Raw genomic sequence first — 72089 nt, 5'->3', positions numbered from 1 at the left:
CCCACATTGCATGTTGTTGCTACAAATGAAACCTCAATGAAAACAATGCAAGAATTCCTAAACAATCTGATCAAAAATTTTAAAATGTGATTTGAAAATTCCAAAGGATTTCCTTTTATTTGTTTGTCATCTGTTTGCTGTCTCTACCAATGGGCCTTGCCCTTCTGAAGCAAAGAACATTCTTGATTCAACTGATGAAGGTGCCTTTCAATTAGAAATTTGAAGGCTCCAGAGCTCAAATGTCTTGAAGACAAAATTGAGAGAAGTGGGACTTCGTGATTTCTGGACTCAATATGCTGAACAATTTCAAAATAGCCAGAATCTAGCTATCTATCTTTTAACAATGTTCGGTTCAACATACCTCTGCAAATCTGAGTTTTCTACCATAAACATTATTTAAAAACCAACATTGCAATCGCCTGGCAGATTAGCATCTTCACCAGTGCATCCCCCTTGCCCTGACCTCCTACAAACCTCTCTCCACAAAGTTTGCCAGAGATCATCGATACCACTTCTCCAATTAGAGGTTGCCACAAACACGGGTAATAATTTTGATCTTTGTCAAAATATAGGAACACTAATACTTATGTTGCAATCAAGGTCTTTATTTATTGGCAGCTGAAGTGTCGTTGTTTTGGGGTGGGGTTTTTTTGGGGGGTCATCAGCCTTCTGTACAAATGGCCCATTTTGTGTCATAAAATTCTCAAATCAGCCCACGGATAGATCTAATTGAGTATCACTGCAGATGCCTTCTTTTGTTCCAAATGCTCTTCCCCTTACTCACCTGCCAGAATTTCCAGCTTTCCCTAGAGAGTTTCTAAAATTTAGTTATGCATTCTTAATGTAAATGGAGGGAAAATAAATTGAATTCAATGACAAAAATAGATAAAAAGAATAATATGCTACATGATCAATTATTAATTTTCATAGTCACTTACCTAAACTTCAGTAATTTTTACCCCAACATATTGTAGTAATCCATGCAATCCCACTTCTGCCACAGCCATGTAAGCTTGGGGACCTTGCTGCAGAAGTCAGCTCCAACTTGCTGTAGAGTATGGTAATAAGCCAGCAGTGCTCATTAAGGAGCCAGAATGCCCACTACAGAATTGTTTATAGCTAGGGAGATGGAGAAATGGTTTGCACTTGAAAGGTGAAAAACACAATACCTCTGAATCCACTCCCTAGCCATAACTTTCCAGTAAGGGAGATCTGGAGACATATGCTATTGGATCACTGGTATCTGGACAACATAAAGGTGAAAAAGTTGGTGGATAATATACAGTGGTACTCCCACAGTTTCTACCAATGGTACAGCTGCACCAGAGTTTGCAATGGTGAGGGATCTTCAGAAAAAGGTTTGTTTAGACCCAGCCTAAAACCTGGCAGAGGATCATTGAATGGCTGCTTTTCCTTTCAAGCAGCTGATCCAATCCCCCAGATTACAAATATGTGTTATCATTCATTCCTCTGAAGAATTAGCAGTAACAACAAACAACTTCTTCTGTTCCCAGGGGGTGCTCGACCCCCACTCCACCCCTTCCCCAAGTCCCCACCTTTCCCCCACCTCTTCTTGCCCTCACTCCTTCCCCTCCCCTCAGCACCTCCTGCACACCACTGAACAGCTGATCCATGGCACATGGGAGGCACGGGGGGAGGAGCTAATTGGCAAGCCACTCGGGGGGAGGGGAGAAGGTGCTGATCCACAGAGCTGCTGAGCACCTACTATTTTTTTTTCCCCATGGGTGCTTCAGACCTGGAGCACCCACGGAGTCAGCAAGTACAGTTTTTTTTTAAGAGGAACATAATATTATACTGGAGCACATGAACTAGCAAGTTACAGGATGTCTTATTTGTATAGAAGTCATAATAAATTGCACAGGACAAAAATTTGAAAACTTTAGTTTTATGTTTTTAAAGGTGTTACTAACATATTTAAAAGTAAGATTAAGTCTGTCTCCTTTTAAAAAAGACATAACGTAGGTGTTTGTGTATTGATTAATATACAGACACCTGATCTAAAATCAATTAATTGATTAAAATCATTAAAATCAATTGAAATTTATTTCAACAGTTGTTGGATCAGGCATTAAATGCCTGAGTGATGTGCTTTAACTAAAATGTGTAATATTTGGAATAACTAGTTTAACAAATTGTCAATACATTATTTCCATGTCTTAATGTATTTTGTGTTGCAGTTGCCTAACAGTAAACTGAGATTTTGAAAGTTAAGAAAAAGGCCTTGGATAGAATCCTGGCTTGTTTATACAGAAGATAAGGGGAACCAACTTCTACATGTACTTTTTCTATTGCCCAAAAGGGAACAAAAGATCCTAGCTATCATGTCTAAAATAAAGTAACCTTGCAGGCTTATCTAAGAATGTTATGTATTTCCTTAACCTTGTCAGTCATAAAATAGTTATAAATGTACCAGATATTATAAGGGACACTGACAGCTTAAGTTTGGCTCAAAATTTAGCTATGTTTTTTAAAAAAAAAAAAAAAAAGTTTACAAGAGCCTAGGAGTAGTAACCTTTCCGTTATTTTTCCTGAACTACACTGAAGTAAAACAAACATTCCTTGCAATGTTTTTACAGTTTTTACAGTTTTTATTGTGGTGTAAAGAGAAATTGACCATAAAAGAGTGGAATTGATCTTATTGATTTTCTTTGTCCAAGTTGTGATACAAAAAGTAAACAAAAAGAAAAGGAGTACTTGTGGCACCTTAGAGACTAACAAATTTATTAGAGCATAAGCTTTCGTGAGCTACAGCTCACTTCATCGGATGCATCCGATGAAGAGAGCTGTAGCTCACGAAAGCTTATGCTCTAATAAATTTGTTAGTCTCTAAGGTGCCACAAGTACTCCTTTTCTTTTTGCGAATACAGACTAACACGGCTACTACTCTGAAACCTGTCAAAAAGTAAACAAGCAGCAAATTTAGGGCCAGAGTCTGACACCATTTATTCCTATTGAAATCAGTGTGAATACTCCTGGAGTAAGGTCCTGCTCAATACAAGGAAGGGTGGCAGAGTAATAAATTAGTTGGGTTTCCTGATCTAAGTTACTTTAATAACCAAAGTATTAATACTACAAGTAAGGATATTTGTTTGTTCGTATAGGATTTTAAGTTGACTAATCATTTAATTTCAAGTCTTAAAACCATCTGCTATTTTTCCTATTATGCTATAATATATTAAACAACTCTGAAACAAAGTAGGATGTATACTGAGCATTACTGTTGGCAGCTAACTGGAAAAAGAGGTTCTAATCTGCACTACAATGGTACCAATTTTGCTCTTGATATTTAAGGGTCACCATCAACTTGGTTACTCCTATTTTTGTCTGGAAAAAATTTACCTCCTATTGTTAGTAATAGGACCTAAGATTACTATGAACTTGTCTAGGCTAGAGACATTTATCATGCTAGGACATATTTCTCCCCTCCCACCCACTCCCCCGCCTTAATTGCTTGTTCCCCTTCACAGCCACACACAGAAGTCCTCTAATCAGTTACCAACCACGCTGGAATATTAGATAATAAGTGGTACTTATCTCCAAAAAAATTGGTGGCTATGTGGAGGATAAAAACAATATACAGGAATTAAGGAATGACTAATTCACAATGATTTTTGCCTCAGCTGTTTGTGTGAACACATTTTATTGGCACAAATGGTGGGCTGTCAGCTCTGACAGCTGTAATTTCTCAGAACTGACAGACCCATCAGTCAGTGAGCCTCCTTTAGTTCACTAGCTGAGAGTTCCCTCTCTACCCTTCTGACTATGTCCCCAAGGCCAGTGGTTCTCAAAGCCAGTCTGCCGCTTTTTCAGGGAAAGCCCCTGGTGGGCCGGACCAGTTTGTTTACCTGCCGCGTCCACAGGTTTGTCCGATCACGGCTCCCATTGGCCGCGGTTCGCCACTCCAGGCCAATGGGGGCTGCGGGAAGCAGCGCGGGCCGAGGGATGTGCTGGCCGCCCTTCCCGCAGCCCCCATTGGCCTGGAGTGGCGAACCGCAGCCAGAGGGAGCCGCGATCGGCCAAAGCTGCGGACATGGCAGGTAAACAAACCAGCCCAGCCCTCCAGGGGCTTTTCCTGAACAAGCGGCGGACCAGCTTTGAGAACCACTGCCCTAGGCCTTTGGCCCTTCTGTTCCTCCCACAAAATCGCCTTTACTTTGTTGTGTCTTATGCTGCAAACAGCAATCCAGCAGCCAGCTCAGGGAGTTTGAAGAGGGTAGGTGGCAGGGGTATTGATGAAGGCTTGGAAGTTGGAGGCAGGCATTTTTAAGGGCAGCACTTTGTGTCTAGTTAGTTCAATCTTTTCCTTGTACAGAATGTCATTTTTCCCTGTTCTTGCTAACCTTTCACAGGACAGCTGGAGGAGAAGCATTTTTTTTTTTAAATATAGGAAGTGTGGTTGTGAGGTCACAACAATAGGTAGGGGAAACTAGTTGACTGCAGTGTTCTTTCAATTAAAAGCTACAGGAGAGCTCATTGCCTATCTTGAGGCCTGCACCTTGAGTTACTAAAAATTGCTTAGAGTCAGCTCCAATTATGGGACTAGCCTTTGATCAAACCCTATCCATGGTTCTAAAGTGTCTCTCTCACTTGTCTCACAGCTGAAGTAAAGTAAGTGTTGTGTTTGTGAAACAACTTACAGTTCTGCTGACTTTACAGTCCAGAGAGCTGCCAATATTCAGTTTTCTGAACCAACTGCCTGAGCAAATTAAATTCTATCTATAACTGCATCTACAGTAGGGCTTTTGCCCATGCAGAAATGCTGTGAAAAACAAAAGAAGTCACCCCCCTAACAGACATTACTATACTGGCAGAAATTTCTAGAGCAAAGCTGGCCTTAATCACTTTAAAATTCAAGTGCATCACTCCTTTTGTGAGCATTCCTTGTGTTTCTGTGTCCTCTAAATAAGATGAAATTCAATATTTTGTATAACCTTGAACTGGAGGATTCTGAAGTATTAGTACCTCATCCTTGAGTTTGTCATTAATTATATTGTCTAATTTGTTGCATATTCAGTGTTTAGCTATTCTTATCCTATTGACAATAGCAATTTTTAATCCTTTAACATTCATTCGTAAATAGAATTTGCCTTATTTGAATACCAAAAATGTTCAATGAGAAACTGACACAGAGAGTGCCTTTTAGAGGGGGAGAAAGGAATAAAAATCTGAGAGTTAGACATGTATTCAGACTCCCTTTCTGTACAATGGGTACCTATTTCACATTTATGAGAGACTTGAAAAGTAGAGAGTCTCTGAAGTTAAGCTGCTAGGTTTGGTTTTGGGTATCTAAGCAGACCCAATTTTCAAGAATGCCGAACACGCAAAAGCTCCTAGTTAGATATCTCAAAAGTGGCTTTAATACCCTGATCCAAAGCCCATGGAGATACCACAAGCCTAACTTTTGGCACCCATTCTCTAAGTGGAAAAAAAAAAACCTGTCCGTGAACATTGGTTGTTCATTATTTTCCAGGAATTCAGCAATTTCATGGAGAGTTAAGTTTACTGCATATTTCTACAACTTTGAAATAATAGAGATATTGAAAATTCTGATAACCTGAGTGTGTCTGCAGGACTGGATTTCATTTTAGCTCTATGGGACTTAGATTGTACATAATTAACCAGTCCTCCTATTCGGTTCCTATTTTTACATGCCATTGAGAATGCTGGTGATTAGTGCAATATTTATTGCTATAAGTAATGGCGTGTTCTTTCTGTTTGTTTTACTGAACCAGCATGTGCAAGAAATAAATAAAGCTATATGTATTAGGGCTACTATTTTGCAAGATGTTGCATGATTATAAACTGGCTTCCTGGGAAGAGGCAGCTAACGAGCGCTGTACTTAGGTCTGTCAAAGCTGATACGGCAATCACAAACATGTGTTACACTTCTTGTGGATCATCTCCACATGGTGCAGCTGCTGTTGTCTTAGCCAAAGAAAATGCAGACCCGAGGGAAACAAATTTAATTCAGCTAGGGTGACTTCCGCTAAAAGAGTGTTTTAAGAAAAACAGGTGTCTGTGGTTGTTTGTTGCAGTCTTCTTGTATTGCTAGGAAGTCTGTTCTAAAGACTTGAGCCTATTAGTCATCATCTCTTACATTGTGATTTTTAGATAGTGTCTTTTAATGGAGGAAGTGGATTCCAGAAAGCTTGTTTGTGTATGTGTAATTTAGAATTAAGAAATCCAGAATAGCATTAACCTTTTCATGTAAATTCAGACGTTGTAGTGTGCCTTGTCACCGTTATTTGGGTTCCTTAGTCTTACATTTTATTGAATCAATAAATGCATATATTGGTCCAGATCCACAGATGGTATAAGTCAGCATCTGAGCTACACTGATTTACACCGATGTGAGTCTTGCTTATTGTGTTTAGTTTCTATGCTAAGTGTCAGTTACAAAAATAATTAGTGTCTCTAAAACTAGTCTGTTTAAGCTACTAAAAAGATATTATTCACCATTCTGTTTCTGGAGGAGAGAGCTTATCCTACATATTTAAAATACCATCTCCAGTTTTGTTCTGCATTCAAATAGGATCTGCATTCCTTGTGCCAAAATGCACATCAGATTGGGAAGTATTAGTAGGCTGGCACTTAGTAGTGACTTTGGTAGGCTTACCAGTATTACAGGTGGTCATACACCTAGTATTATTGTGACAGCCACAATTTTAACTAATGTTCTGAGGTTTGAACTGGGAACATTCAGCGCTAGAAGCTGGAACTGCTACAGCTTGAGCTAAAGCTCTACAGCTGGCAAGTGTAACAACTCATTTGAAGATTGGCACAGATTGGCACCTGTGACACACTCACCATTAGGTTACACAAGACTCTTGAAAGACTGAAGAGAATAGCTTTTCCACCAAGCTACTGACCAACACTTCTCTTCCTCAGCAAAAGTGCTGATCAAACCAGCACTCCACACTCAGTACCATAACTATTTCCAGGTGATCTCTCTGCCTGCCAGTCATATAAAGTTATCAGCCCTTCCCCCCAACATACAGTGGGTCTAGGAAATCCTCTTATCTTTACTGTGTGAGTGTAGCTATGGTCCCAGTTTCCTCTTGCTGGTAAGTAGCATAGCTCTCCAGCTAAAGCAAAATTCCTTCCATTCTCGGGTAACAGAAGTCCATAGAAAGCAAGAAATTCAAATCAGAAGTGATTGTTCATCTAGATCTCCTCCTGCTCCACTACAGTTTCCCTTTTAGGGCAATGGGGGGGGTGTTTTTTCTGTCAATACAACATGCCCTCAAGATCCCTCAGAGTCCAAGTGGAGCTTTCAGACCCTCCCTCTTCCATGAGCATCAGGCTCCAAATAATAAAAAAAACCAAACATCAGATGTTACCATAAGCTATTACTGCTTACCTTTTTACAAGGCAACTTCCTTACAGCTATGGAAGTCCCTGACTTTGGCCAACTATATTAGCCACAACACCATATTATCAGAGTGCCTTACCCATCTGTCTTTTTAGGCTTCTTCTCAGGCTTTCCCTGGCCTTTAGATTGGATACCCAGAGCTCTTGTTAGTTTCCTCATTTTGCATGAAATTCTGGTCCATTGAAGTCAATGGGAAAGCTCTCATTAAATTAAGCAGGGCCAATACTTCACCCCGGTATATCTCTCTGCAAATAGAGATAACTCCTACCTCTTCACCCACCATTACTGAGAGTGAGCTTCCCAATAGCCTACCACAAACATCAGTTAAGGTAACTACCACTCCCAGAATTCCACTCATTCTGGGTTGACACCAGATGCCAGATAGATTTGGACCTGAATTATATCCCAAAGGCCAGCAAGCTGTATAACAGTGAAAAAAGCAAATAATCTCCTGAAAACCACTTTGAAACAACTGAAAACCTGTGACAGAGTGTGGAGAAGCAGCTGCAGAAGGAAGCGTCTATTCTCAGTGCAGCCATTACTGGCATTTCAACTTTTACCATATGTCCAAGTATTACATTTTGACATGTGGATTTGAGAAAGAGTTTTGCTACATCTTGAGTAGGACTGTAGTCAAGCTTCTGCCTGATGGTAACACTAAGCAGTCCTGGTGCAGTGAACAGTAGAAACCTGAATTTAAGAATTGCTTCTTACTTTTCAGGACAGTGGAGTTCATGGTTAGGTTGTGCTTCAGGGAGAGGCTGAAAGCAATCTTCCTTGGATGCCTTCTGCTGACTGATTTTCAGAAAATCACTGGCTATCTTCTCTAGGAGGAGGCCTGGCCTTTGGATGATCTTCATAATGGTGGGAATTTACAAGATAGATGAGTACATCAAAAATAGTAGGAAAAATGGGATGTCTTTAGAAACTAGCCAGATCAACCTTCAAATAAAGATCAAGGCCCCCTGTCACTGAAGAAGAAGAAGAAGAAAAATGTAAGCACAAGTTAGGAACTGACAGGCACTCTGTAACCACAGTCTCATGGGAAACAAAAGCACCAGTGGGACTAGGCCAACCATAAACAGGAATCTAAATGAGCCCATGAAACATTATGTGCACTTTGTAGGAGCCTATACAAACTTTCACTCATGATGCTGCAGACAGTTGTCTATTTACTTATGGTTTTAATTTGATTCCTAATGATGAAATCTAAGGCCATCCTGCCTAAAGGTGTGTTTTTATGGGCCCCTTGGTTGCCTGAACTTGGACCATCTCTCATCTCAGTGCAGCATGGGACTGGAGTTCTGCATCTCAGGCTTTCAGTTAGCTATGATTTGATCCTAAGAGATTAAATAATTCTGGGCAGACCATGTCTAGCAGTTTTCATGGAACTGGATACAGTGCCCAGTTTGAGAAACTTCATCTGCTGATAACACTATTATTGCTATATAGTCAGAAGAGATGATTAGCTTCTACAGTGTGGATGAATTTGAGAATATAGTACAGGGAGAAACTGGAACTGCAGGAGTATTTAGTCAGGTGACCTTGTTCAGTTACCAAAAACAAAAAACCCCAACAACAACCCCTGATGATTGAACTATTACAGTCAGAGAACTCTAGATAATATTTCATCTGTACTAAGAGACTACCAGTGGCCAAGGCCCCACTCCTGCTCCCAGCAGAACATTTCTGCTTGCATGTGAAACTCTGATGGTGACAAATACCAAATCCAAGGATCACTGATCAGAACAGAAAGCTATCCTTTCATGATGTTAACATTTGCAGTGTAGGCAATTTGACTGCTAAAGAGACAGAAGACCTGGGCTTCCAACAAAGAACTAGAAGAGATGGCCCTCAGCTGTGTCTTCATTTAGATGGAGTTTGAGAGAAGTATTTGTGTCCCTAGCCCCAAGACCAAGCTCTGCAGGGGAGCACAAAGACTGTGCATTTTGTCCTACATCACCACATATAGGTCATATTAACAAAAAAAAGTATATAAAGCCACAGCAGGCCAATCAGCTGCTCTGGGACTCTGCCAATAGGAAGTCAGGGACAGAGCCTCAAACTGGGGTTAGGCTTCATGGGTCCTGGCTAAGCAATTGTCAACAGGCTGTTAAATGGAGGGTTGGCGCATAGCTGCTTCTGCAGCTCTGGGTTCAAGGCCCCTAGGTCACACAAGCTTATATGTGCTGGAACTAGGGGTGCTGGGTGTGCAGCAGCACTCCCTGGCTTGAAGTGGTTTCCATCATATAAATGGTTTACAGTTTGGTTCAATGGCTCTCAGCACCCCACTATACAAATTGTTCCAGCACCGCTACACAAGCTTTGCTCTGCCATCTGTATTTCATATCAACTTCCTTTCATAAAGTGAATCCTTGGCTTAATGTCTCAATATTGTCAAAATATTGACAATACATGGTAAAAATCTGTGGAAAATAGGGTAAAAACATTCATTTCAAAATCTCTCATTTGATTTTTGTAATTTTTTATCAGCCATTTGTTGACAAAACAATCACTTCAACTACTATCACCTTGAGAGTCCAGTCTCTTAAAAAATTGACTCTTTTAATCTGAATTGATTTTAAAAATGAGTAACTACATTCAAATAACTGGAATTTAGTTTTAGGAGATCACAGCTGCAATAATAAGATGGAAATCTGACACCCTCTAAGTTGAAGGTGGTGAGGATTAAAAGGTAAGGAATTAGAAAAAACCTTGCACTGTTGAACAGAATATACCACATAAATCAATGACTAACCTTGGCTAGGCTTTGCCTTATAGAAGTACGCAGCATTGCAGCTTCACAGTTATCAGTATTTGTCATCTTGAGCACCAGTAGACACACCAGATGCAAAAGAGAGGCCCAGAGGGAAAATAGGGGATGATGAGAAGAAAGTTAATAAAAGGGTGTACATTGTCACTGAAGTTGATATGAAACAGGACTTCTGTAATATTTCAAGGGACATATATATATATATATGGACAAAAGCTGTTGGAAATATGCCTTTGACTTAAAAATGTGCCTGATTAAAAAGAATGCAGATAAGAATTAAGTAGAGAGCAGCTGGAACTTTGATTACAGATGTGTTTTCTTCTGGATGTTTATTCCTATATCACATGTGCAGCTGCTTTTATCTACTCTTTAGAAGTTCTTGTAGATTTGGGGAACCATTAGCTATAAAGTAAACATCAGCTCCATTTCGTTTTTATATATCTTCTCTCTGACATTAGGAAAAACAAAACAAAACACAACATTAGTCTAATGCTGAACTGGATCAGACTTAGACTGTGTCTACTGTAGATTTGTACCACTTTAGTCTCCACCCATGATATCGTTTATGGGAGCTCAAGTATTTCTCACATTTTTATTTAATGGTATACATCTAAAGGCTCTAGAAATAACACTTTTTCTGGGGAACATGAAATTTTCTTCTTTATCCATTTTAAAGTGAGCTGACTTTAAGTATTCCTACACTACTTATGGTACTTACATGGCCCCAATATCTGTTCACACCCTCATAGGTTTCAATATCTGGCACTTCTTATTGAATAAATTATAGACATTATGCTTTGAATAAAATAGGACTGCAGTTTTTTCTCTTTTACTTTAACTTATTTTGTTATTGTATTTGTTTAAGAGCTCTCTCCTTGGGGACTAGAGAAAGGTCAGGGTTAACCTTGTTTAACCTTAACTAATGAAGCTTTGCTGTGCTCTCATTTTCAGAACTCAGACATGTGGGAGATGCTGCTGAGGCAACACACTGTCATGTCAACTCCCCATAAAGTAAGTGCATTGCCGACTGTGTGTGTATATATAGCAATGATTCACCACTTCCTCCTCATACAATGGCCTTCATAGGCTGATAGAGTGATTTGGGACCTAGATCTCTGGCCAGACTCACCAACAGCGCTCCACTTTCAGGGTAAACAAAGAGTCCAAGCTCAAGATAACATTTGTCCTTCTCCAGGCTCAGGAATCCATCAGGCATCTGTGGCTTCAATAGTTTCTTCTTTGGCCCTCTCCAGGCTCACTCAATAGTCCTTTCCTACAAAGGTCTATCTTAGTCTCTCCCCTATTGATACATGTGGGCTTCCTCTCACTCTCTCAGAAGCCCCTGGAATCTCTAAACAAGGACTGGGGCTGGGACTGGGGCTAACACTGGTCCTCCAGGCCACACCAGAGGTGCATTGACCGCAGCCTCTTTCTTACCTTACTTCATTCCTCCCTGGCATTTTTCTGTGCTATGTCTCTTCATGGGCCTTTTCTACTTCACTGGCTGAGCAGAGTGTTTCCCCAACTCTCTTGAAGAAAGGTCTGACCACTTTCCCAGCAAAAAACTGCTCTCTACATTGAGGAAAGTTTCTTTTTATGTCTCCCAGGAGGCCTAGCTCTCAGTCACCTGCTATCTCAGTCTCACAATTGTGGAGAAGGAGAAACCAGTCACAAGTCAGAGATAGGATTTGAATTCCTTAAAGGTTCAGCTGACATTTTGTTTGCCAACTAACCTTTGTGTTTTTCAGATTAAACACTGTGAAACAAAATAAAAACAGCAAACGCTCTGCAATGTTTTTGTTTAAGTTGTGCTTTTCATTCTATTTCTGTGTTTTTTGCTGTTCTGGGGGTTGGGATGGCAGCCCTGGGAAGAGTGGCCAAAACAACTGAGTATTATCTCAACAGGCCTCTATTCAGCTGTGACAGGTGATGGAGCCAGTTTTCTGAGTTGTCAAAGCTGCAGCTGAAGGGAGGGCAGTGGGAGCCGAATAAGGTATGGGCACAAGATGAATATGGTTAGGGCTTCCAATCATTGTGTCACGTGTTGATGTCAGCGTGACAGATATTGCAACCACATGCTGTATCTTTAGGGACTAAACTGTATTAAATTTATGAATGTTTTATGTTTATTGTGGGCCAGGGTTTGTATGCAGCACACAGAGAGAAGGGTTACCACAGCTTCTCCAGCAACAGAAACCAAAGGGGAGTGATTACTATAGTCCGAGAGACTGTAAACAGCTCCAGAGAAGTACTACCTCCAGTTGCATATGCCACTTGCATATACCAGTTTGAGGCAATCCCAGAGGAAAAGTGAAGGACAAAGAAAGAATTTGGGAGATAAAGGCTGAGTTTGGGAAAACTCAGGATCTTCTGTTTTATTCAACAAACAGGCAGGACCTCGAGCCCCAGCCTTTCTTGAATGGTTGTAAAGACTTTATCCAACTAGGTTCCATAAGACGGGTGGGTGATTGCTGGAATGGTTACTGTGAGTTTAAATCTGTTCATTGTTTCTTACACGTTTTCTCTGAAATGCTTTTGCCATGAAAATAAATGTACTTTGCTTTGGAAGACGTGTGTGGTCACTGATAAAAACACTGTCATTGTCCTCTGAGAAAAAGAATGAACAATGGCTAGTGTTTAGGCAGACTGGCTTGCTGGGGGTATCAGCGTGTAAGGCAGAGAGCTGTGTAGCTTTAAAACTCCCAGTTAGGAGGAAAAGAGACACAGGTCTCCACCCAAGAGAGGTGAAAGCAGGGAGCCTGAAACCTTAAGTGGGTGCCGTCCAGGGACCATGGCAGGGGAATACAGGTGCAGTTATCCCTGAAACTGTGGCAGTGTGGTGGCAATGTAGGAGCTCTATGACAATGTGAATTGCCAATAAGGTGCCCAAAGCAGTAAAAGCAAGTACTGTAGAAGGAAAAAGCAGGAAGAAAAGTCTTATAGTCTTTTGGGGGGGAATAGTGAAGAGAGACAGAAAAAATAAGTTTTGAACAGCTGACGACATATCAGCTTCTGAGCGTGTTCACACAGCAGTCTGTCTGCTCCTATTCAGAAGAAATCAGAGTTGGTGGTCATGCTGCACTCTTATGGCTCTAGTCAGGAGGAGGAGGCACCTGCTTCAAACAAGGACAAAGAGGGTTTTTTTCCTCCTACAGGGCCGGCTGGTAATCAAGAAGACAGTGCTACAAGTGGTTCCCCAGACAATGTAGATGCAGCAAGGGTGAGTGATCCAGAGGAGCAAAGACACTGCAGTTTCAGAAGAAACAACTTTCATTTGAGAGAAGGTGACGAAGGCTGGAAGACTGAGAAAAGGAGCACCGGCACAAGGAAAAGAAGCATCAACATGAGCAAAAAGAGAAGGACATATAGTAATAGCACAAGCACAACATGCAAAGACAGTGCCAGCAAACTCCTGTTCTGGTAAGCAGAACCACACCCCATATGCCTGGTCTGGGGAGTAATGTAGACTCCAAATTATTCCCTCACTTTAGGGATCGGGAGGCCATGGATATGTTTTTGAATGCATTTGAAAGGGGATGTGAATTGAACTAGGTGGAGCAGGAGATGGTGCGGCATCTGGCTCCGCTGCTGTCAGGGAAGGCCTGGAAAGATTATGGGCTGTGTAAACAAGCATTATAGTGAAATTTAAACTTGATGCCTGAAGCATATAGGAGGAAATTTCAGGGAGTCAGAAAAAAGGGAATTTGAACTATGCAGAGGTTGCAACACAGATTAAGGAGTATAAAAGAAAATGGGTAGCTGGCTGGGCAGTCACCACTATTGAGGAGGCCTACAAATTAATGAGTCTCGAAGAACTCTTATCACCTCTGCCCCCCGACCTATCATGGTTAATAGATAAACATCCCAGGGAAGTTTGCATAGCTGGGAAACTGGAAGATTTTTCTGTGGACAGTCAGCAGGGGGTGCATAAAACATTCAAGGGAGAGCAGCACAAAGCTGACTCCTAAGGGGGCGCCTCCTAGAAGGAGGAATGGTCTAAACCCAGACTTTTGGGAGAATTGAACCCTGATTGGGCCCCTAAGAAGGTGAGCTGTGATCTGATATGTTTTCATTGCAACAAGCCTGGTCATTAAGTAAGAGACTGGCCAGCACTGGGGAGACAAGGGGCTAATGGTAACCTGCAGTGGGTCCAAGTGGTAGCAACTCTGCACACAGCTGAACCCAATCCTTCCCTGACACTCAACTCAGTAAACCTGGTCATTTCAGACCCAAAAGGAGAATCAAGAAAAATATTGTTTCCCAATGGAGGTGGATAGGAAAAGGGTCTAGGGGTGGAGGGACACATGAGCCCAAGTCACTCTGGTATCCCAGAGGTGGTAGATCCCTCAAGAATCATCCCCAATAAACTCCTGACCAGTCAAGGAATAATGGGACCCTTTCCAAATCCCAGTAGCTCAGATCATTCTTAAGTGAGGTGACATTCAGGGGCCTAAGGATGTAAGGGTATATTCCCAACTGCTGGTTGAGGTGTGGTTGTCGAATGACCTAAATTCCTGGCCCTGGTTCACATGTATGGGTACCCAAAGTAGAAAGCAGCTGCCCTTGTCTCTGATCAAGGGCTGAAAGCTGGCAGGCAGAGAGGCAGTTCTGAGCTGCTGCCTGACAGTGTGAGTGTATGCCCCGGGGTACAGAGGAGACTTGTTGATGATCCTGATACAGAGGAGTGGGCCCAAAAGGAACTAGTATCCCAGCTCCTGCTGTGGAGTTCAAGCAGGAACAGTTGTCTGATCCCTCCCTAGTAAAACCAAGGGTGGTTGCTAACCCCCCGGCCGTCTCCGACAGAGGAGCACCTCAGAAGGTTTCTCTAGGATCAGGGGCTACTCAATAGTGGATGCCCCTCAACAATGTGGAACTGGGGGGGATAGGGAGACAGTCAGTGGTACCAGAAAAATATCAACTTAGGTTAGTCAGCCTGGCCTACAATATATCCTTCTCAGGGTATATGGGAATACGGTACACTAAACAGTGCTTACTGCAGAATTCCTGCTGGCTCTGGGCTTTAGAGGCAGTGCAAAACAATTGTAAGTCTGGTGACCCATCTAAGCAATTGGGGAAAGCCCAAGAGAAGGGTAATGCAGCCCTGATCCCCCTCCCCATCACAGAGAAACCCTTTCAAAGGTTCACTGTTACATTGCAGGGGCACTCAGCAAAGTCACCTGAACAGGGAAAAAATACATTCTGGTATCTGGTTATAGTACATTATGCCACCCACTACCCTGAAGTGCTGGCTCTGGCCTTTGTAGAGGCAGATAAGATGGCTGATGTCTTTCTAGAAATATTCAGCCATGTGGCACTTCCCTGGGAGGTTTTGGCTGATCAAGGGGCAAACTTTATGTCTACTTGTAACACCGTAGCTTGCCCTTTAAGGGTTGGAAGCCTGGGACAAGCCAGCCCTGATTACCGAAGGAACTACTTCAGCCTACCTGTCCTGTGTTAACAGCTTGGATAGGGCTAGATGGAGGACAGCTGTTTTCCAGTGGCAGGTTACTGCACGAACCATGCCCATGCCAATGGTCCCAGCCAATTTGGGGGCCCTGGAAAAATCTCCCTCCGCTGTGGCCTCGGGGCTGGAGGAGCTCTCACTCCTGTTTTGGGGCCACAACGGGGGGCAGAAAGGAGTGAGCAGGGGTGGGTCTGCAGTGGGGGTGGTAGAACAGGGGTGCGGTCATAGGCAGAATTGGGGCAGGATCACAGAAGGGGGTGGGACTTGGTGGAAGGGACAGGGTGATGAGTGAGGCCTTGGGCTGAAGGGGTGGGACAGGGCAGGACTGCAGGTGGAAGGGTTGGGATTTTCCAGCCCCAGGGCCCCCCGACTTGCTCTGGCCCTGGGCCCCAGGAGACCTTAACCCGCCTCAGCTGATTCCCCTAGAAAGGACAGCAGGAGGCTGCAATGAAGCCATGGCATGGCAGTTGGAGAGAAGAGTGATACTAGGGGAATTGAGCAGTCAGAACCTGAAGGCTGAGTTCTAGCTACCTAAAGTCTGGGAGTGGTGATTGAAGTGGGATCCAGCTCTGGGAAGAAGGGCTGGGAGCTCCCAGCCTAAGGGAGAGAGAACCACTGAACTGGGGTTGGGGTCTGGAGGGACCAATGTGTTTAACTAAGAACTGAATAAGTTGAACCTAAGAAGGGGACTGTTTTAAATACTGTGGACTGTGCAGTCCTTAAGGGGTCCTGAAGAGGGGGAAATAGGCAGGGTGCTGGAGAGTGACCTCTGACCGCAAGGGGTTACTCAGGCATAGTTGCCCCAGTTCACCTACATGAAGGTCTATGGGAGAAATATGGGGTTCAACAGTTCTGTTTGTTCCTGGAGAAGCTGTGGTAACCCTTCCCCCCTAGCGCTGCATACAATCCCTGACCGACAATAATACATAAAACATTCATAAACTTAACACAATATGGTCCCCAAAATGGTCCCCCAAAGCATGTGGTTGCAATATCTTTCACAGTCAGAATCTCTCTTTTAAAGAGCTCTCTAGCTTTTAAAAGAAAAGCTTGAAAATATAAACTGAGTGTAATCAATACAATGTTGTCTTCTTGAGTCTTCTGGTGGCCTGAAACAATAGCTCTGTGAGAGGCGTTTAACTTTCCCATTAGTCTTAACAGTTTATTAACATGGAGGTTGAAGGCTAAGTCCACCCTTCTCTAGAATGGAGCAACCCACTGGAGGACAGAGAGTGATGCTCTAGGTCAGGGGTGGCCAAACCATGGCTTGCAAACCGCATGTGGCTCTTTTACTGTTAAAGTGTGACTTGTGGAGCCTTGCCATGTCCCCACCATTTTCTGCCTACCAGACTGGAGGCTGGGCCACTCAGGACTTCTGCCTGCTGCAGTGTGGACATACCTGCTGGGGCTCGGGGTTTCAGCCCCATGGGGCTGAAACCTCAAGACCCACCTCCCAGCGGGACTGAAGCCCCAAGCCCACCAGCTCTCAAACTTCTGAAGATTGTTATATGCATCTTGGAGGGTCACTAAGGGTATGTCTACACTACGAAATTAGGTCGATATTATAGAAGTCGATTTTTAGAAATCAATTTTATACAGTCAATTGCATATGTCCACACTGAGTGCATTAAGTTGACGGAGTGTGTCCTCACTACCGTGGCTAGCATCAATTTACGGAGCAGTGCATTGTGGGTAGCTATCCCACAGTTTCCCGCAGTCTCTGCCACCCATTTGAATTCTGGGTTAAGCTCCCAATGCTTGATGGGGCAAAAACATTGTCGCAGGTGGTTTTGGGTACATGACGTCAGTCACCCCTCCCTCCTTGAAAGCAACAGCAGACAATAGTTTCTCACCTTTTTTTCATGCAGATGCCATACCACGGCAAGCGTGCAGCCCGCTCAGCTCAGCTCACCGACACCGCCACTGTTGTGTACTGGGTGCTGCTGGCAGCAGACGGCGCAGTAGGACTGCTAACCGTCGTCATACACTGCTTCTGCTGCAACTCTGCTCTGCTGCTATTGTCTCAATAGCGAATTTCTCCATGTTGTCTGTCATGGGCTCCTGGGTACGTGTGTTCTTCCTCGTCCTCCACCGCTTCCACTGCAACTCTGCTGTCCTGCAGACGCCATACCATGTCAAGCATGGAGCCTGTTCAGATCACCGCGGCAGTTATGAGCATTGTAAACACCTCGCGCATTCTCCTTCAGTATGTGCAGAACCAGAACCTGCAAAAGCAGGTGAGGAGGTGACGGCAGTGCAGTGACAAGAGTGATGAGGACATGGACACAGACTTCTCTCAAAGCACGGGCCCCAGCAATTTGGACATCTTGGTGGCAATGGGGCAGGCTCATGCCGTGGAACACCGATCCTGGGCCCAGGAAACAAGCACCGACTGGTGGGACCACATAGTGTTGCAGGTCTGGGATGATTCCGAGTGGCTGTGAAACTTTCACATGCATAAGGGTACTTTCATAGAACTTTGTGACTTGCTTTCCCTTGCCCTGAAGCACAAGGATACCAAGATGAGAGCAGCCCGCACAGTTCACAAGCGAGTGGCGATAGCCCTCTGGAAGCTTGCAACATCAGACGGCTACCAGTCAGTCGGGAATCAATTTGGAGTGGGCAAATCTACTGTGGGGGCTGCTGTGATCCAAGTAGCCAACGCAATCACTAAGCTGCTGCTATCAAGGGTAGTGACTCTGAGAAATGTGCAGGTCATAGTGGATGGCTTTGCTGCAATGGGATTCCCTAACTGTGGTGGGGTACTTTTCAATGGTGCTGCAAGCACTGGTGGATCACAAGGGACGTTTCACCGACATCAACGTGGGATGGCTGGGAAAGGTACATGACGCTTGCATCTTCAGGAACTCTGGTCTGTTTCAAAAGCTGCAGGAAGGGACTTTATTCCCAGACCAGAAAATAACTGTTTGGGATATTGAAATGCCTATAGTTATCCTTGGGGACCCAGCCTACCCCTTAATGCCATGGCTTATGAAGCCATACACAGGCACCCTGGACAGTCGTAAGGAGCTGTTCAACTATAGGCTGAGCAAGTGCAGAATGGTGGTAGAATGTGCATTTGGACGTGTAAAAGCGTGCTGGTGCAGTTTACTGACTCAGACCTCAGCAAAACCAATATTCCCATTGTTATTGCTGCTTGCTGTGTGCTCCACAATATCTGCGAGAGTAAGGGGGAGACGTTTATGGTGGGGTGGGAGGTAGAGGCAAATCGCCTGGCTGCTGATTAAATGCAGCCAGACACCGGGGCGATTAGAAGAGCACAGTAGGGTGCGCTGCACATCAGAGAAGCTTTGAAAACCAGTTTAATGACTGGCCAGGCTACAGTGTGACAGTTCTGTTTGTTTCTCCTTGATGAAAACCCACCCCCTTAGTTCACTCTACTTCCCTCCCTGTAAGCCAACTGCCTTCCCCCCTTCGATCACCGCATGCAGAGGCAATAAAGTCATTGATGTTTCAAAATCATGCATTCTTTATTAATTCATCACACAAATAGGGGGATAACTGCCAAGGTAGCCCGGGAGGGGTGTGGGAGGAGGGAAGCACCGGGTGGCATGGTGGATGAGGGGAGGAGGGAAGGACTAGGCCACACTGCACTTCAAAATTTATTGAATGCCAGCCTTCTGTTGCTTGGGCAGTCCTCTGGGGTGGAGTGGTTGGCTGCCCAAAGTCCCACCGCCTGCGTTCTTGGGCATCTGGGTGAGGAGGTTATGGAACTTGGGGAGGAGGGTGGGCGATTACACAGGGGCTGCAGCAGTCGTCTGTGCTCCTGCTGTCTTTCCTGCTCCACAATATCAGGGGAGCATATCAGTTTGATCCCCCAGTAGCCTCAGTATTGCATCCTGCCTCCTCTCATCACGCTGCCACCACCTCTCATCTTGCTCCCGCCAGCTGTCATCTTGCTCATCCCTCCTGTCCTCGCATTCCTTTTCTGCTTTCCTGGACTCTGACATTGTTTGCCTCCATGCATTCTGCTGAGCTCTTTCAGTGTGGGAGGACTGCATGAGCTCAGAGAACATTTCATCGCGAGTGCGTTTTTTCGCCTTCTTATCTGCGCTAGCCTCTGGGATGGAGATGATAGGGAAAGCGTTGAAATATCTGCAACTGCGGGAGGAAAAAAAAGGGAGAGTAGTATTTAAAAAGACACATTTTAAAGAACAATGGGTAGACTCTTTCATGGTGAACCAAGCTGTTAACATTACATAGCACATGTGCTTTTGGTACAAGGTCGCATTTTGCCTCTTATATTGAGGGCCTGCCAGTTTGGTGTGAGAGATCACACATGCAGGGCTGGGCAACAGAATTTGATTTGCAGGCAGCCATGGTAAGCCACAGTCTTTTGGCTTCTTCAACCTTCATAGCATGTGGAAATCGTTTCAAACAGCCCCTGCACACACACACACAATTCTCTGGGATGATCACTCTCCTGAGGATAACGCAGAGAGATGAAGAACGGATGTTGCTTGAATGCCAGCAAACACCTGCCATGCTTTGTTATGCAAAAACGCTGCCAGGCTTTCTTATACAATGATTCCAGACTATGTGCTGCTGGCCTGGCATGGTAAAGTGTCCTACCATGGAGGACAGAATAAGGCTGCCCTCCCCAGAAACCTTTTGCAAAGGCTTTGGGACTACCTCCAGGAGAACTTCATTGAGATGTCCCTGGAGGATTTCCACCCCATCCCCAGACAGGTCAACAGACTTTTCCAGTAACTGTACTGGCCACGAATGCATCCCAAGTCTTCAGGGCAAATTAATCATTAAACATGCTTGCTTTTAAACCATGTATTATATTTATAAAGGTATACTCACCAGAGGCATCTTCTCGGGCTTCATGGTCCGGGAGCCCGCCTTGGGAGGGTTGGGAGAGTATTGGCTGCAGGGTGATAAACAGTTTCTGGCTGTTAGGGAGGTTTCTCCTCTTGCCTGCTGTGTGATATCCTCCCGCTCCTCATCATCATCATCTTCCTTGTCCCCAAAATCCTCATCCTTGTTGCATGAGACTCCGCCCTTGCAGGTGGCCATGGACAGGGGTGGGGTAGTGGTAGGGCCCCTCCCCCCCCAGAATTGCATGCAGCTCATCATAGAAGTGGCATGGTTGGGGCTCTGACCCGGAGCGGCCATTTGCCCTTTTGGTTTTTTGGTAGGCTTGCCTGAGCTCCTTAATTGTCACGCGTCTCTGCTACGGGTCCCTGTTGTAGCCTCTGTACATCATGCCCTTGGAGATTTTTGCAAATATTTTGGCATGTAGTCTTTTGGAACGGAGTTTCTGGGAGCACGGATTCATCTCCCCATACAGTGATCAGATCCAGTACCTCCCGTTCGGTCCATGCTGGAGCTCTTTTGTGATTCTGGGGCTGCGTGGTCACCTGTGCTGATGAGCGTGCCACGCTAGGCAAACAGGAAATGAAATTCAAAAGTTCCTGGGGCTTTTCCTGTGTACCTGGCTAGTGCATCTGAGTTGAAAGTGCTGTCCTGAGCGGTGACAATGTAGCACTCTGGGATAGCTCCCGGAGGCCAAAACTTTCGAATTGCATCCACATTACCCCAAATTCGACCCAGCGATGTCAATTTCAGCACTAATGCCCTCGTCTGGGAGGAGTACAGAAATCGATTTTAAGAGCCCTTTAAGTTGACAAAAATGGCTTCATCATGTGGACGGGTGCAGGGTTAAATCGATCTAACGCTGCTAAATTTGACCTAAACTCTTAGTGTAGACCAGGGCTAAGTTTCACCACCACTACATCTAGGTAATGCAAAGGCACCAAAGTGGATCCCTACTAAAAGGTAATTGTACGGGTGACTCTTCTACTACGTTTCTCACAGACTATTATATTCAGGTGCACCCCTAGGAGCCCCTTATCTCAAGGGTTGAGTTTGTGTTAATCTGGTCTTAATGGAAAGGAGCACTGTGAGTTGGCATTGGGAATATTAATTGCATGTTGCAGCTTCAAGACAGTTCTTGCTATGTACTTTGTGATCACAACAGTGCAGAGACACATGGAGGTAAATGACAAGAGAGTTAGGCCTGCAAACCCAGTAGTAACAGAAATGCCTGTACATTGTTTGTAGCAATTTTGTGTGCGGATTTCATGTTTGCTGCAGGTGTGCTGGCTGCTGCCACAGTAATTTCTGCATTGGCTGGCTTTTTCATTTCCAAAAGGCAATGGTATATTGGTGCAGCAAGAGAGGTATGAATTCTCCTCCTTTATCTTGAGCATTAATGTGGAAGCATATTTGTCATCTGCTCTGTTCATGGAAAATCGGACAGAATCATAGAGTCAGACTGGTCGTCGAGTAGAATTTGAATTTTGTTCAGATGTGAATACAGAATTCCTGTTTAATGCACAGAGGAATATCAGGAGACTGGGAAAACTGATCCTCGCCCAATCTGCTACTACTGTATTATCCTTCTGAACCCTCATAGCATATCTGCTGACCTTCTGCTGTTATCCTTCTAAATCCACCATCCAATCCCTGCTCCCTCTGCTGATACCTCCCAGAACAGTAAACCCAAACCTAGCCCTTTGGCACTGCCAGACAAGTGCTATGTATGGCAACAAGCAGATCCCACACAGTGCAGCAGAACAAATCAGCTAATGCCAACAGAAGCAGCACAACAATAAAAGCTAAAAAGCCAAAGTGTTACTTGCACATTTATTTAATTAGCAAGACAGATGAGGCAGAAAGGGGCATAAATGTTGAATCCTGTTGGAGGACACTGTGGCTGACACAACATCCCTGTTCTCTGTCTTCTGTCTTCTTAAAAGCTGAAGATAATATGTCTTGAGGCTTTTCTGCTTTGCTGGAGGGTCGTCGATTTTCAATCATTCTGTGTTGTTGAAATGAGTTCTTCTACTGTAAAATGTACATTTATTGGCACAGTTTGAAAAACAAGAGGTTGAACTAGAACCATAGCCATACATGAAGTCCCACCAGCCCCTCACGAGTGAGCAAATCAAATGAAATATTTGAGTGCAATAATGGTATCAAATGTTTGACATTTTCAGGATGGCAGAGGGGAACCTTCTATCTGAAATCTGAAAGAATGTTTTAGATTGCTTCAAAAAATCAAGATTCTTGTACATTTCAAACCACTGGCAACTCACAAGAACACCATGGGCAGGCTGAGTGGAAGGACAGTTTGACATGACATATAACAAACCCAGCACACTGGATTTGTTTGTCAGTGTTTTGCCCAGATAAAGAGTGAGGCGCACTCTATCAGGGATAGAATAGATGGCTTTGCCAATGGTGATTGTAACACTGGGTTCTGCCCCACTCAGATAAATTTTAACAATTATTCAAAGTAATACAAGTTTACATTCATCTCAGCTCCACTCACCATGGATTCATAGATTTTAAGACCAGAAGGGACCATTGTGATCATCTGGTCTGGCCCTCTGTATAGTACAACATATGGAACTTCTCTGAACTAATTTCTGTTTGAATTAAAGTAAATGTTTTAGAAAAATTATCTAATCTTGCTTTTAAAATTGCCTGCGATGGAGAATCCATCACAACTCTTGGCCAGTTGTTCCAACAGTTAACTATCCTCACTGTTAAAAATGTACAGCTTATTTCTAGTATGAAATTGTCTAGCTTCTGCTTCCAGACATTGGATGGTGTTATACCTTTGTCTGCTAGATTGAAGAGAGCCCACTTTTCAAATTTCTATTCACCACATAGGTTTCATAGTAGCAGCTGTGTTAGTCTGTATTCGCAAAAAGAAAAGGAGTTTAAAAATCACGAAAGCTTATGCTCTAATAAATTTGTTAGTCTCTAAGGTGCCACAAGTACTCCTTTTCTATTCACCACATAGACACTTATAGACTGATCAAGTCATTGCTTAGCCTTCCCTTTGTTAAGATAAACAGTTGGAGCTCCTGGAATCTATCACTATAAAGCACATTTTTCCTGTACTTCAGTCATTCCCATGGCTCTTCTCTGAACCCTCTTAAATTTTTCAACATTCTTCTTGAACTGTGGACACCAGAACTGGACACAGTATTCCAATAGCAGTTGCATCAGTGCCAAATACAGAGGTAATATAATTTCCTAGTCCTACGTGAGATTCCAGCATTGATTCATCCAACTTCTCCTTAACCCCTATGGTCACAGTGTCACTGTAGATACTCCTGTTCAGCTGATTATCCATTGTTATTTCAGAATCATTTCTTGCTAGAATAGAGTCCCCTATTCTGTAAGTATGGCCCACATTCTTTGTTCCTGTATGTATTTGGCCATATTAAAACAGATATTGTTTGCTGCACCAAGTTTACTAAGTGTTCCAGATCATTCTGTATCATTGACCTGTCCTCTTCATTATTTATCACTCTCCCAAACTTTGTATCAAAATGTATTAATGATTATTCCTAGCTATTAATTTAACAGTGTAGTGCTTCCATCTTCCACACTGATCTCACTCCGATTTTATACCAGTGTAATTTCATTGACTTCAGTAGAATTACTTCTGATTTCTACCAGCATAAGTGATCTCAGAACAAGGTCCAAAGATTCCATGTTGAAGTAACTGCCCCTCTGCCCTACATGATAGTCACTGTAACACGAAAAGGCTCCAGGGAGAGCTGCTGCATTTAAGTGGAAAAACTGGATAGCTACAATAGAAAGGTTGAAGAGCACTTCATTAATGAGAGCGTGCAGCAAAGCAGTCATGTCTCATGTAAAATCTTGATCAAGAGCTGCAATTGTCCCTTGATGTTATGGGCTAACCCCCCTCTGCCACCCCTTCTTTTTTTAAATGTCTTGAATAGTGATGAACTTAAGCAAGTACTTAAGTGCTTTCCTGAATTAGAGCCAATAAATGTAAAGATTCTAGCATTTTTGTTTTGACAGTATCTTTTTAAGTTCTAAATGTCTAATCATGGTAATTATCCTTATCATGGATAAATTATCCTTACCATGGATAAATTGTCAGGGATTGTAGATTCTTGAAATTTGAGGGAAAGTCTTCCTTTCCCTTAAATTTCAAGAATCTACAGTCCCTGACAATTTATCATAGAAGATCCCTGACTTTTTTTTTTATGAACAATCTGTTGTGCTACAGAGTGCAAATCATTGATAAGATTTACCCAGCTGTCTGTGGCTTGTGTCTGCTCTGGGGTAGTTGTTATTCTTTTCATCATATTTATTGTTGAGCCTTTCTTTTAATTAGAAGCCACAAACAATAGAAAAAAAATCCTGAGATTAATACAGACATTGTGCACATCTGTAAGTGATAATTTACGTATGCCTGCACCATATTTATGATACTCTTAAAATAAAATATTTGAAATGCTATACAGTATTCTGGATTATAATGTGTTGTTTGCAATGCACACTATGCAAGTAAAATGTATGCTGAAAACAGGAAATGCACATGGGGGGTAGACCTATTTTAAGAGTATAATAAGCATGGTGCTAGCATAAACAAATCATAACTTAGCTTACATATATATCTAGTGACCATATGTATCATGCATGCTTACAACCTGAAAAAAAAATCTCAGAGATTTTCTATTGTCTGGTGCTTTTCACTCTACATTTTTAATTTTATTTGTGGAAATCTGGTTATTCATTGGGATATACAATAGTTGCTTAAAGGAGATTGAAATGTATAATATAAGGCATAGGACAAGATGTAGGGATAGTTCACATCTCATGTCTTGGGTGAGTTCTGAGGAATGAGACCAAATGTATAACTGCATTTCATAAACCAATTTTCTTGCTTTTATATAATGGTTTTACTTAGATTTCTTTTAGAACAATAGGCTTAGGAGCTACGGACTACAGGAGCATACAAGATATATGAATAAGCAGAATCTCCATCAGCCAATTAAATTCTTCCTTTCCTAATGCCAGTTGTATATGAAGTGAAATCAATGGGCCTGATTCTTTGCTGCCTTACACCTTGTGTAGTTATTTATGTTTAAACCTACGTGAAGTGAGTGCAAAATGGTACCCCTGATGTAATTAAGTGGAGAATTGTGATTCTGTGACATTTTACACCCACTTTGCACAAGTGTAAATGACTAGATATGTAAGGTATAAAAAGAATCAGGTCCATTTTATCTGCCGAATGACTATCCCCAAAGTAAATGGTCATATTCATAACTATTGCAGTTATACAGTAACTAGTGGTGGTAATACTGTAAATAGCCACTATCTATACTCTATTGTATTATTCAGATAAAGTGAAAGATCAAAATTATTTATATTTGCTCATGACAAAGGAAATGATTACTAATTTCAGATCCCAAACTAACAATACAAACATCTGATTACTGATTAGAAAAAAAAGCTTATTCTTCACTGAAAAACCCTTACTGAAATAACTATTCTGATAAATGAGCAATATGCCCTAGGCCTGTTCTTGCTCCCGCTGAAGTCAGCAGGAATTTTGCCATGAATTTAATTGGAGCAGGATTATACCAAATGGAATGGACAACAGCCAGTCAGATTGTTGAATGGAATACTCTTAGTTACTGATACAGAACCATACTGTGCCTTCAGTATTTCAACAGAACTGTCCATCAAAATCTCTGGGACAATATGGCCTTTGGGGCCCAAGCCTACTCCCATTGAAGTAGAGGGAGGCTTTGCTTGAGTAAGGACAGCATACTAACTCAGCAAACTAACTCAGATATTTTAAAGGAATGCATTCACCCAGTCATGAACCATCTTATGCACAAAATAATCATACACCTTTTTTATATTCTATTTATTGATTGTTTTCAATAAACAATGTATAGTGCATTAGTGACTGCATATGTCACAGTCATGTTAATAAAGTTACAAAGAGAAACCCATTATTTTATCTAAAGGAAAAGAAGCCTATTGCCCCCAAACTCACAGGGATATTGTATATCAAAGCCATAAATTAGTAACTTAATCAGATTCTTCCTTTCAACAGAACTCAACCATCAGGAGGGGATTTTGAATTAGGAAGAATTTGATGAAAATTGGTACATGTGTTCAGGTGATATATTTGACCATAAAGTTGTCTCAACATTTTCCTTTATAACAAATAGTATCTGTTAAGCACCTGTTCCCTCTACCTACTAAGATACAAAGACCCACTTCTGTACTGTCCCTTTTCAGTCCTTGCTCAGGTGAAGCTTTCATTAAGTCCCATTGCTTTCATATTATTACTTCAGTGAGGGGTTGCATAAATAAGGAATAAGTAAATACTGAAGGATTGGGTCACCTTACCTTCCCACTATCTGCCCAGCAAATTGAGCATCTGTGTCCCTCCAACACAGCAATGCTAACTGTCTAAACAAAGCAGAATTGGGAACACCTTCGTTGTATTAATCCTCACCTGTCCTCTGTGAGTAAGGGTTACTTGTGTGAGGAAAGGCTGTGGGATCAGGACCTAATGTTGTTCTCTAAACCTCTCAGAATATTCTTATTCTATACTAATGCAATGAGGAACTATCATTGTACTGTACCAATATCCATCCAGCAAAATCACTGTGCACTATATGGAAGATTAGAAACAAGGTAATCACAATGGGATGATGTCATAGAATCAATGTCTTCCACTTTAAAAAAAAAATCCACTCTGCCTTCACGTTGATTTCCAATAAATGATCTTGCTTTTCTTCTGCCACTGAGCCCTGTCCTGCTGTCATAGGAATCAATGGGGGACTTGGAGCTTTGGTGATTTATATGGCAGCAGCATTGGGCTCATTATCTCAAGGTCTCAGAAACATTTCACAAATCCTGTGATACTCCAGCAAAGAATTCAAGGAAAAGTCAACACAGTACTAGTACAACTTGGTGAAGCTCGTGGGTGGCCAAAACATCCCTCATTTCCCTTTTCTCATATTGGCAATATTAAACCACTTAATATTAAAGAATGATACCTTCAGCTACGGTACCTTTCTTTGAACTCTTCGTTGGAGTGACACCGGCTATGGAGTGGTTTTGAGGCCATTGCACTCACCCCTATGAAGCACGTATATTGGAAGAAAAAGTCCAGGGGTGTGAACTTTCATCTCAGTGTAAATGATGTTACTAGCTTCTTCTCATTATTTCTTAACTAAAATATATTCACTAGGTAATGTGATAGTGGCAGATAACGCCAATTGTAAACAACTCCACACCCCACACACATTAGAACCTTCGTTTTAAGAAGCACCATTCTTCAGATATTTAAAATCCTACATTAGAATTCCAAAGGGTTCATTTACATTTCACACTGTGGAAGACTCCTAAAAAAACCCTGGTGAACCTGGAGGATAAACATGTTTTAAAATGCAAATGCAAAATGAGGAAACAAAAATTGTTCAGGGTCCCTCCTCTGCCGCCCACCAGAATCTACGGCGACAACATCGAAGTCCATTTCTTTAGACTTTTGAAAATGTTTTGGTATTAAAACTCATCTGCAACCCCGACAAATAAGCAAAATAGGAACATTTAAAGAAGCATGGTGTAGAGAGAGATGCTTTATCTGTCCGTACTGTGGTATAATATCCGGTGAAACAGTTTTTAAACAGCTAACGAAAGAACTAGCAAACATCAGTTCCCTAGAATAGTGTTTAACCAAAGGTCGGACAAATTGTGCTGGAAAACTTGGGAAGACTGGAAAGTAACGGCTAATGTAATAGGAGGTCCTTGTACCGCCTATAGAAGAGATCCCGAGCGCTGGTTTCAATGTAGTGAACGTTTGCTACTTGATGTGATGTTATATCTCTTTCTGCGACAGGAAGAAGAAACCCACAAGTAGTGGATTCATTTCAATATTTTATTTCCGTGTTAAATACATTAAAGGGCAATGTAAAATATAATGTACTAGGCAGTGGTGTGGCAGGGAATATACAGCACACTTTGTTTTAAACTCTAATAAAGTCTTTGAAGGCTCGGTAAAGAAGTCTCTCTGATACTCTCCTTAGATCGCTACCGTCCTTCTTTGGGAGGAACTATTGTACCATCCAAAAAAGAGCGAGGAACTAATTTAATGGCATCACGTGCTAGGCTGTAGGTGTTTTAGATTCAACACACTTCAATATTTTGATGTCATTTTTCCCAATTAAAGTTAACAATGTGGAACTTTTAAGAGAGGGCTGCACCTAACGGGTGAGTTCCTGCTTTGAAAACAAGGGTTGTGCTGGACATAAATTCTATCTGCTATTAGAAATACACAGAGATCGCGGTTTACATCTATTTTTCTTATAATTCGCCCTTGTTTGTTAAAGCCTGGTATTTCATGGCTGGACACATAAATAACCAACATAAGTGACTGAGTTAGATGATGATTTAGCACCCAGCTGATCCTCTGGGTGTTCGTAAAAAGTCAGACGTACACGCTGTGTCTTCTTCCTTAATGCTTAAATGTGCCGACTGTGTCTTTCAAACGGTGACATATTTGTCAGATGAGTCAATAAGGACTTTAAAAAGTGCAGAAACGGTAAACAATGCCTGTTGCAAGCAATGTTGTACTTAAGAACTCCACATCATTTTCTAAGAAGTTCAAGGAACTAGTTCTTAACGCTGGGTAAGTCCTTTTGGCAAGACAGATGTGAGCAAAACGGATCTAAAACTAAAACCTAAGGGTCGTATCTGCCGAAGTAGCCTTTAGAACTGATTGCAGAGAAATCTGTAACACAGAACCAGAAAGGAATCCAGGACACACATGTGGAGAATCTGCTGACTGGACTCTCCAAAGCTCAGCAGCGTTCAAGGGCTCGGTACTGTTATGAGTTCATATCCTCTCAGCACCCAGCTCAAAGACGGGCAGAAATTTCCGGAAAGCTGTGCAGTACAGATGGGGATAAAACGCTTGTGGGCTCCGTGCCTGCATTTGACTTGAGATACGGGACAGATCCTCCGTGGATGTGACAGTAAATTGTCATAGCTCCATTGACTTCAGGGGAGGATCTGCCCCAACACCGTACCACCAAAAGCTGCGGGGGCGTCCCACTGTTTTTCACTCCTTTCGATAGATGTGTAACCACTGAGGACATCTGTTGGCAGGTGAACTGCTATCCGATGACGAGTCTCCCTCGTGTATGTTGTACTTTAAGGCCAATGCCAGGAGTGTGAAGGTTTAGGGACTCTCTGTATCCTTGCGCCCCATAGGGGTCAGATTCCCTTAGGGAATCAAAGAGGCTGCTTTAGTTTCAAGAGAGTTTGGACATATACACCCGAGCCTCACAGCCATATATCGGAGTATGACAGTCATGCTATCAAAGGGTTCCTTTGCCTAATGAGAATACTCCTTGAGCTGCTGTTAAATCACCTCCACGGGAAAGCAGAAGGGCAGGTGGAGAGCAGATCCGGCCAGCGGCCGAGCCCTTCTCTGTGGGGCTGAAGACCTGGAGGTGAGGCTTCGCGACATCTCACCAGTTGATCCTATTGACTGATCTCAGTCCCATTCTTTCAACATCCCAAATTCTTGCGGACTCCAACTGAGTGCGTTTGAATGCGGGATCGGACCCTCTGTGCCTCTTCCTAGATCAGTCTCATTGCTACATTAGATGCTATTTGCCCTTTTGCCTCTGCTGTGAAGTGTGTCTTACCCAACTATATATCAATGCCCTACAAATATGCTAATACGTAAAGACACCTTCTGGAACTGATCCTGCTCCAGTTGAAGTAACTCCTAATTTTGTCATTAATTTCAATCGGGAATTCTTTTAAATACTCTCTCCCTCCTCCCCCTCCATTTAAAGCAAAACCCCTCAGTAGATGAATTGTGAAGCAGTTTTCACTTGTCTTGCGTGTGAAATGTGCAATCACAAATGCATAACTTGTTGCATGGCATAAACACACAAATCACGTCGGTATTTTACTGGTGTCATCCTGTAATCTCTGTGCATTTTGAGTTTAAGGATGGAACGGGTGGGCAAGGTTTGCCTTAAAGACATATTCTCAGTCAAATAAGCCAGTCCACTAATTTGTTCCTTACAATAAGAATAAACATTACATATGTTCATGTTCCCTTGGAAGGGATCCAGCAGTTAGAGAAACGTATTTTAAAAAACCAGTGTAGCAGAGATTACTACAGCTGTGTTTGGATTGCTCCATGGAGTGATCGGATACAAATATGGTAAGTAAAGTAAACAGTATACTATGATTGTTTGTTGTTTCTTGTATCATCCAACATCACTTGCAGCTGATGTTAACACCGGTGGTAATAATGTACCCATTTAATTGGTTCTGTGAATGTCCTATGCTTTGTTTGACAGCGCGTAATGACTGCTCTTCAGAACAGGCATTTAGTAAAGAGGAATCTCTGATCACTTCTATTCTCAAAAGAGTGTCCTTTATGGTAAAACATTGTGTGGCGGAAGTCAGAAAATGAACAACAGTTGTGTGTGTCCGTATTCAAGGAAAGCCAAAAAAAATATCTCTTAAGCAAGAATCTAGACAAGCCCGTGTTTTGTTTGGTTGGGTTATTTTCACTCCTCTGAAACATTTAACTTCTACTTTCATGAAGACATAAACAATCTCTACATTACAGTTCAAAATAACGATTAAGTTAAGAAAAAATAGCAGTTTCTGATGGCCAAAATCTCACATGTTCAGAAGGCACACGAGATTTCTAAGAGAATACGAGTGTAGCTGATAAATTAAAATGCACCTATCTCGTAGCTCTTCGCGAATACGAGAATAAGTTCCTTGAGAGAACATTTTCTTGATGTTTCTTCATTATTGGTTTAAATTGGCAACCGGCAGCATTTTCCCATCTATCATAAGTTTACAGAAAAAGAATGCGTCTGCTAGCATTCTCGGACTTCGAGTTTTCCTATCACCCGAAATAATGTTTTAAAGTTAAAGAAAAGTGCAGAAAAACTGGCGTTTCCGTCTCTGAGTTCGCAGAGTTTTAGCCGACTTTAATCGTCAGCCTGAGTATTTTTGTATATACACTTCAAAGGCTTTAGAGACATAAACTAATGACCCTCGCGTTTAAGGTAGTGCAAGTTGCTTCCTAACCCCTGTTTGCTTTTCCGTCAGAAGATGCATTGAATGGTATTTGTCTTGGTAATAATCAGCACACAACGAAAAACGTCCCTATTTTAAGAACCTTATCCTGGAGAAGCCACGGCGGAAAGAAAGATTGCGTGGAGGGGGAGTTTGGGGAGGAAAATGGACCAAGATGGGTCCGTGAGCCAGGAGGGTTTGGAATCCCGAGGGATCCCCTCAGGCAGGCGATTCCCTGGCACAAGCTCTGCACTGCAGTCCCAGCTCAGGTGAGACGCCAGCTGAATCCAAGGAAACCATCAACATGAGGGCTGCAGGATCGGGCCTCTCTACCAGGATCACATGTGCGAACCTCCAAGGCTGCAGCAAGAACAGCAGCTCGCAGTTAATCTGCGGTCTCTGTGTTTCCCGCTGGACAGAGAAACTGAAGCTATTCTCCATCCTCTCACCGTTTTACATTCACTCCCACGCACATACCTCCCCGCCCCCACTTCCCAGAAAGAACGAGCTCTTAATCGTGTTGTTCTTCAGACTTTACTAAAACAAGGCATTTGCAAAAGATAAAGAAACGGACTGGTTTTCTGAGCTGTGGAAGTGGCGATGGGGGCAATAATTAATAATAATGTATTGGATTATGTGTCCAGTATCTGCTAGGTGTTTTCCACACATATTAGAAGACAAGAGCCCCTTCCCCGAAGAGCAAAGGAGCAGAACTGCATCAGTCTCATAAAAGCATCCTTTGAAATCAAAGTAGGGAAAAGGATCTCCTCCATACCCGTGCAGGGAGAGTGGCACAAAACTGCTGTTAAATGTTCTTCAAACTTGATTGAAAACAAGACACGGACCCTATATGTCCCCCAATGCAGGGAAATATGATCACAAGTATTTGCAGGAATACGTATATTGTATGGGCATAGGCTGAGCTATTTCAGACTTTAACATCTCTTGCGAAAATAAATAGTCACAGTAGAAAACCTTCCCCTTCCCCCGCCCCACCCTGATCACAATTCCAGCACCCTCCTGCCTGCACACTCTCGCGTCCGGAGCGGCGGTGCGGCTCTTTCCCGGCTTTGCCTGCCTGCGCTTTGCGCAGCGGACACCTCCAGGGGGCGCTCCTGTTCTTCCGCCGCTGAGTCCTGAAGCGACTAGCTGCTTCTTAACCGGAGCTCCTCGGCCTGTCCCCCGCCCCCATCAGCTCCACGGATCACACAGATCACTCCGAGAGCCTCCCCCAGGCCCAGAGCAAGCTCCCCTGAGCGGAGCCTCCTCCGCTCCTGTGCTGCCGATCGTTAATAATTAGACGTGTCCCCGGAGCAGGGGGGACGTGTGAACGGGCCGCTGGCGGGCTGGGTGGGTGAAGAGCAGTCATTTTATTGCTAGAGCCGCGCTGCGAGTGGGGTTTGGGGAAGGTAAAGCAAAGGAAGAACCTGCCAAAGGGCTCCCCCCGCTCCCTAGTGGGGCTGGTAACATTAACTCGAGATTTATGAGATTTCCGGGGATTTTGTATCCCCCCCATCCTCTAACAGATTAAAAAGTTATTATGGGATTTGCTTGGGAGAATGACACCTGCCCTTCTAATAAAGTTGCAGCAGCAGGCCTGAGACAGAGTGGGCTTTATTCTCTATATACACGCATATAGACTGTAGCGCGCAATCTGGGAAACAGCTCTGCTAGCCCGCTTTCTGCTGCAGGGATCCGTCTGGTGTCGAAATGATAAAGGCAGGGGGGATAAACGGTAACCCCCTTCGCGGAAGTGTCAGGCTTAAACGAGCTCGAGTGCCTGATCCTCCTGAGTGTGCGTGTAAAGAAGAGGAAATGGGAAGCAAAGCTCTGGGCTGTGCAGGTCCCCTGGCGGCTCCTGCTCCCTCATGGCCAGTCCCTTCTCCAGAGCTGCGGCAGCTGCTTCTGCTGCCCGCAGACAGGCTCCTCCGCAGCCCCTCCAGTCCCCTGGCTCAGCTTGGTTTGCTGACTTAACATCTCTGGGGCTATTTACACCGATTGATTAAGTATATTTTATGATGATTGTTCCGCTGCTGATGGGACCCTTTCAGCATCAAATTAATTCTCTGTAACATCTGCGTGGAAGGCTATGCTGTGCTCTGGAAGTGGGGGGGCTTACGGAGACATATGTTTAAGTCTACAGTAAAGATCTCCCTGTATTTCAGTGGAAACCAATACATGTGGTTTGTTGAGTCATAGCACTGAAAAGGCACCTGCTTATTGTTTCTTTTAAAATGGCTGGAGTACTTCAAAAATGACAATATCGCCGAGATTACTTTAAACTCTCTCCTATTCGCGTCCAGATATGGCGGGGTGTCTTTTGACTAGCTATAGAACATAACAAGTTAACGTCGTTGGACTGATTTTTATTCTTTTGATAACACATGGACCAAAAGGTGGCAAACATGACATGAGAGATTTTGGATAAAACAATGCGTGTATCGCTACAATCCCGATTAATTTTCATCGTAACGTCCCCATTTTGTATCGAAATCATTTTTTCCTAATAAAAACGGGCTGCAAATAGTGCATCTTGTGAAAGAAACAAACAAACAAACATAAGGCGGGGGAGGTCTCATTTGGATTCTGCAATCTCAGTGAGAATAAAGAAATCCTCTTCTACTTCGCCGTTGAAACGAACTGCGATACTTTAGAATAAAACAACGAAGACATTAAAACCAGCTACTTTCATCTTGCCAATAGCCTCAGCTTTTTAAACGCGTATAATTATCAAATTTAGTACCTATGTGCTGGGATACATCTTCAAAGCGCTTACACTTTCACGAATGGCTTAAATCAGTAGTTTTATCAATGTAGAATGGCACATTTCACTGTTGCTCCTACTTCCAAAAATATTTTATTTTAAACCTTGTTCTTATTATTTTCTGTTTTACTAAGATAATATATTATTTTAACTAATATAACTGAGTTAAATTGCATTTTATAAATAACACTTTTTAAAAGAAACAAAAACAATTACGTTAAGCATTCATCAATAATAAAGCAAATAAGTATTTTAATGTAAATATTTTACATTAAACTTCTTAATATGTAATATTTTAAAGCTTCCATTTCTGACATTTATTTACCTAATTTGTTTAATTTTTAGTTTTTTTCAAAAGTATCAAATATAATAAAATAAATAAAGTGGTTCCCAGGACCCCTTTATTGCTTTTCTTTTTTCTTTTGCGAGAATGAACTAACCAGCACAATCCTTGCCTTGAACCTTATTAAAATACACTTTTAAATGTAATTTCAAGTGTGCATTTTTTTCTTCTTACACGTTGCTGTGAGCTCGCCTTTCAGTCCTTCATGCTGATAATAAAAATCAGCTCTCCCTACGATATCTTCCATTTATGTATACCAAAAGATACAAATATTATTTTTAAAAAATCAGCCTGAATACAGTAAAAATCAATCGGGATGAATTAATGATGTAAATCAATATATTTCTATTGACCAAGGAACTGAAAATAAAAAGTATGTGGTTTGTCATTTGGTCTATATTTAGGTATTTAGAAGTACCTCCATCCTAATAAATGGAATTGTCTATCGAAGCGACCAGTTTATCCCAGGTGTGTATATCGGCATGTCCACTACAGATACCTACAAATCTGGATTCTGTCACTGAATATTGAAGATGCATTTAAGAACCTGACGTAGGTTTAAATTTTGCTCTAAATGTTGTCTTGGAATTTTTATAGAATGATGGAAAATTCGTAGATAAAAATTTACTACTAACTGAAAGTTACCTGCATCAGACAACTGTACATACAACTCCCCTAGGAAATATGGACAGCTAAACCTCATGCATTCGGAAAAATTTAGAAGTATGTACAGAAAATACGTTATGCTATAAATTATCCTGGAAAGAAATATACAAGGACAGGCGTATAAAGTGTCATTGTAAACATTACGTTACGTGCCACCTAAGCAGGGGAAATGTAAAGGCTTTAAGGATTGAACGGAGTGTATTAAGAATGTAAAATGAATTGTAGCAGTGGGGGAAAGTTCTTGCAAATTGCTCCAAGCAGCTCCATATCCGGGGAATTGGGACGGTACAGAACTCCCTAGAGCTGATGTAGGCAGGGACCGAGGCATAGGCGGGGATATCTTGTTTTATGAACGAGGTTTCTCAACGAAAAAAGTCACCTTAGGTAACGTGAAAAGAAATAGGGGAGGGGATGAGAAAAGAGAGCACTGCCCCTTTAAAATCCTGTTGCTACCCAAACACGAGTAAACAGTACAGCGAAAAGGGAAGAGAGGCGGAGCTGAGGGAGGGCTCGGAACTTTATAACCCTCTGAACGTTCCATGTTGGGCGGGGTCAGAATACTAAAGCAGTGAACGTTCGAATGTGTGCGGCTTGGGGTGGGACAGCGGGCGGGGACAGTGCTCCACGCCACTTACTGCTGAAATGTGATGGACCTGGGAGGGGGAGACTCAGACTTGTATCAAACTTTGCAAGAGTCGAAGGCAAGAGGCTCAAGGAGAAGGCGAGGGAGAGTGATTAAGAGAAAGGTCTCTACACAATTCCCCAAGCAAGCCAGGACTTTACACACTTCCGCAGCAAGAGCCCCAAAGACAAGGCGAAGCCCTAGAGTAATTTCTAACCCTTCTTCTTCCTCCTCCTCCACAACATGCTGAAAGCTACTCGGACTCAGCTTTGCTGAGCTCTTATGGTGGAGTTTTCCGCCGGTTCGGTGTGGATCTAATGACACTGCAAAGACACTAGGATCGCTTCTTGAACTTTGCGTTGTGAGGGGCCCTTTGGGAGAAGCTCATTGTGGTAGGTAAGTCACTCACAATCCTGTTACTAACACGTAGCTGCTGGGAGAAAGCCTGCATTGTACTGTGCCGTGAGAAAGGGACATCAAGGATTGTGTACCTAAGTATAATATGCTATCGTTTAAAACATGTGCTTCACAAAGATAATTGCACTGCAATGTAGCTAGTCACCGAGAATGTTCATATTGAAAGGTGTCCATGTTTAATTGAGTATTCGGAGACTGATTATAAAAGTAAATCAGCAGTAGAGCGTGATCATACATTTCCTTAAACATACTCAAATTAAACACTGACATATTTGTGAAAGAGGTTTCTAACAGCTAAGCGATTCCTGAGGGGAGGACAGCATTTCTAGGTTTACTTTCAGTTTGAATCTCTGCAGTCCCATGCGCTGCTGAGCAGATGTGTTCTCTGCGCAGTGCTTATTCTATTAGCACATTAAATAATGTTTGAAGTATGTTTTCTGTTTAGGGTCTCCCTAAGAAGTTTCGGTTTCTCAAGAAATTCTGGACTTGGCCTTTAATATTAAATAAATCCTGAGCAAGGCGAGGTTCCTGCACTCGTTGCTTGATTAGCGCAGTGCGGTACGATAACGCTGATAAATTCCAGTCCTGTGTTAAACTAAGAGATTTAGGTAGCAGTAGCGATTGATGTGCTTTGGTTTCTCCACAAGCTAAAAAAGCGTTTGTGTATGGTAGCTAACCATCGTTCACTGTTATCAGTGAACAAAAGCAATATGTTGTTTCACTTTGTGGATCATCAAAAACAGCTATCAGAGTAGCAGCCGTGTTAGTCTGTATTCGCAAAAAGAAAAGGAGTACCGGTGGCACCTTAGAGACTAAACAAAAACAGCTACTTTCTCTACTTAACACATTGCCATTACAGGAAAAAGAAAATCAGAGCTGCTGAGGAGTAGGTCAAAAGTAAGCAAGCCGATAAACAGAGACCTATTATGCAGATTCCAGCCTTAATTTAATTAAGTACTTTGAATGGAAAGGGAAAGGGAAGTGCCAAGGTCTAAATAACATCCGTTTTTTTCTCACCTTACTACAAGTAGGCTTTAAAGGGGGGAAGCACACACTACTACACTTTCTGGTCTTGAGTGTTGTTTCAATAAGATGAAGTCAAGTACAAATGGCAACCCATTCATTATGGTCCACTTCATAGTATACTCGTTAATTTTTAAAACATATTATATAGAAAATATATTTGAATAATACATTTTACAGAATTACATTATGGGTATGAGTCTTCGTCATATTAATGCATGCGCTGTATAAAATTGGACAACCACGTATAATATTAAAAGATGAAGGTGAAACTTACAAAAATACTACAGCTCCCTTTGGTAACTTTTAATATCCTAATTTTTTTAATGATAAGGTTCAATGAACTGATATTAACCTGTGAACATGTCATATTGGCCAACACTAAATAGAGGTCTTAATCTTCTTTACCTAAATGGACATTCCTGTAATGTATCTGAATGTAAATCAAATACAGGAGTGATGCTTTACAATAGTACTGCTATTAGTAAGTCTTAAGAAAACCCCGTAGATGTCTACATTGAAAAAATCGTAAGTGCCTTTCATCTTCCGGATTTCATAGTAAACAACAATAAACGCAAATAGAAGAAATTCCGACATGGCATGATTAAAATAAAATGAAAATGTGAATGCGTGATACTTATATTGATATAACATTTCTTAGATACATTTTTCAAGCAGGACCGTTTGAAAGCTAAATTCTGTATGACAAACGTGTTTTGGCAAAGAACCGAAAAGACAGCTTTCCACCTCAAAGGAAAAGCGTGGTGCCATTCTAATATACGTGTAGTGTGTCTTGTGTTGTGTAGTGAATTGGTTTTATGAGGGAATCGGTAATACTGAGGGTATGTGCTATCAGGGGAGGCACATTTCACTGAAATAATGGGTGGAGAATGTGCATTTAATCTTTGAGGCAGAATATTTCAAACTTTTTAAAATTACATGTCACAATTTCCATGCCCAGAAATCCAGGGGCGGTTATACTCTGTGCCCCATACCAATGGTTTTCAGACTATCCAATACCTATTTCTGGATCCCATTTCACGTGATGAGGGAAAGCGACACCGCTTGTCTTGGTCTGAAAAAAAAATTTGAATCTGAGAGAAATGTAACCATACCAAGAAAGAAAACGTATTAACCAATCAAAACTTGAATTTGCTCCGTGCGGTGCTTTCTAGCTTAGCCCAGAATGCAAGCCCTCTGCGGCTCTGGTGTGTGAAGTGAGAGCTCCCTGATTAAACATGGAAAATGATTAGTGGTGAGAAAGTTGATTAGAAATGGAGTGTATAGTTTCGGTTGAATGGACTGAGTGAAACCCTCTGACTGTCACACACCTCTCATTAACTCCCTCCCTGCACTCCCAGATCGCATACCACAGCTCAGAAGGGGTTCATTTCATTAAGAAAACTCTTTGCGCAGGGCTGCTGCTGCCTTCCCGAGTGGAGCCGAGAAACACAAGGTGCGGGCCCAGCAGCAACCAGCAGACCCCAGGGCACAGCCCTTCACGAATACTCTCTCGCGTATTCATGGTCTTAGGCAACTGATCAAAAATGAAGAAGAGCAAATAAACACAAGAGCGGCCGGCTGTTTCTGGTGTGAGATGCCGAGCAGGAAAACAGCACTAGGGGCCTACCAGGCACTGGGACAGACAGCCACCCCGATCCTGTTCAATCTAGAGTACAGCGCAGGGTTTTCATTCAGAAATGTCTAATTTCCGAGGCAGCCCCGCGGGTGTGACACACCGACACCGCGCTGCAGTGTCTGGGTGCTTTTGGACAAAATAAATCACATTTCCCCTCACATTTGAAAACGGAGGAATCCAGCACGTAGCCAACAAATCGTGGGTCAAAAGCCCATTGGAAAGACGGCCCAATAGGTCTTCCTTAATAAGGAACAGAGACACACAGCAGAGACGCCCGGATAGCGCAATAGGCCACAATACTAACCGGGGGGGAATCAATACCACGCCGGGAAGCCGCTAATGCAGTGTCCGCCGATCCTTTTTTGAAGGGAGTTAGTATAATACTAACGCAGACAAGGGATCTTGGCCTGGGAGGGGGGTAATCTGGGGCAGAAACCCCGCAATGGCCCGTCCTTCCAAGGAGCTTGGAGCATTGTCCCCTCAGTGCCGAGCAACGCCGCAGGTTATTGTCTGTCTTTGGTGATGGTAACAGGAGTCAGAGAAATTAATATATTAACGAGTTTGCAGCTCTCCTATCTATTCCCCCTGGCGGCATTAGGCAGAGGAGGTTTTCAATAGCAGAAACACATCTCCATGAAATCTAGTCTGGAACACCTAGTTCCGGGGCGGGGGGGGGGGGAGAAGGGAGGGGAATTTTTTTATTTGGAGGTCTAGAAAAGTGAATATGTCCGTAGGGCTGCAGAGGCCTCCGGGCCTGGCCACCTTTCCTCTCCGCAGATGGCGTTGCTCGCCCAAAGCCCTTCTGTGTGGCGTTGCTCCGACCATCTGGAAGGGATCTGAGCGTAAAGTGGATTTATTTAGAACCTGCAGTGCTGGAAACGTGTTGCTTTTCTCTCCTTCAATTATCTTGATAAATGAGTTGTTGTTGAAGGAAGAAAAATAAGCACCCGAGCTAGAATAAACTAGGCTGCATTGTCACCTCTAGCCCCCAGCCCTGAACCTTGTCTTGGCTCCCCTGTTAAGAGAATACTGTAAATTTGCGCACATTCTCCTGCACTCCATCTCCCAAGAAGGCCCCAGAGGTGAGGTGTCTGCCTCAGCGGCTGCTTCAAAGCCTCGGGGGAATCAATAAGTCTGAAGAGGAGGTTTGAAGTGACTTCTGGAGATAAGATCGATGCGAAGGTAGCACTGAATGCAGAATGAAGGCGTTCTGCTTCTCACTTCTCTGCAGTGTGCGGCTAAAACCACTTGTCTTCTTGGTGGGAGTTCAGTCTCTGGAGATATTTTTGGGGTGGGGGTGGGGGTGGGGAGGTTGACTGACTGAAAGACAAACCAATACGGACGTACAGCCCTTTAGGAATCCGATACTCGCCTTGCATTCCTGATACACTTTCACGATTAGTTTACTTCTTCGGCTGTTGTGATTGAATTGAACCGGACGCTTTGTGTTTTTCTTCCTCAATACAGAGAATTACTTGTTTCTTTTCCTATTCTCCGGGATCTGTGCAAACATGTACAGTAGTTGTCTCTGCACGGGTGCACTAGTGCAAAAACAAAACAAAAACAAACCCCGACCCTGGGACACTTGTTTGAATTTTTCGCTTGCCTCAGTCAATGAGGAACACGCTGCATTCGGTAAATTCTCTTTCCCCCTCCCTTGCTTACAGGATTTTCGGACGTTGTTGTTGGAAGTTCAGGAAGTCCCGAAGAAAGGTAAAGGGTTCTGCTGCTTACGTCCGCCTGGGAAGATGGGAAGCAAGGCTCTTCCAGCTCCGATCCCCCTCCACCCTTCACTGCAGCTCACTAACTACTCCTTCCTCCAGGCTGTGAACACCTTCCCAGCAGCTGTGGACCACCTACAAGGTCTCTATGGACTCAGCGCGGTGCAGACCATGCATATGAACCACTGGACATTGGGATATCCCAATGTGCATGAAATCACCAGGTCTACCATCACGGAAATGGCTGCAGCTCAGGGCCTGATGGATGCCAGATTCTCTTTCCCAACGCTACCTTTCGCCACACACCTCTTTCACCCAAAGCAAGGGGCCGTCGCCCATGTAATCCCAGCTTTACACAAAGACAGACCCAGGTTTGATTTTGCCAATCTGGCCGTGGCCGCCACGCAGGAGGACCCACCAAAGATTGCAGATCTGACCAAGCTGAGTCCAGGACTTGGAAGTCCCATCTCAGGGATCAGCAAACTGTCTCCGGACAGAAAGCCCTCCAGGGGCAGGTTACCTTCCAAAACGAAAAAAGAGTTTATCTGCAAGTTCTGCGGCAGACACTTTACCAAATCCTACAACCTGCTCATCCACGAGAGGACCCACACAGACGAGCGGCCCTATACCTGTGACATCTGCCACAAGGCCTTCCGGAGACAGGACCACCTCCGAGACCACAGGTGAGGGAGGCAGCCACAGACAAACAGCCTTCTCCTAGCTCCTCCACTGAAAGGCAGCTGCTATTTCTCTCTCTAGATGTCACATCAGAAACTTTTCCTATTATTTACTACAAAGGTTCTGTGGGCTCTGCCTGGTTCAGATCACTGCGCAAGAGAACCTCATGCCAGGCTGTCAGCATGTGGACAATCTGCTGCCAAGCTAAACTCAAGGCCCCACCGATCTTGGGCCGCTGTGAATTTAAGAAATATGCCCACTTCCTTATACGTTCCCCTGTGGTTTACATTAGTCGTAAAGGTTTGGTGGATTCATCGCTTCCCATGGAGAGGCATTTCGGCTTCTCCAGCAAGGAAGCAATGGCAAACCAACTGACAAATTAATTTACAGCTGATCCTCTAGGGGGGAATAGAAAATACATATGTAATTTTTGTGGGTTGGACATGTGATTGTATTTGGAGGCGAGTCTATTAACTGAAACAAATATTCCCCATCGCTGATTAGATTGTAATAGTCTGGTAAGCACAGTATTTACAATCTGGTTTTAAGAGTTGAATGCAAAGGTAAAGGGCCAATTCCCACGCCCCCTTGTTCAAGTTACTAGTCCAGGAAAAATGAGTAGAACTTCGACCAAAAATTAAAATAAAATAAAATGTATGCCTAATCCTGCTCACACTGACGTTTAACGGCAAATTTCCCATTGACTTCAAGGGGAGCAGGATAGGGACCAGTTTATGAAACAGATGATTTTTCCATCATGCAGTCTAATCTGTCACCAGAGAGGGCAATCTAGCGTTGATAAGAATTATTGTCAATGTTTTGAACTGAACTATTGTCAATCTTTTGAAAGGAGGTTAATCATACGCAGAATTACAGAACAAAAATAATAAAATAATAATAAAAAATTAATAATAAATAAACTAAAGAGTCAGGATTTTGCCCTCCCCCACACAAAGTAATTATAAGATTAAAGAATCTCTGGAGTCTTCTTGTGGCTTTTGAGTTTGTCTACAGCCATGGATTCAAACCCTTGTATTGACTTTCAGATATATCCATTCCAAAGAAAAACCTTTCAAATGTCAGGAATGTGGGAAAGGATTCTGCCAATCCAGAACTCTAGCAGTTCATAAAACTTTACATATGCAGGTAAGTTTAGCTCCAAATCTATTATTATCATTATACTGTTCTTGTTCTTATCCTGTTTATTTTGTACAAACCCTTAAATAGCATGTAAAGTAGACATGTTTCTGAATGTGGTTAGGAACCTGAAATAATGAGCCATATCTTGCCATTAGTTTTTAAAGCAGATCTCCCCAATTACTTCAATAAAGCAATCTGCTTAATAACAGGATATGGCCCTACCTTTTTATTTTTCTTGATTAAGACACATGTCTATTTAGTGTATTTAAAATATATAATTATTTTAGAAAAAAGAAAATCGAGTCCACTGAGGATTTAATTTATATAAATTGCTTGTGAATGTGGGTACTTATAAATGGTCTTTGTTAAATCTTATTAAATGCATTTCAATATTTTATAGTTGTAAAAAGTAAAGGTAAGCTCTGTCGGGGAAAAACAGCCTTGAAAGATTAATTGGCACCTTAAAATGATTTGCCTGTACCCCAATACCTTGTATATGTCTGCAATGGTTTAACTGCCTGGAGTAAAGCTCAGCCTTACTCATAGAGATAGCCTTGTGATTTGAAATTGAAGGATTTCACTGTGCATTTTTTTTCCTGTAGATTCAAGGCGCATGAAATGGGCTGAGCTGAGAATAAAATATAGGTTGACAGGCAGGATATTTCCAGGCAGTTAAAAGTGGCATGATTTTGTATCTGTTGAGGATTAAGGGTCTAGATTTATTTAAGTAGATTCCCTATACTTCATGTTATGCTATGTAATAACAGAAAAGTAATAAATTAATAAACTAGGTAGTTTGTAAAGGATTAATCCTTTGCTTGCTTCAAATCTGAACAGGAATCTCCACACAAATGCCCCACATGTGGAAGAACCTTTAATCAAAGAAGTAATCTGAAAACTCACCTTCTTACCCATACAGACATCAAGCCCTACAACTGTGAGCAGTGCGGCAAAGTGTTCAGGCGAAACTGTGATCTGCGGCGGCACAGTCTAACTCACACCCCGCGGCAGGACTTCTAGAGCAGCCAAGGACCTGCACCTGCCTCTGCAGCTCCAAGTTGCTAATTTTGCTCAAGGACTTAATTGTAGAAAGCTACACACACACACACACACACACACACTGGGGCCAAGACCGCATACCACACTCCAGCAAAACTCCCTTAGGGAGTTGTGGACTGTCACTGCAGGATCGGGCCCCACTCCTATCCACACAAAGAGCATATGCTAGTCTCTTGTAGATATTCGCAGCTCATTTTAGAGCTCTGTACAGAATGTGGGGTTTTTTTTTGTATTGTTCTGTTGGATGCACATTGATAACAAATCTGGGAGTCAAAATATCATTTAAAAGTGTATTTCAAAATACCCCCCCCCAAGTATCTCCCGCTTTGTCGTATTACTTTCCTAAACATTTTGTTCTTCTGCTGTGTCAGCTGCAATAGTAACTTATATTGAATAAATTCCCCCATCTGGACAATTGTATTGTCACAACGTTTCTGAAAAGTGTTCTTGTTTTCGCTTTTATGACTGCTGCTTTTGTGTTATCTATTGTAAAATAAAATGAAAGTGCCCGTATTTACAACTCCATTGCTTAATAGCTTGAATGTCTACATTAAGTATTAGCTTTTGTAAAAAAAAATTATTGAATTAACGACTTTTAAAAAAGAAATAGCTGCAAATAAACAGTGCCTGGGAAATAATGTATACAACAATCCCTAAACCAAACTGGCTTATTAGTAACTTATTTGCAATCAACCCATATATTGTAAAAGTCATCTCTTTTCCAAAGATTGCATTAGTCTCCTTTAGACTTTGAACATTGGCAATTCACTAGCGTAGACAGGGACTTTATACTACAGAAGACGATTATTTTCTGATAGCTCTGAAAACAAACACTGGGACATAAATAAAATCCCATTGGATCCCATCACCCGTGGGAAGGATCATTGTAAGTCCCAATAGCGTTTAACCAACTTCATTAACATTCCTATCAGTCCTAACAATCTGCTGAATGGCAGCGTTATCAGGGCTCAGCCCTGCAAAGCCGGAGGAGTTTGCAGGGTTGGTCAATAAAAGCCGTCAAAATCGTAACTCGTACCTAGTTAAAGAAAGAGGATGTTTCAGATGTCTCCAGAATCATTAACAGAGATAAACCACTGCACCAGAGAACCCAAACTGCCAGCACTCTGCAACTGCCCCCTTGCAGGAGACTCCCGACGGAATGCTCCAAAGACTCCAGGCAGTTCCCCAAAGATGGTCTTTAAACAGACTTTAAAGCTAGTGTGGGAGTACAAGGATTTCCCGCCCCCACCTCCAAGTGGCCTGGGGAGGCTGGGGGGGGGGGCACAGTCTCAAGACCTCACCAAGGAAAGCGGTGGGGGGGGGCTGTCACTTCGGTTTCTGCTCCTGCAGACTAACGGCGGTGTCCCGCTGTGCTAACGGTGCGGGGGGCACCAGTGACCCGGCCGGGGAGGTCACTTTTTGTTCCAAAACTGGGCTCATTTTAATTCAAGTGGTGGGACAGACTTGGGGGCGCGGGCGGGAATGACCCCGCACACGCCCTGACGGGGACACCACTGCTGCCACTGCGGGGCTCAGCCCTTCACTGGAGGGATCCCTCAGACCCGTGCCCAGCTGCCACGGGCTCGCCCAGTGCTGGGGCCCCTCCTCGGACCCCCCTGCCCAGCCACTGGCGGGCTCGTCACCGCCCTCTGCTGGGAGGAGCCCTCCTGATACCGCGCGCAGAGCCGCTAGGGCGGCTGGTGCCGAACCCTTCTCCCGGGAGCCGCCCTGGACCCCCACGCGCAGCCACCGGGGGGCGCCCCTGTTCAGCCCCACGCTCCGGGCGGGCGAGGAAGCGGAGGCAAGAAGCACCCGTGGCCGCTAGGCTCTGGTCCCCGCACTCCTGCGCCGCCCGGAAACCCCGCGGCGGGGGGAGGGAGCGGAGTCCAGGCCTGGTCCAGGACTCGCATTAGCGGCTCGTTGGGGCGCGTTTTCCCGCTCGCGGCTGGCGTCTGCTCCGCTACGGTGCCTCCTTCTGAGCCGCCAAAGGGTGAGCGGGCTACGGCCGGCGGGAGCGGGAAAGGAGCCCCCCCCCTTCCCCGCTCCTGGGGGGACTTCAGCTTCCGCCTCCCCTGAGCTGGGGGCTCAGCCCGCACCGTCTCCTCCCCCCTTCCCCCTGCTCTGGGTGGGTGGGTGGGTGGGGGGGGCTCAGCCCGCACCGTCTCCTCCCCCCTGCTCTGGGCGGGGGGGGCTCAGCCCGCACCGTCTCCTCCCCCCTTCCCCCTGCTCTGGGCGGGGGGGGCTCAGCCCGCACCGTCTCCTTCCCCCTTCCCCCTGCTCTGGGCGGGGGGGGGCTCAGCCCGCACCGTCTCCTCCCCCCTTCCCCCTGCTCTGGGTGGGTGGGTGGGGGCTCAGCCCGCACCGTCTCCTCCCCCCTGCTCTGGGCGGGGGGGGGCTCAGCCCGCACCGTCTCCTCCCCCCTTCCCCCTGCTCTGGGTGGGGGCTCAGCCCGCACCGTCTCCTCCCCCCTGCTCTGGGTGGGTGGGTGGGTGGGTGGAGGCTCAGCCCGCACCGTCTCCTTCCCCCTGCTCTGGGTGGGTGGGTGGAGGCTCAGCCCGCACCGTCTCCTCCCCCCTGCTCTGGGTGGGTGGGTGGGGGCTCAGCCCGCACCGTCTCCTTCCCCCTGCTCTGGGTGGGTGGGTGGGGGCTCAGCCCGCACCATCTCCTCCTCCCTTCCCCCTGCTCTGGGGGGGGGGTGCTCAGCCCGCATCTTCTCCTTCCCCTGCTCGGGGGGGCTCAGCCCCACCGTCTCCTCCCTCTTCCCCCTGCTCGCTCAGCCCCCACCGTCTCCTCCCCCCGCCCCGGGGATTCTCCCCATGCTGTGCAGAGGGTTGAACTGCTGTGTGCTTTCTCTTCCCCTGCAGGACCGAGCCCCCTACTTTCTCCATGCACACCCGAGTGTGCCCTATGAGAAGGAAGTGCCTCTCTGAAACCCACATACTAGAGGGGCATGGCTCCTCCATGGAGAAACAGCTGTCCGAGAGCCTGGCTCTGCTGGGATCTTTTGCCAGCAGCATGCGCTGGAGCACAGCACAGTGGTATGTCTATGCTGACAACAGGCATTGTGATAGTAAATGACATGGCTTACACTGGTACAGCATGTCCATGCTAGGAACCTGTCTAGCCTGTGTCAGGAAATGTGTTAACTAACCCGTGTTAACTAACACCATGCCAAACATGTGTAACCGTTGAGCCCAGACAGGAGCAAGCTTGTTTAAAATCATGTTAGCTAGCTACAACCCCCAGTCAATACCTGTTTTTAAACCATTCTGACATGAAGAGGATGGAGAATTGGGTTGCTGCATTCACCGGCCAGAGTAACCAAGCCTTTCAGGTCCAGAGGCTGAGGGATAGAGTCCAGTCTCCAAGATCATACTCAAGTGAGGAACTATTGTCTGTCTCTAACTCATCTATTCCTTGACTCCATTCTTTCTTCTTTTCCCTGGTCCTTGGTTCTGCTCCCCCAATGCCTCTCGATCTGTGTCCTGTTCTCTGAATCAATGTTTCCCATCCACTAATTCATTCACTGCTCCTGCTCCTAGCTCCTGTTCTCGATTGACAGTTTCTCCAACTTCCAGTGTGCTCCCCTCCCCATAATATGTTACCTACCTCCAAGTCTCTCTCTGCCTCTTTTTCTCAGTCTCTGGTTCCTAAACCCTAGTGTCTGCCTATCCTCAGTCCCAAAGGCACATAGTGGGCCAAATTTATCCCTGGGGTAACTCCATTCAAATGGAAGTATCTTGGGGTGAATATGGCCCATATAGGCTCTCTGGGGCCGGGCTCCATTTGCAATTTGTGTAACATTTCTGTTTAGCAAAGCAAATCAAGTGGTGATGTACAAGCATTTTTTGTATTATTTATTTATTACTATAATACTGTACAAACAGAACAAAAAGACAATCCTTGCCCCAAAGAGTTTACAATCTAAGTATAAAACAAGAGGTAACAGATGTTAATAATCTTCCCACTCTGAACAGACACGCATGCTGTCACTTCATATTCTCAGTGCTTCAAGAAACTCACTACACATTTTTTGACTGAAGTTAAGAGTCCAGGCAAAGTCAGGTGTTTTTAACAGTCACTTATTTCCTTGAATTTTTTTAAACCAGTAGCCATAATCTTAAAAAGCCAGTAAATATTTTAAAATTTCTCTCTGTGATCATGCTTCACTATTTCACTGTGCTACACCAACCTGTCCTGTGGTCCTCTGACAAGAATAGCTTTCTTGGGCACATGGAAGCTGCCTTGGTAATAACTGAATAATAAATATGCTGAAAATGTAACAAAGAACAGTTAATGGCTCATTGTTTGGTTTTAAATTTGTTTAGCATAGCGCTAAAGGATCTGTAAAGCTCTCTTTTGGGCAGGGGTCATGCTTTTTTATCTCTGTAAAATGCCACCCATATTTGTCACAATGTAAATAATAAATATAATGAATAACTTTGGCATTAGCATTCATTTTCATACAAGGTATTTTTTTTTTTGTTCTACTGGAGTCTTGCTGCTGACAATTACATCTGCATCCTCTGGTAACCCACTGAAGTTTTCTAAATCCTCTTTTCTCCCTGTTTTTGTTTAATTTAATCTCTATCCCCATCTCTTTTTTTTTTACTTGCCTAGTCCATCTCCTCCTTTCCTATATCCCTCTTCTGTACGTCTCTCTGTATTTTAGATGGTTACTAGGTATAATGGTGTGAAAGAAAGGGAAAACTTGGGCTGAATATCTGAAAAAATTCCTGAAAGTGAGATCTGTTAGCCTGTGGAAAGCTAATAGTGTCCTGTTCAGGGGTTGAATTAGGTGGATACAGGGGGAGGGGAATGGTTGTACTCTTCCAAACTCCATCCACAAAATAAGCTTTGTCCATGTTAGTTGCTAAAATGAGATATGCTCACATTGGATTGTGCAGATGTTCAAAATACGTTTGTATGTGCTTGCTGAGCTCTTCTGGTCTCTTTGAAGCCTTCTGTAGGGTTTGAATACACTCATGGGCTCAGCTAGGCTCCTGGTAAATGGCTCCTTTTCCCTGGGGATAAATAATAAGTGGTGGTATTTGTGCCACAAATTTGTGGCACCAAAATAAAATGTCATTCAGTAAATTGTGCAGAACTGTGACCCGCACTCTCCTTTCTTACATACGGAATGAAATAGGTTATCGTGTTGACGTTTTATCTATCATTGCAAGGCTGTCTGAGTTAACGCCTCACTGACATGGATGGGGGACTTACACCACTCAGAACTATTGCTCCCTGCAGATTCTGATATTTCTGTAGCGGTTACACACCATTCACATTTTTCTTCAACCATAATAGCTAGATACTTACATTTTTTTGTCAGACTGGACAGAGCATCACAAAATGTAGTTTAGGGAGCAATCTTGCCCTGGCAAGGAATGAGCTAATTAGTCTTTTTTCGGCTCTCATTGCCTCTGTTCCTTATCTCTTTCTTTGTCTTCTCTTTTAATTTACAACCAAATCTTGGGTCAGGTCTATACTAGGAGTGGTTTCCTGGTATAAAAATATATGGTTGCCAGTATAGCTTATTTCAGCCCCCAAACAAAAGAAAATATACCAGCTCCTGGTATACCTGTGTTTATATTAGGGGCTTTTGCCAGCACAGCTATGCTGGTCAGGAAGCACACCTCTTTATATCTCTGACCGACATAGCTGTGCCAACAAACATTTGCAGAGTAGACTTGGCCTCACTCTTTCCCTGGTCTGTATTGTCTTTTGGAGCTCATTCATTTGTTCCATCCTCCTCATCCCAGGCCATTCTGCAAAGATTCTCTTTCCTGTGCCTTTTTAATGTCTACATTAGAAATGCAACAGCAACACAGCTGCAGTAGCACTTCAGTGCAGACGCTTGCTGCAGAGACAGAAGGGGCTCTTCCGTCACTGTAGTAAATGCACCTCTCTAACAGGCAGTCGCTGGGTCGATGGAAGAATTTTTCCAACAACATAGCAGTGTGTACTCTAGGGCTTAGTTCAGCTTAACTACTTCTCTCGGGGTGTGACTTAGGCTTTGTCTATGCTGGAACTTCATCAGCAAAACTTTTGTCGTTCAGGGGTGCTAACTCCTCCCCACCCCGAACGACAAAAGTTTTACTGACAAAAAGCACCAGTGTAAACAGCGATTTGTTGGCGTGAGCGCACTCCTGCCAACAAAGCTGCTGCCGCTCATTGTGGGTGGAAGTTTTTTGTTGACAAACAGCAGCTAGACTGTGCGCTTTTTAGCAGCATGGCTGTAGCAGCACAGCTGTGTTGCTAAAAGGTGTGTAGTGTAGCCAAACTGTAGTTGGGTTGACTTAACATTCTCTTGTAGACCAGCTCTTAGGTGTTGTCCATTCTGAGCTCCTTTTCCCCCAGATCTTTCCCCTGCTCTTTTCCCTCTGCGCCTCTCTTGCCTTTCCATGTCTCCCCCTCTGCTTGTGTCTCAACCTTCCTTGCTCCTGACCCCATTCTGAAAATTCAGGGGTGGTTTACACTAAAAACTTAAGTTGACCACACCCCGAGAGATGTAATTAAGCCTATCTAAACCTTGGTATAGACAGTGCTAATTCGATGGGAAAATTCTCTTGTTGACCTAACTGCTGTCTCTTGGAGAGATGGATTTACTATGGCAAAAGAAGAACCCCTTCCATCATGGTAGCAAGTGTCTGTGGCACAGCTGCAGCGCTACAATCTGTAGCTTACAGACTGCTGTGAGACTCCTACAATGCTTCAGCAGTGTTCCATACTTAAGTAGAACTGTGTCTTTCTCCTTATTGAGTATTTGTGAGAGACCTTATACATTTTAGATAGTTCCTGAGAGATGTTAACTTTTACAGGGAAAGGAGATTGATGTTTTTATCCAAATGAAAAGGTAACAAAATAATTTTGTTACTAAAAAGAAAAGGAGTACTTGTGGCACCTTAGAGACTAACAAATTTATTAGAGCATAAGCTTTCGTGAGCTACAGCTCACTTCATCGGAATGCATCCGATGAAGTGAGCTGTAGCTCACGAAAGCTTATGCTCTAATAAATTTGTTAGTCTCTAAGGTGCCACAAGTACTCCTTTTCTTTTTGCGAATACAGACTAACACGGCTGCTACTCTGAATTTTGTTACTGACATTGTTTACTAGGCACCATCACTGAAACTGTCAGCTGACATCCTTTGGCATCATTACTTTTAGAGGAAGGGTCTGACTCACTGCCTGAGGTGTTTTGAGGATGTTTCAAGTTGTGTCAGCTGCGCTTCACGTCAGTGCACCTTGATGTGTTTCTTTGGCATGGATTGAAAGGTACAGTTTCTAAATCTCCCAGTGACCCATTATTTATGGATCACTGATAGGATAGAATGTAACTGTTCCTGTCTATCATGTTAATGCAAGTTTGCCTATGTACAAAACTGCCTGTATTCCAGGGATAATACTGTGCATGCACAATGAGGGCGCATTCAAAAATCTTTGTAAAAAGATTACATACATTGGGCATTTTCAAAACTTAATTATTGTAGCCATTTTATTTATGTGAACTATTTAACTAGAAAAAACTAAACACAGAGTTCACAGTGTGGAATTAGGGCAATCTGAGACTCTAGGCACACCACAACACAAGCCACTCCATAGGTCCACCTTTGTGTCCTCGCTTTCATGTTGTGACCCCACCCTCACTTGGATGGGCAGAGGGAACCCATCCCTTCCCAGTTTGGCCAGAATCTGGGGAGGTAAGGGTAGCAGCAGTAAGGTCCCCAGCACAATGTATCTGCTTTTGTGCATGAGTCAGGGCACACCATCCTTCTTCTGCCACACACACAGTCCCCTGCACCTTACCCCTACCCCACAAGAAGGGATCTTGATGTTAACACCCCATTTAGATGCACACCCTACAGAACTATTGTTTCACACTTTCGGCAGGCTCAGGCAGGCATCACTGTATTGGTTACATTTGTTTCACATCTTCAAACTTCTATTCAGAACATGGGGGCTAGAAACATAAATGTTTTAAAAATGAAAAATTAGAGTCTGATGTAATCACCTGACTCTACCAGCTGAGACTCTAGGCATGGGCCTATAGTGCCTATGCCTTAATAGCTATAGATACAGCGTTTGTTTGTTTGTTTGTTTTTCTACTGAGAAAACTGGGGGTTTTTTAAATTCAGTTTTCCAAATAGGTAACTGAGGCACACAACAGGTTAATTTCCCCAAAGTTGCACAATAAAGTTGTGATTCAGCTGAGATCACAAATCAGAAGCTTTCTGACTCGCAGCCCTTTGCTTTAACAATCACTGGAACACAACATTTTGATTTTACTGAAATATGTAAAGTATCCACAGTAGGGACTAGCAATCTGAGGAGTATCTTCTTTAAATCTGAGGCTTATTTTTTTTTTAATTACAGGAACACAAAGAATATTAAACTCCCAAATGCCTGTTTTATATATATAAAATGCTTATACGTGTGTGTGTGTGTGTATAGTGAAATTATGTTCCCTCCCAAGAGCAATCTAAATGTACTATAGTAGGAAATTTCTGAGCTAATTATAACATCATGATAGCAAAGATTTTGGTTGAGAGAGGACACGCTTCTCTGCTTTCCCCCCCCAAAAATCCTTTTGGCTGAAATTTCTCCTGCTTAATTTTAACTCAAAAGATAATTTGTTAGCTATTTCAAAGAAAACTGATTCAGTCGTTATTGAGGCCCCCTACGTGGAGTTTTGGCCAGTGGATCTACATAATTTGAGGGGCCTCTTTTCACATCCATGACTCTGATATATGCTTCTTCTCTGTCATGAGATTGCATCAAGTATCTTCAGTTTCAAATGTTACATGCTCTGAGGCATATACACTGTGAATTTCATAGTTTAATAGTTTAATGGTGTGAAAACATAATTAGTTCATCGAGTCTGACCTCCTGCATAACAGGCCACAGAATCTCACCCAGTAATTCCTGCATCTAGCCAATAACATCTGTTTAAATTAGAGCATATATTTTAGAAAGATGTCCAGTCTTGATAATACTAGATGATGCCCTCCTCCATGATTGAATGATATGCAGAACAATTACAGGGTCATATGGACTTGGCATAATTTATATAATTAAACAGTTTTTGATTGACAAAGAACCCTTTTTAAAAACCAGAAATTTTCACCAAAAACATTTTAAATTTTTCTTTTTTGTTGTTGTTGATGAAATTGGAAAATGTCATTTTTATAATTTATCATTTTCTTCTCTCCCTTTTTTGGTGGCCAAAAGAAAAAAGTGAAGGAATAAGGGAAAAAGAAGGGGGAAAGTAAAACAAAACAAAACAAAAAACCCAACCACAGAAAAACTAAAAAAATTAAAAATGAAAAAAATTGAAAATGATTTTTTTAATTTGATACAAATTTCTATGAATATATTGAAATAAATGAAACATAATTTCAAAATCAGTAGAATTAAAAAGACTAGAAAGCTTGCTTCCATTTTTCAACACATTTTAAGTCCTTAACATGCAATCTGATCATAGATGTGCTGCACAGTGGGCAATTTTTGCATGGTATTATGGAATATTCTCTCAGATTTGGGGAATTGTGGGAAGAGGGGATCAAACTCCCATAATTCACCCTGCTTTATTCCCAAATGTAGGTGCATGGATGGTTTTATTATTTATTATTTTATTTTATTGTATTACTGTAGCACCAACATGACCCAGCTCAGATCAGGGCAGCATTGCTATTGTACATACAAAAATTAAGTGACTGTCTTGAAGAGCTTCTGATCTAAACAGACTAGACAAAGGGTGTTTTAATGTTACAAAACAGGTCATTAGCAGAGCTAGGAACCAAACCTGTGTCTCCTGAAGATTTTATTTGATGTTTTTATTCATAAATATCATTTCAAACATTTGGTGTTGGAATCAAAACTTTGACTTTTTTACCTACTCTGCTTGTTTATCAATATGTTTTCAAGTTTAGAGTAAGAATAATTAAGATATTCAGTAGGTTTTTAATTTATGTGAAATGATATAAGCTTAAGAACACAGAAGCCCTTCAACTCAGAAGGACAATGGATAAGCAATAATATATTATTAGGCATCTTGCTGTTAATCCTGATGTTCTGGGGGAACTTTGTTTGAGGCACACTATGGGATTGGGTGTTTGGTCTAGGGGTCTTGCACCACAACCTGTCAGACTTCCTGTTGAAAGAACACTGGGAAATTAATGCCACTCCAGTTTCCCTTCTATACCTGGTAGCTCCATAGACAGTGTGGGAGGTGGTGTGCAGATGGAGGGGACAGTCAATAGCAGCATAGCTCATGAAGGAACTGTGCTACAAAGAGGGGCTGAGTTCATGATAGCTGTGTCTGGAAATCCAAAGACAGAGTTTGCAAATATATTCGCTCTCTAAACAGACTCAGTCTCTTACCTCTAGATCATGTTGCGAATTGTACCTGATAGGTCATGCGCACTTGGAGTCTAGGCTGAGGCACACAAACAAAGTCCACAACTGCAGAGTTCCCAAAGATATTAAGTTTATTATGCTCGAGCGTGGTGCCCCCCTGCTAGTCAGAAGTGGACCCCGAATGCAGGTTATACAAAGATTATAAACCTTTTTGCAAAGCATGTTGCCCTCGTGCATCGGAAACCTTAGCCAATAGACAAACCCTTCCCTTATCTACCACCTATCCCTGCTAGGTACGTTCCCCATGCTAAACTATTACTTCACCTACACAACATGGTCCTAAAGCAATGCATCAGTAACTGTTCTTATCAGGATGGGAGGCCCACATCACAAGGCCAGGAGGCAGGGAGCTAGGAACAGACAAAGAACAGAAACCAGGAGTTGAGACGGGCTGGAAACAAGGGGGAAGGTTTTCACAGGAATGCAGTATCTAAGGAACACTCCTCCTGGTGCATGATATGCTTGCTTTTAAACAATGGTGGGCCCAAACCAAAATGGAATCACATATACTAACTTTTCCTTAACAATCAAAGGACTGATTCAATGATCCTGAATAGCTGGGACAGCTTATTTTTGTCCCATAGGCAACTTGCTAGTGCAGTGGTTTTCAACCTGTGATCTGCAGACCTCTGGGGGTCCGCAGACGATGTCTAAGGGGTCTGTGAAAGGTTGTTACCATAGAACAGTGGTTTTCAACCTGTGGTCTGTGGACCCCATTCAAAAATGTTTAGGGGTCCACAAATGAAAAAAGGTTGAAAACCACTGTGCTAGTGGAATGAGATAGCGGCTCCTACTGCATATAGGAGACAACAGGCCCTATCTTGTGATTTGATCCACAGAGGCTACTGATCCTAGCACAGCAGTGCTTCACCTTGGCTCAAGAAGGATTATGACATGTTGTGACCTGTCATTTCAGTATGTTGCACCTTATAAAGACAAGGTAGTTGTGGGCCATTATGTAAAACTAGGTGGGCTTCATTTGTCTGCCCCAACTGTAGGTAAATGAAACCTCAGCATGTCTTTCCATTCAATCTCTCACCATTTTAACCATTTGAATAAAAAAGAAATAGCTAATAAAAGATGATTCACCTAATGCCAAATCTGAGCTCTGTAGATCAGCTTTGATCAAATACACTGACATTTGGGTAACTGCATTATTATTATAAAACATCTTTTTAACTTTTTTTCCAGATGCTCTTTGTTTAAACTTTGCTTTGATCACTGCGTGGGTCTTTCCATTTCAGCAGATATTTATCCACAGTGAATGAAATGAAGGTGGATTTTTAGATTTGTTCTTCATATGAAATTTCTTTCCTTTGTTCAAATTTTAAATCAGTGAAGCTACTTTTTAAAACTAACCCTCTTACTCAGAAATACAGTTATTTATTTTTAACTGCTCTGTGGCCTTTAAAGACTCAACTTGTCAGTGTCTCAATTTCTCCATCTATAAAATAGGGAAAACAGTACTTGGTTACCTCACAGAGATGGTTGTGAGGATTAATTAGGTAATGTTTATACAGCATTTTGAAAGTATAAACATCTAAGTGATACAAGGACTATTTAGTAGTAAGTACCCTCTGGTAGTAATCATTTGAGTTTGCAATATGTTAATTAGTACTAGTGCTAGAATAGTATATTTTGAAAGGGAATGTTCATTTGAGAAACTAATTTTCAAATAGGGTCTAAGAAGTAAGAACACCAATTTCCAAATAAGAGCCAAAATCTGTAGAGAAGCCCTTATGGAATTTCAGTTCTGAATAAAGTTACTGGTGTGTAAGTGTTTGTAGGATCAGGCCCTGTAGATGTCAACTCCATATCAAACATTAAAAATACTTGAGTTGTCGCCCAAAACACCATAGACTTGGAGTCCCTATTATTATATCTCTAGATTAAACAAAAGCTAGTCATTTTTAAACTATGCATTCTCAAACATATTCACAGTATGGCCCACATCTTAATAGACCCTATGTTGTGCAGATTCTATTCATGCTGTCTGCTATTGCATAACATTTGTGGCAACTACAGCAATGACAGTTTTGCCATTTACTTCAGTGGAAACAGGACTGGGCCAATGCAGTGATAAATGAAGACAGTGGGAGCTGAAGGGGAAAATCTGGCCACTTCCATTTAGGTTCCTAAATGTGGATTTAGGAGCCCAAGCTTTAGGCAATCCATATGAATATTTTGGTGTAACTCATTTTGTAAGTATGAAAGTCCATTCATCCAATAATAACCCTCTTCATGAAGTAGAAGTAAGTTGCAGTATAAAAGAAATACATTTGAAAGGGATGAATTTGCTCTTCCAAGTGAGCCATGGGATTAATTAAATGTTAGCATAACTAATTAGTATTAATTATTATTTATGTATTCAACTGGTAATGGTTCAAGTGAGTCATTTCTTCATTGGGGCAGAAGTGAACAGACCCAGAGACAAGATAGTTCTCCTTAGTTTATTTTATTTAGAATACACTCAGAATTTCTGTTGTTACCTGTGACAAAGATGTTTGCTGTTAATACAATCAGCCATGTTTACAGTTTTCTCTTGTAATAATCTTTTAATATTCCAGCAAAACTGTGATGTTCAAACAGCTCTAGTCAGCTAGGTTCTTCCTCTTAATGTTGCCTCAAGAAACTGCTTCTGAGGCTGTGTGATTGCATATGGGCCCCATCTTGCAAACACTTATACATGTGAGTAACCTGATGGACTTGAGTAGTTAAACTAAACGTGGGGCTTGTGCAGGTAAAGTGCACTAGAGGGGTGTGTTTGTGAAGTGCTCTACTGTGCTATGTAGACCCTTCTGGCGCATTCTAAAAGGTATATAGTTTGTGTTGCCGTAGTCCTGTTTCAAACAGGACTATGTTAATGTGAACTAGGTATCTTTTAGAACATGCCAGCAAGGTCTATGTAGGGCAGAAAAGCACAACATGTTAGTGCACTTCACAAATCACAACCCTCTGTCACTCTTTGCCGCACCATGTAGAGAAACCCTATATGGAACTTCTCTTATGAGTAAAGTTACTTGTGTGTAAGTGTTTGCAGGCCCGGTAGATGTTAACTCCATATCAAACATTAAAAGTGCATGAGCTATCACCCCAAACCACCATAGACTTGGGGTCCCTATTATTATATCTCTAGATTAAACAGAAGGTAGCCATGCATTCTCAAACATATTCACAGTATGGCCCATATCTTAATAGACAGATTATTGTGCAGATTCTATTGATGCAGGCTGCAATTGCATAACATTTGTGGCAACTTCAGCAATTGTTTACATGAAAAAGCAACATCAGGAAAATATTTAATATAGTTTTAGCAGGATTTAATGCAATGTATTAGGTGGAAACAAGAAGTAGAGTAGCACCTGGTGATTGCATTCAGAAGAAATACCTGCTTTTGAAACTAGTTGAAATGATGATTGTCAAATTGCCATTAAAGAATGCAGGCTTCCAAACTGTCCCTTTCTTTTCTGACTGCAGTGAGACCCAACCTTATAGTACCAGCTGCCAAAGTCAGGCCCTATCTACCCTGTTTTTTCTGGAAAACACTATAGAAGACTGAAGAACTAGTAGATTTATGACATTACTGAGACCACAGAAGCCAAGCCTGATTAAGAGGGGAAGTAATTTTTATTCAGACTGTTTAAAATAGTTTGTTTCTTTTTGTTAACATATATTTAAATCAAATACCTAAAAGCATGTGGAAAAAAACCTTTTTTGTTAAAGATTCCATACCAGCCCCTTCAAGGTCTGAGCAAGCTCCTAATCTACTTATCCAAGTCCTTTCCAGGGATACCTCTACTGGAACAGGGAAGACAGCATTTGACCATCCCCATATTTCTATATGAAAAAACAAGTAGAAAAAAGTTAGGCATTTTTTTTATGACATATAAGCAAAAAAGCTGCAACCCCAATCTTTCCCCTACCTTTAACACCGGGCCTAATTCTGCAGCTGCTGCATGTAAACAACTCTCACTGAAGCCAGTTGTAATTGCAGACGTGCACTGGCTGCAGAATCAGGCCCAGTGCTACTAAATCCTCCTCTTCCTGTTCCTATCATTCTTTCATCCTTCGGGCCAAAGCAGGTCATAGAAGTTTTAAGGTTAAAATGAAAGTCAGTCATTCACTGCATTTGTTTAAAATAAAACTGCCACAGATGTCAGAAGCCCCAGGAATGGTAGGAATAAATAATTACTTTCTGATAAGTGTTGTGTAGTCTTTTTTGTGAGACGTTCTCTATTAGTCATCCTTTTCTTATTGACTTGCTTTGATCATTTCCTTGGTAACCATATCAGGCTATTTCACCTCCTTCATTTATCACAAGAAGAGGCCATTATTGTAAAACTCATTGTCTTATTGGAAAATACTATGGACATATCAAAGCATTTTGTTTGTATTGAGTATTTTTCAGAATTTACAGTGCTGGACTCAGTCATACATCTCATATCGAGCATATTTTTTTCTCCATACCTAATTCAAAGTATTAAAAAAACTCCTTTTCTATACCTTAACTAACAAAAGTTATTTTTAATATACAGTATCCTCTTAAAATTATTTGCATTAGAAAGTCTGAATATTTATTATCCTTTCTCAAATATAATTGTAGGCAACCATCCTGTATTCTGGGTGTCTATCCTAACGTTAAAATGACAAAATACTTAACATACTGTCTTATAACACATTGGTGAACATTTCTTAAAATAATAATACAAGGAGGTCTAATTAGTCCAAAATAATATAAAAGTGTACAGCCATATGCTGACGTAATGACAACAAAATTTTGGATTCTTCTGCCATTTATACAGTTCATTATTTTTATGTTTTGTACATAAAAACTACAACTGCATTTACCTACAATAACAACAAAGAAATGATTATATATAAGCAAACTATAGTTCTTTTTATACTGTTGCATAAATACAACAATTTAAACAATTAATAATTTAATTAACCTCATCACAACAAAAGCAGTATTCATTGTAGCATTTTAACCATATACTTATACCCTTTAGAAACCAATTCCATTATAGTCTTGTGTAAATGTACATTTGTTTTCAAAACACTCTAAGGAATTGCTGGTTATGTAGTCATAAAACTCACACAAGACCAATAAGGATATAAATGCATTTGAAAAAATGGCAAAAGTTGATAGAAAATATGGATCAAAGAATAGAAAATCTGAATCCAATTTCTTTTCCCTTTCTTCAAACATATATTAAATGAATAACAAAATTGAGCCATCACTGTCTCCAGACAACACATCTTCATTGCTGCTTCTCATTTTTAATGCAATTTTTTTATGGAAGTCATCAATTCATCATATACAAAACTTTCTGTTAATAAGCATTTTAGAAACGTACATTGTATTTGTTCTACAAGACTTAGTTAGAATTTAAACAGAAAAAAAAAGAAAAAAAATTCCAAGGTATCAAACTGAACACTGAAAACAAAATAATATAAATATTGGAGACATATTTTAATATCTAATATGTACTAAGTACATTTTAAAATCCGTATGTGCATACAGTTAACTGCATTGCCACAGAAGCATCTGAAAAACTTGAATACTTCACGAAGGTAAAGTGTGAATCAGTCCAATTTCAGCTTAAATTGTTCACTAGTCCCCTTCTGTCTCTTCTCTTGTTCAGTGAACAGTCAGGATTTGATCGTTCACAGTTTTTAAAAACAGAATCTTATTTTCATTAAGCTAAGCCTACCACTGATGTAATTCTTGCATTACAAAGGTCTTAATTTAAACCATGACATAAATGCTTTTCATCAGTTGATTTTTTTGTTCTTCGTGCCAAATTTCTTGCATTTTTAAAATAAAATGTATGGCATATAATAACTGCTGCAGGACAGGCTGCTTTATTCTTAAATATGAAAGACAAATGGGGTGTGACATGCATACATTTCAACATGCAGCACTTATTTCTTCAGGACTTTCATTTTCCCACTGTTTTCTCAGTAGAGTATTTGACTTCCTTTGAATCTGGCCTAACAATAATACTAGATTTGAAGCACAAATCTCAGTCATGATCATACTGACTGGACCAAGAGGTGAAACACACACCCCCACACGCACCCAGTCAGGGATTTATAGCATCCTTTTGAAAGAACTGTGAATACCCAAAATCCTGCTTTGTATTGCATACCAGGGGTTTCAAAGCACACCCAGATTTCATCATCATCATATAGCCAAGGATCATTCCTACAACTTTCTGCAGCATAAATACTTTTTTCCTTTGGTATAATTGTAATGAATGATGGATGAGCTATGTTAATGCACTCAGGAGAATGTCATAATTTGTTTAGTATTGTTTTATTTTGCAGATAGGAGCCTGGTTACTTTTAATTCTGGGTCAGGGGACACCAGCTGTTTTCCCATTTGAACTGTAAAATATCAGAGATATTTTTCTTGGTAATATTAATATGAATACATTAATATTATAAATACTAACATTCAAACATTGTATCGAAGCAGAAGTTTCAGTGTGATCTAGCTACAGAATGCTATCAAACAGTGTGTGGGTAGTTCATTGATTATTGCAAACAGTATATTGTGAGGCATTGACTAGAGAAAGAATAGCATTTCAGACAGTATTTAAGAAAGTGTGGGCTCTTATTTGGATTTTATTTGAATTGTGAGAGGCTGTTTTAGTTACATCAAATATTTATATTCAATTAGCATTTGACTTTATGCTAATTTTTTAAATCCTTTACTCATAGGATACCTTACTTCACTTGTAACAATATTATAGGTTTGAGTTGAGAAAATAAAAAATATTTTAAATATGTCATTGTGACTATTATATGTTGTTATTTTTTAATACTATCATCTGTGTCTAAAAGATTTTCCATTGCTTATTTCATTATTTTAGATTTTGGTCTTTATTTACATTATTTTTTATGAAAATCCTTTTTGTATGGACCCTGTATGGAGCACAAGCTAGCAAGACTTTTGTTAAGAGAGTGTTCACCTTTACATTTTCAATCCCTATTTTGAAGGGTTCATGTTAATGCTGTAACAATTCACTCTGGGATGAAACTTGGCATAGAAAATTTCAAATTAAAATACATTTTTCTTTTGTTTTCCTTTTTTAAAAGAAAATTAAAAAATAAGTCATGTTGTTTTTAGAGAGACAGGGTGAAGTCCTGGCCACACTAAAGTTGATGAGAGTTTTGCTACTTTAGTGGAGCCAGGATTTCAATCATAGTATGGAAAACAATTGAATGTAGTATTTTCAGATGGGAGATTTGTGATCTTATAACTTAAAATTATTTCATTTTTTTAGTTCATATTGCGTAATCATATTGTGAATTAGTACCTTTGTTTTTTGTTGTTTTTTGATTTAGTAAAACAGCTACTTAGCATGTGTGTTCACTTTTAAACAAAAATTTCCAAAGGAATTCTAGTATTTTGAGATGAAATATAAAACTAACATCCTCCCCTGATAAAGATCCTATAGCATTTCTCCTCAGAGTTAGGGGGTGCCACCTACAGTGGCCCAGCCAGATTCTAGTTTGGATAATAACAGCTTGCTTATCTAATTTTCCTCAGCAATTTCAATCGGATATTGGCATTGTTATACATTTCCAGTCCTAAACTGTCACACATCGTTTCTTTGCACTTCAAATAGCTTATACATCTCAACACTCCACCTGTAATGATATTATCATTTGAGTTCAGGGCTAAGTCCTACAGTGCTGGTGATGAATTGACAGCACCATAAATGAGCCTGACATGATAAAAGTACAGATATTCAATATGTAGAATAATAAATCAGACTGTAAGGTAGTGTGGTGCCCCTTTGTGTAACGGTGTGATGCTCCAAGGAGTCCCCAGTGCTGCCTCCTGCTTACAGCCTGTCACTGAGTCGTCTGTGGCTCAGCCCTCTGGCAAAGTCACATAAAGTCCAAACCCTTTCTGGGGTAACAAAGAGGCCTAAACAAGAGTTCTCACAAATCCAAAATAATAATTTTTCAGCTCCTCTTGGATCAAATTAATAATTATTTCTTCTCTGGCAGGATTCCTCATGCTGCCTCCCTCCCCCAAGGACTCTAGCAGTTTAACTGTGAGGTCACTCTGCTCCCACTTACAAGGCCTATTCCTGGACTTCTCCCACAAAAGTCTACTCTATTCCCCATGGGTTTCTTCTACCAGAGCTCTCTCCTTTTTACTCCTTGGAGGCCTACACCAGCTAGGGTTGCCAACCCTTCCAGTTTCGCTGGGAGTCTCCCAGAATCGGGCTCTATCTCCTGGAGGCTACTGAAGCCAAACCTGGAGATTTTAGGCCACTAAAAGTCCGGTGTCGCAGCAGGGCTAAGGCAGGCTCCCTGACTGCCCTGGCCCTGCACTGCTCCCAGAAGTGGGCTGACATGTCCCTGTGGCCCAGGGGGTGGGGGAGAGAAGGGTGTCTCTATGCGCTGCCTCCACCACGAGTGATGACTCTGCAGCTCCCATTGGCCGGGAGCTGCGGGGGTGGTGCCTACAGACAGGGCAGCCTACGGAGCCCCCAGGGGCTGCAGGGATGTGCTTCTGGGAGTGGTGCAGGGCCCCGGTGCACTGCTGACTGGGAACTGCCTGAGGTAAGCGACACCCAGCCACAGCCACCACCCCTCAGTCCCACCAGCACCCCAACCCCCTGCCCCAGCCCTGAGCCCCCTCCTGCACCCAAACTCCTTCCCAGAGCTTGCACCCCCAAGCCCTCCTTCACCCCAAATCCCTGCCCCAGGATCAGCTCAGAGTCCCCTCCCACACTCCAAACTCCTCGGCCCCAGCCCAAAGTCTACACCCCAACCCCCTACCCCAGCCCGGTGAAAGTGAGTGAGGGTGGGGGAGAGTGAGCAACAGAGGGAGGTGGGATGGAGTGAGGTGGGGCCTTAGAGAAGGGGTGGGGCCTTGGGGAAGGGGTGAGGCAAGGGTCTTTGGGTTTGTATGATTAGACAGTTGGCAACCCTAACCAGCTCTCTTCCCAGAGCTTAATGAGAGGAGCTTCACCACTGTCTCCCTTCCCCAGGGGCCCTGACAACTCTCTTGGAGTTCTCACCATCAACTCTGACCCCTCATTCAGGGCTTGACCTACAGAGGCTGACTCTACCTCCTGTGGGCAGCAGCTGCAGAGCTTCTCTAGTGAGAGCTCATTTTCTTTCCCTCTTCCTTCTAAGCAACTTTTCCTTTAACTGTTCTAACAGCCTCTTTTTAGCTCAGCTGCTCCATTACTAATTAGCTAAAGGGGCACCACCTGGAGTACCTGATTGCTCCCAGGTGAAGCACACAGGATCATTGCAGGCCAATTAGGTCCTAATTTTCCTGAAGGACTATTGGCTCTATTGTTCTGAAAGATTGTTCTGTGTGTTCAGAGAGATTGTTCTGTGTGTGAGCATAAAGATATAGAACCAAGACAGTGCAACATTCAGGCTTTTTCCTTCCTCCACAGATAGGGTCCTCTCTTTCCAAGCACTTCCTGAAAGTAGAGTTCTCTAAGTTCCTAGAATTTACCTTCTATATAAATATATTGCAACTCCCCCTATTGGGAAGATGTTTATCATAACATCACTTTTGTCACATTTATTTGATAACAAGGTTAAACATTAATACCATAAAACCTGCTTACATACTTAATATTTTATTACACCCCTCATAAAGCTTCTCAATGTATGTGTCATGACCCATGGGTCTCAAAACCACCTCTGCAAGGTTCATGGGAGCAGCCCTGCTCCAACCCGCCACATAGCAGCCAGCTAACAATTGCTTACTTGGAACCCAAGCTCAGCCCCAGGTTGAGGCTCTGTTCCTGAGGTTCTATAGGCAAAGTCCCAGAGCAGCTGATTGGCTTCTGGGCCCCACTTAAGCCAGAAGCAGGAACAGGAAGTTGTTTGAATAAGTGGGTTGCACAATGTGCCTTCTCCTCCTCCGCTGGCTTGATTTCCTGGCAATCTGTTCAAGTGTGACTCTGGTTCCCGACTCATGGTTCTGATCCCCAGTTTGTCTCCTGCTTCTGACCAGCCAGTATTCTGACCAAGCCGACACTTGACTCCTGTCTCATGACTGCAGACTCTGGCTCTGACTACTAGGTTTGGCTGCTCAACCTGGCTATGACAGTTTGTTCAGACCACAAAACCCTGAGGGCCAAGCTCAGTGTGGGAAGGATGGATCCAGCAGCATCTCTGCAGCCACTAAAAGCCTCAGACTCACCTAAATGGGCCCTCTGCCTCCAAGCGGATAATTAAGCACTGCAGGACCTTGGACAATCAGCATCTGCAGGAGCAAGTGAGGCAGCTCAACACTGAGAATACTGTGCTTGCCCCAATGGTTTGACAGGAACTGCCAGTGGTTCCGGGATTTCATGAACCAATCACAGAAAAGCAGGACTGAAAGGGACCTCGAGAGGTCATCTAGTCCAGTCCTTTGCACTCATGGCAGGACTAAGTATTATCTAGACCATCCCTGACAAGTGTTTGTCTAATCTGCTCTTAAAAATCTCTAATGATGGAGATTCCACAGCCTCCCTAGGCAATTTATTCTAGTGCTTAACCACCCTGACAGGAAATTTTTCCTAATGTCCAACCTAAACCTCACTTTCTGCAATCTAAGTCCATTGCTTCTTGTCCTATCCTCAGAGCATAAGGAGAACAATTTTTCTCTCTCCTCCTTGTAACAACCTTTTAAGTACTTGAAAACTGTTATCATGCCCCCACACAGTCTTCTCATCTCCAGACTAAACAAACCAAATTTTTTCAGTCTTCCCTCATAGGTCATGTTTTTTAGACCTTTAATCATTTTTGTTGCTCTTCCCTGGACTTTCTCCAATTTGTCCCCATCCTTCCTGAATTGTGGCACCCAGAACTGGACACAGTACTCCAGTTGAGGCCTAATCAGCACAGAGCAGAGTGGAAGAATTACTTCTTGTATCTTGCTAGACACTAAAAATGTTGGACTGCATCTGTGTTCCCTCAGAACTTGCGAGGGTGGCAGTTCTTCAGCTATGCCATGAGTCCACCTTGGCAGGACACTTAGGGTGATATAAAACCCAACAATTAATATCTTGTTTCTTCTGGTGGCTCCGGATGTGCCCTATGATAAAGACCTTTGTAGCTTCCTGTCAGGTGTATGCCCACACCAAGGTCCATCACCAAAAACCCTGCTGTCTCCTGCAATCTCTGGCCATCCCATCTTGGCCCTCGGAGACCATTTCCCTCGACTTTGTGGTGGAACTACCAGAATCCAGTAGATTTAACAACCATCCTGACAGTGGTAGATTGCTTAGCTAAGCAGAGGAAATTGCCCGGCTTTGGATAAACAACATAGTCCATCTTCATGGCCTCCTGGATCATATCACCTCCGACTGGAGGTCACCGTTTACTGCCGACTTCTGGCACGAGGCCCTACATTTATTAGGAGCCCACGTGCACCCGTCTTCTGCCTACCATCCTCAGTCAAACAAAAAAAATCAACCAGAGCCTTGAACAATACTTATGATGCTACACCATCATCACCAGGATGACTGTTACCATATTCAGAGGAACATAAGAATCGCCATACTGGGTCAGACCAAAGGTCCAGCTAGCCCAGTATCCTGTCTTTTGACAGTGGCCAATGTCAGGTGCCCCAGAGGGAATGAACAGAACAGGTAATCATCAAGTGATCCATCCCCTGTCGCCCATTCCCAGCTTCTGGCAAACAGAGGCTAGGGACACCATCCCTGCCCATCCTGGCTAATAGCCATTTATGGACCTATCCTCCATGAATTTATCTAGTTCTTTTTTGAACCCTGTTATAGTCTTGTCCTTCACAACATCTCTGGCAAGGAGTTCCACAGGTTGACTGTGCGTTGTGTGAAAATTTACTTCCTTTTGTATGTATTAAACCTGCTGCCTGTTAATTTCATTTGGTGGCCCTTAGTTCTTGTGTTATGAGAAGGAGTAAATAACACTTCTTCATTTACTTTTTCCACACCAGTCATGATTTTATAGACTTCTGTCATATCCCCCCTTAGACATCTCTTTTCCAAGCTGAAAAGTCCCAGTATTATTCATCTCTCCTCATATGGCAGCTGTTCCCTACCCCTAATCATTTTGGTTGCCCTTTTCTGAACCTTTTCCAATTCCAATATATCTTTTCTGAGATGGGGCGACCACATCTGCACGCAGGATTCAAGATGTGGGTGTAACATGGATTTATATAGAGGCGATATATTTTCTGTCTTATTTATTCCTTTCTTAATGATTCCCAACATTCTGTTCGCTTTTTTTGACTGCTGCTGCACATTGAGTGGGTGTTTTCAGAAAAATATCCACAATGACTCCAAGATCTCTTTATTGAGTGGTAACAGCTAATTTAGACCCCATCTTTTTATATGTATAGTTGGGATTATGTGCATTACTTTACATTTATCAACATTGAATTTCATCTGCCATTTTGTTGCCCAGTTACCCAGTTTTGAGAGGTCCTTTTGTAGCTCTTTGCAGTCTGCCTGGAACTTAACTATCTTGAATAGTTTTGTATCATCTGCAAATTTTGCTACCTCACTGTTTACCCACTTTTCCAGATCGTGTATGAATATGTTAAATAGGACTGGTCCCAGTACAGACCCCTGGGGGACACCACTATTTACCTCTCTCTATTCTGAAAACTGACCATTTATTCCTACCCTTTGTTTATCTTTTAACCAGTTACCAATCCATGAGAGAATCTTCCCTCTTATCCCATGACAGCTTACTTTGGTTAAGAGCCTTTGGTGAGGGACCTTGTCAAAGGCTTTCTGAAAATCTAAGTACACCGTATCCACTGCATCCCTTGTCCACATGCTTGTTGACCCCATCAGAGAATTTTTGTAGATTGGTGAGGCGTGATTTCCCTTTACAAAAACCATGTTGACTCTTCCCCAACAAATGCATCCGATGAAGTGAGCTGTAGCTCACGAAAGCTTATGCTCAAATAAATTTGTTAGTCTCTAAGGTGCCACAAGTACTCCTTTTCTTTTTGCGAATACAGACTAACACGGCTGCTACTCTGAAACCAACAAATTATGTTCATCTATGTGTCTGACAATTTTGTTCTTTACTATAGTTTCAACCAGTTTGCTCGGGATTGAAGTCAGGCTTACCGGCCTGTAATTGCCAGGGTCATAGGCACCAGCTTTTCCCGGCCAACTTTAGTTTATTAATTTGTTTCGAAACCTCCTCTAATGGAACAGTTCCTCAGATTTGTCACCTAAAAAGCATGGCTCAGATTTGGGAATCTGCCTCACCTCCTCAACCGTGAAGACCGATGCAAAGAATTCATTTAGTTTCTCTGCAATGGTCTTATTGTCCTTGAGTGCTCCTGTAGCATTTTGATCATCCAGTGGCGCCACTTGTTGTTTAGCAGGCTTCCTGCTTCTGATGTACTTAAAATTTTTTTTGCTATTACTTTTTGAGTCTTTGGCTAGCAGTTCTTCAGATTCTTTTTTGGCTGTCCTAATTATATTTTTACACTTCATTTGTCAGAGTTTATGCTCCTTTCTATTTTCCTCTCTAGGATTTAACTTCCACTTTTTAAAGGATGCCTTTTTGCCTCTCACTGCTTCTTTTATTTTGTAGTTTAGCATGGTGGCTCTTTTTTGGCTCTCTTACCATGTTTTTTAATTTGGAATATACATTTAAGTTAAGTCTCTATTATGGTGTCTTTAAAAAGTTTCCATGCAGCTTGCAGGGATTTTACTTTTGGTGCTGTAACTTTTAATTTCTGTGTAATAAACCTCATCAGTTTTGTGCAGTTCCCCTTCCTGAAATTAAATGCTACAGTGTTGCGCAGCTGTGGTGTTTTCCCCACCATAGGGATGTTAAATTTAATTATATTATGGTCACTATTACCAAGCGGTCCAGCTATATTCACCTCTTGGACCTGATCCTATGCTCCACTTAGGACAAAATCAAGAATTGCCTCTCCTCTTGTGGGTTCCAGGACTAGTTGTTCCAAGAAGCAGTCATTTAAGGTGTTAAGAAACTTTATCTCTGCATCTCATCCTGCGGTGACATGTACTCAGACAATACGGGGATAGTTGAAATCCGCCATTATTATTGAGTTTTTATTTTAATAGCCTCTCTAATCTCCCTGAGCATGTCACAGTCACTATCACCATCCTGGTCAGGTGGTCAGTAATATATCTCTCAAACAATAATGCAGACCAAACATCCATAGGCCACAGCCCTTCTTTTTCAAGTATGGATATCACCCCCGATTTCACCCACAACTACTCATATCCTCCCCCAACCCATCTGCCTTGAACCTAGTACACCACAGCCATCACATCCAAGAGGAGGGACAGCTTGAGAAGATGAAGAAGGACAACAAAAGTTATGCACATGAGCACAGACTACAAGGCCCCACCTACTCTGTAGGACAAAAGGTCTGGCTTTCAACAGAACATCTCCACAGGACAGACCCTCCCAGAAACTAGACTATCGGTTCCTTCGTCCGTACCAGATTTGGAGACTGGTCAACCTGATCACCTCTGAGCTCCAGCTCCCTCAATTCCTTAGAGTCTACCTGTATTCAATTTCTCACTTCTAAACCCATACACTGAGAATACATTTCCCCATAAAGCTTAATCACTGCCCCCACTGCTACAAATATAGGGTCAGGAGGAATACATTGTTTGTGAAGTCCTCAACTCTAAGATCAACTGGGGCAAATTATGGTGTGATGGGTTGGACCCCCCATTCTGGGATGCCACCTGATGTACTGGGATTTCATTGAGCTTCCCCTGCTCAATCAACCTGGGTTCCCTTCCCTGCTTTGCTGAATTAGGTTCTCCGGCCTTTTGCAACACACACACACACAGGTAGGGCCACATCCCGCTGCAGAGAGAGGCTGAAGTCAGCTATGGATGTGTGAGAGGACTCCCCCTGCACTCATGTGCAAACACCTTTTTGGACGATAAACCCAAAATAATACTGACTTGCGCTATATCAAAAATTCTGCACAGCGCAACTCATAAAAGTCCGCCTTCTTCCTCAATGTGAAGAGACGTGCACACTTCTTGCCCCCACAGTTAGATATTGCATAAACTGGGTTTTATTATAAACAAGAAATACGTTTATTAACTACCAAAGATGGATTTTAAGTGAATATAAGAGATAACAGACCGAACAAAGCAGCTTACTAAGCAAATGAAGCCAAACACGCAAACTAAGCTAGTATCAGTAAAGAAATTGGTTACAAATAGTATTTCTCACCCTAGATATTGTTGCAGGCAGATTACATAAAGTCTTGAAAGGCAGCTGTACTGGTCTCCTTCTTGAGACTTCAGGTATTATTAGTCACAAGCCAGACGCCCTTCCAGCTTGGGCTCAAACCTTCTCCCCCCCCCAGTTCAGTTCTTGCTTCCAGGTCTTTTTTCAGTGTCTCTTAGGGTGGGGAGGCAGAGAAGAACCTCGATGTTGTCACTCCCCTGCCTTGTATAGCTCTTTTTTAAGGCGGGAACCCTTTGTCTTCTAGTGAAAAACCACTGGGATCCCAAAAGGGGAGGAGGAGTATCCAGTACCAGGTGACTCGGACCCATGACTCTACATGGCTGTGGCAGCCATTGCTTATAAGCTGTCTCCAGCGTCCACAGGAAGACTAAGCTCTTTCACAGTCCATTGTCTCTGCTAATGGCCCATGAGCCCTGTCTGACTTTTCCAATGTTGTACCTGAAGCACTGATTAGGGGGTGACACCCAAAGTAACACATTTGAAATATAGATACATAGTTAATATTCCTAACTTCAGATACAGAAATTATACAGGCATATAAATTGGATAATCACATTCAGTAAATCATAACCTTTCCAATGATATCTCACATGAGCCATCTTGCATAAAGTATATCTCAATTATGTCATGTTCATACCATAACCATATTTTCATAAAGAATATGGAGTGAAATGTCACATATGGTACCTGATCAACTAGGAAGGTTATTGCCCAGAGGAATGCACTTGGGAGCTAGTGGAAAATGTTCACGCACCCACGCTGGTTTGGGCCTTCCATAGGAGCCACCATGAGAAACCTGGACTTATGTTGCCTGGAGGGGAGGAGGTTATGTCATGACCCACAGGTCTCAAACCCACAGGTCTCACAGGGTTCATAAGAGCAGCCATGCGCCAACCCTCTGCCTGGAGCCTGCTAGCAATTGCTTATCAGGGACAGAACCCCAAGTTGTGGTGCTCTCCTTGAGGTCCTATTGGTGAAGTCCCAGAGCAGCTGATTGACCCACTGGCCCCACTTAAACCAGCAGCAGAAGTAGGAAGCTGTCTGAGCTGGACTGTGTGCCTTGTACTTCCTGCTCCCCCAGCTTGATTTCCTGGCATCTTGATGTGGTCTGGTGTGACTCTGGTTTGTGACTTGTGGTTCTGATCCCTAGTTTGTCTACTGCTTCTGAACTCCTGGTATCCTCATCCAGCTGACAACTGACTCTTGTCTCATGACTGTGGACTCTGGCTCTGACTACTAAGTCTGGCTGCTCATGACATGGCCATGACAGTATGTATAACATAACACAAATTTTTTTTTAAAAAAAGAGCTAACTCTTAACCTGCTTGGCAACTAAGGTATTTTCCTAAGGTTTGGAGGGGTTCTTTCATGCCATTGGATTTGTCTACATGGTGCAGCAATGCATACTTTAGAGGTGTGGTTTCTATAGTGCACTAACACGTTGCACATTAATTGGTCTGTATAGACCCTGCTGGTGCACACTAAAAGTAGTGCTTAGTACTATATTAAAGCGCACTAGGAAACTTTTAATGCACACCAGCAGTGTTTAAGTGGGTCAGTTAATGCACAACATGTTAGTGCACTTTAGAAATCACATGCTTGTAGTGAGCATTACCCCACTATATAGACAAGCACCAAGTATTGGACAAAATCTTGTGTACACCTTTCAGGCAGTTTTATTTTGAAGCAAGTGCAGGTCTTGTAGTGACAGGAGGCTGCTTTGCACATGGTTCTTCTGGTTGTGTAGTGTTTTGAGAGTTTGTTCCAGTATCTGCCAATCACTCATCTGCCTGGGTTCCTTCCATGTCCTGCTGATCAAGTCTGAGCAGAGTGCATATTTCACAATCCTCCACGTCCGTGTTTCTGTTTTGTGCTTGTAGTGGGTGAATGCACTTGTGGTTTCAATGAAATATATGCCTATCCACGGCTATATTTATTTGTTCAACACAAGCAGCTTGCTTCCAAATGCATGATTTGTACTGAGACAAATTTGGAAGGGAGGAGATGTGAGTTGCTGTGCCAGGAGGGCCCCATGGCTGTGCTCTCGGGGAAAAAGGGTGTGAGTGTCAGGCCCCCTGGCTGAGCTCTAGTGGTGGAGGGGGCAGAGAAGCAGGAACTGGGCTGTTGTAGTGGTTTCTTTATCTGTCTACTCCTGGGGGAATTTCTGAGTGTGTGTATTGTTACAGATATACTTGCTGACAGGTATTTTGAAATAAATTACCCAAATAATTCAAACTGGTGTGATTATATAGTGTTATTTTGAAAAATTTAATTTGCAGAATTTTTCAGAATTTTAAAATATCGTGTGCAGAATTTTTAATTTCTTGGCACAGAATTCCCCCAGGAGTAATGTTACCTTTTTGGATATGGAACCTAAATCAGTGAGTTCCTGCACTGGGCACAGGCCACAAGAAGGTGGCAGCATCAGCTTGACTGCCTCCACCTTGCCCCACTATCTAGGAGTTAGGTCAACCAAATACCGTGATAATCCAGGAACAAATTGGCACCTATATCAGAAAGGCACATTCCATCCTCTCAATAAAGTTCAGCAACACTCTGGGCTATGTGTCTGTGTCACATAATGAAGCCACCTCCGTACTCCAGCCATGTCGATACTTTCCGGTTGGCCTTCTGGCCCTATCCACCTTTGGTGGGTGGACAGCAAACCCTGCCAACCAGCATCTCCAACCATAATATCCCCACACAGGAAACATATCCACCAGCAATCCATCATCCAGTTTATTCCTCCAAATCATTCCAGCCTAGAGCATGTTCCCAGCTCATT

The 72089-nt window shown here is 42.7% G+C and overlaps 2 protein-coding genes across 14 annotated transcripts in view; both read left to right on the top strand.

Annotated features, from left to right (window-relative positions):
* LOC119851728 overlaps window positions 1-17558 on the top strand; it is a 21050-nt gene extending 3492 nt beyond the window's left edge. For 2 of the 11 annotated variants that reach the window (XR_005291359.2, XR_005291355.2), the window contains exons 2-5: window positions 11118-11177; window positions 12072-12159; window positions 13322-13586; window positions 17499-17558. Coding sequence is in view for 1 of the 11 variants with exons in the window: in XM_043507552.1 (XP_043363487.1) it covers window positions 11118-11177; window positions 12307-12480 (234 nt within the window). In the remaining 10 variants the exon portion in view is untranslated. The other 9 variants (XR_005291360.2, XR_006278705.1, XR_005291356.2 and 6 more) reach the window with 8 other exon arrangements.
* An 18335-nt stretch (window positions 17559-35893) lies between these two features.
* OSR2 (odd-skipped related transciption factor 2) lies at window positions 35894-44073 on the top strand. 3 transcript variants are annotated; one of them, XM_038392003.2, is made up of 4 exons: window positions 35894-36362; window positions 40717-41453; window positions 42495-42594; window positions 43426-44073. In XM_038392003.2, the coding sequence occupies exons 2-4, from the start codon at window positions 40798-40800 to the stop codon at window positions 43606-43608; spliced, it is 939 nt and encodes a 312-aa protein (XP_038247931.1). In that variant the 5' UTR covers window positions 35894-36362; window positions 40717-40797; the 3' UTR covers window positions 43609-44073. The 3 variants fall into 3 exon arrangements, with proteins under 3 accessions (XP_038247931.1, XP_038247932.1, XP_038247930.1); XM_038392004.2 differs by having other exon boundaries at window positions 35894-36366; window positions 43508-44073; XM_038392002.2 differs by having other exon boundaries at window positions 35895-36366.
* The last annotated feature ends 28016 nt before the right edge of the window (window positions 44074-72089 follow it).

Source organism: Dermochelys coriacea, chromosome 2, assembly GCF_009764565.3.
Source record: "Dermochelys coriacea isolate rDerCor1 chromosome 2, rDerCor1.pri.v4, whole genome shotgun sequence".
Taxonomy (NCBI): Eukaryota; Metazoa; Chordata; order Testudines; family Dermochelyidae; genus Dermochelys; species Dermochelys coriacea.
Note: the sequence above shows the minus strand (reverse complement) of the source record. Positions and strands in the feature narration are given on the sequence as shown.

Coding starts and splice junctions, on each gene's coding strand:
- OSR2 (XM_038392003.2), top strand. CDS start 40,798: ATGGGAAGCAAGGCTCTTCCAGCTCCGATCCCCCTCCACCCTTCACTG. Junction 41,454..42,494: donor GACCACCTCCGAGACCACAG/GTGAGGGAGGCA, acceptor ATTGACTTTCAG/ATATATCCATTCCAAAGAAA. Junction 42,595..43,425: donor ATAAAACTTTACATATGCAG/GTAAGTTTAGCT, acceptor AAATCTGAACAG/GAATCTCCACACAAATGCCC.